General features: G+C 38.6%; 2 long non-coding RNA genes across 2 annotated transcripts; both read left to right on the plus strand.

Annotated features, from left to right (window-relative positions):
• Nucleotides 1–47725: 47725 nt before the first annotated feature.
• LOC131241053 (uncharacterized) lies at nucleotides 47726–50013 on the plus strand. Its single transcript, XR_009168939.1, has 3 exons — nucleotides 47726–49461; nucleotides 49554–49627; nucleotides 49885–50013. It is a non-coding gene; the product is annotated as an uncharacterized LOC131241053 (long non-coding RNA).
• A 6700-nt stretch (nucleotides 50014–56713) lies between these two features.
• On the plus strand, nucleotides 56714–58905 carry LOC131246966 (uncharacterized). Its single transcript, XR_009171538.1, has 3 exons — nucleotides 56714–57404; nucleotides 57506–57577; nucleotides 58702–58905. It is a non-coding gene; the product is annotated as an uncharacterized LOC131246966 (long non-coding RNA).
• Nucleotides 58906–72089: the final 13184 nt, after the last annotated feature.

Consider the following 72089-nt stretch of genomic DNA (forward strand, 5'->3'; position numbering starts at 1 on the left):
CTCATAAGATGTATTTATTACGAGTTACTAGCCACACCAGGAATAGGTGAGACCCCGGCCTCGCCCGTACCCTAGGGTTACAGTTTGGCCCACCTTGATGTATATATTATATAACCACATTGTCCATCCATTTTTTTAGATCATTTTATGATATTATTCAAAAAAAGAAATAGATCCAATTATCAAATGGACCATACCATAGAAAACAATGTTGATTGACCATTAATGGGCCAAAAATATTTTAGATCAAGATGATATTTATTTTTTCCCTTCATCCAGGCTTATGTGACCCTATCAACAGATTAGATGGTAAATAAACACTACAGAAACATTAAGGTACATCCTAAAATAAAATTTAATGGTAGAACGGTCAATCACCACTATTTCTTATAGTATGGTCCACCCGATAATTGAATATGTTTCATTTTTAGAATAATGACCAAAAATGATCTGAAAAAGCTGATGGTTGATACATAATACATACAACAAGGTGGGCCCCATGGTAATCTCACAGTAAGGGCTGCACTATCTTGGGTGGGGCCAGGTCTCACCTAATCTACTCTCCACTGAAAGCCTCCGCATTGATAAATAGTCAAGCAAGGCATACGCGATTTGGATGTCACAAAGCTCTTTGTTACTAAAGTGATGTATGTGTTTTATCCATGTTGCCCATCCATTTTTCTAGCTCATTTCAGGGCATGATTCCAAAAGTGGGACAGATACAATGCTCAAGTGAAACACACTACAGGAAACAGTAGGAAGAAAGATGTCAGTTGAAATTAACCTTCCTTGGCCAACAATGATGTACAGTGATGTTTAGGGGAACAGATTATGTGTAAACCATGTATAGAGATATCTCTGTGTCCAGGGATGTGTGGGGCCCCAGAGATGTTGGTGACAAATCCTACGTCCATCTATAGGATACTGTAATGACCAAGAAAATTTTGTGCCAAGACCCGAGTACTACCTCTATTTTCTTAGAAGCTTATTGGGGTAATTAGCGCTAAACTCGATTGCTTGTGAAATTTGTATCAATCACTTTAAATTGGATCTGCATGACTCAAAACTTGTAGAATAATTAGCGCTATGTTACTCTGAAATCTGGGATTCATCTCTAAATCCAGTTGCTCTTGGGAATTTTTAGAAGTTCTGGATTGGACCTGGACCGTGCGTCGAAAGTCTGATAGCGATGATCTTAGGCAGTATTGGTCACCATGTTGGACTTGGCCATCACCTCAAAAATCAAGTCCAGAAGATGATCTGGGTCGATTTGATTGAGTCCGGAGTAAAGAGTGTGAGGACGGTGGGAAATTAATAAGATTTTATGAAATCTGAGTCGTGTCGCTTACGCGATGATTTTAAGCAATCTAACCATTGGATTCTGACCTAATTTCACCCTCTGATCAGGAAAGGTGGCTCAGGCATGTCATAGTGCTTGTGGACCTGGTCGAGTTTCGGTGACCATTGAATCAAGTGTGGTCCGCCACGGCTTATCTGAAGATCCGATCGGTATGAAAACTCAGCCTGACCTAGATCCATCGTCAGTAAGCTTAAGTCCGACCTTTTGTGGAAAAAGGCCCACCGAAAGTGCTCCGTTGGATCGAGAGAAGCCTGTTTTGGTTAAATCTTAAGTATACCTTAGCCCTGGGGTTATTTTCATCAATGTTATGGCTATATATAGACCTTAAAACCCTAACTCTCTTTTCCATATGAATTTCCTAACCCTAGCGAAGAAAGAGAGAGAAAAAGAGAGAGAAAGTGAGAGAGAAGTTGGTGAATCATCTTAGATTCTTTCCTGTTCTTCTTCATCCTTAAACCTTCACTTTTGAATCGTTATTCTGGCGATTCTGAGTTCATCTTTGGGTAAGTTAACCTAACCCTAATCTGTTTTAGAGCTTTGAAGAGTCTTTGTATTGTTGTAGCTCATTTCTATTCTTGCTTTAGGTTATCTAGTCGCCGTTGACGAAGACAACTCGTCTGAATCAGTTCGGTGTTCTATTTCTGGTTTAAGGTGTGGACTTTAATCGCATAGGTTATGGTTTTCAAAGCTTTCAATGCCAGCTAATGGTTTATTCTTGTTATGGATGAGATGTCACATGCCAAATGCTATGTTTATTTTGCATTCCTGATATGCATGTGATATGTTGAGATTTGTGTATTCTATGCGTATGTAGGAAGTACCGTATACGTATAAAATATGATCATGTACTTGCCATGATTATTTGTCGTGTATTTATGCTAGATGTATGTGTGTCAACTCCTTGGCAAAAGGAATTGTCCAACTGCGTGTATTTCAACATACATCATGTATGTTATATTATGTATTCTAAGTGTTTGTTGAAATGTCTGAATGATCTGAAGTGCAACTTATTAACCTAATTGCGGGTGTTGAGAAGCGATTCTCAACACTCCTACTGATGTGTATGATTTACCACATGCAAGTCATATTCCTTGTTGTTTAATTTCAAGTCTTACTTATGCTTACATCCATGTTAAGTTGATACTCTTCAAATGCTTACATACCACATGATTTGAGTTGTTGTTCCATTACTATTCTAAATTGTTGATATCAATATCTGTTATAGTGTAATGTGTTTGGGACTATGAATAGTCCAGGAACTCGATAATCGGCCTTAAGTTCGTGGCTGAGGTTGCTTTCACCTCGTAGGACGTGATTTGATGAACCTGAGTCGTATTAGAGTTGTTGGCAGTGGTTTGGCCACACGGAGTGTTTGCGCACTCTATGTCATTCAACCCAACGTGCGCTCGTGCTAGTCGAGTTCGTCAAGTAACCCGATTGTCCGATGTATGTTCACCATGTATGGACGCTATTGCTTGAATCTAAGGTACCAAACTTACCAGTGCAAATCCTATAAACCGTTGTACCTTGATCCATTAAGACCCATGAGCCGGACATGGTGGTATGGGACACCATGGTTAAGCTGTCGGCCTACACTAGGGTGACGAGCCTCCCCGTAGTGACCAGTGAGCAACCAAACTCGTGAGCCGATTATGGTGGTATGGGACACTATATTCGTGCTGTCGGCCTACATTAATTGGTGACGAGCCCTTTGTAGTGACCTCGAGTATGCCTGGATACTGCATTGAGGTGACGAACATTATTGTGGTAACGAAGGTATGATAGGCGTGCATTGATTGGTGACGAGCCCTTTACAACGACCTAAAACCATATGATCGTATGAGATGCCTAGGACTGACGACCCTAGAATGGATCACTGTTTGGATGGTGATATGAGGAAGGTACCTTAGCTTCCCAATCCTGCTGTATGAAAAGGACTAATAACAACTCGGTAATCATGTTCATGCACTGCATTTGCATGTGCTTTGTAGACGTGGCGCACTTTGAGGCGATGTCATGTGTAACGTAAGATGAAGACGCTGAGGGTGTACGCGCGAGGGCACGCATCATTCCGCATACATCCTTGCATTAACAATAGTACTTAGGACCTGTTTAATTGTTATGCTTTATCATTACTGCTTGATTGAACTGATAGCATGTTAACCTTTGCTTTATTGTTCCACTTAGTTGATCACTCACTCCCACGTTCTGGGGCAGTGTTAAACACCCACCAGACTCTGTTTTAGTTGCTGATGTTGCAGATGTTGATGCAACCTCTGAGGCAGAGCGGGAGATCGAGGAAGATGAGGCTGCATTTTCTTTCATGCAGTTTTCAGGCGGGTTCTAGTGACCCTTGTTCTGATGCGCGGGATTCTGGGATTTCTTTTGGGATTAAATGATGTAATTTGATACTTGTAATTTTGATAGCAACACTTGTAATACGACCTGGTATGTAGATGTATTTCAGGGATGTGCACATGTACACATCTATTTCTTTAAGTCTTCCGCTTGCGTTCTTCACTTATCCCTGAATTATGTTTGTAGTGTGGCTTAATCTATTTCATATTTTATGCACTCATACAGACAACATACATCCATCATTCAATATGTTGCATAAGTGATGTTTTGAAACTCGGGAGCTGAGTTATGCTCGACCCCCAAATTTCAGCGCGTTACAGATACACATTCATATGTGCTGATATGAATGGCTAGAGATGTTGCCATATGGCATGGGAAGGTTTGTTCAAGACTACCTTTTCCGAGTGTAATCCTAGTTCAATGGTGGTGGTCTCATCTATATGATTTACAAGCTCCAGGGTTGTCGCATTCTCTATAATCATAGTTGTTCCCATCTCTTCGATGGCTCCTTCGATATTACTCAGCTAATTCAGCTTAGCCAAGAAATTTAGTGGGAGTGTGAATACCATATTACAATCTAATCGCAATGGTGGAAATGTTCCGAAAGTGATCATGGTCATTCATTGTTTCTCATAGATTTCTACATTCTTTAGGTCCATTACCTACTGAAAGTTCAAATCTTCATCCAAAAACTTTGCATTTGTCAACATTTCTTCGATTAAGGAAACTTCTTACATAATATGGGTCACTAAAAACTTCCTCCAAAATGTTGTACTTCAGTCTATTTGTATGACATTTCAAGATGAAACACTTATACTGATGTTTTGTTCTTAATCAAGTTCCACTGCTCTAACGTAGATCCAATTCTTATTGGACTGTTGTCGCCCTCCCACAGTTGGGCTTATTAAACAATCGAACTTTTGGTTTTACATTTCCATAACTCTCTTTTCTGCTCTCTGTCATTGCCAGCGGCATTTTTGAGTTCTTGTTATTTTTTGTGGGTATTGCAAAAATTTTAGATGAATGGTTCTAACCCACCGATTAACTAAAGTCTCGATAGGCTTAACTATTCTTGGTCATTTTCTAACATAACTTTCAGGACTATTCTTAGGCCTCAAGCCTGGTGGATTCATCTTTAGATTGATGGCTTGATAGTTTTGAATAGTACTATTGTTGTGTACGTTCACCTATTTCCAAGGCACACAATACATCTTTGTTGAACACCGCCATTGAACATCTTCATGACATCGCTCACATAATTGGCCAATAGTAATAGTTGAGTTATCATCAATACATAACTACCCCCTTTCGTTTCTTTTATTCATTGGTTTATCATTGACACAGTTCAATAAATGACTGTGTCACTATTTTATCATTGTTGTAAAGTCAACTTTCCTTCTTGGGGTATTCGTGTTTCTCAGATTTGTGGTAACGACGGTGATTCCCATAATCTTATTTATGTTTATGCACTAATACAGACAACATTTAATCATCATTAAAAATGTTGCATAAGTGATGCGTTAGAACTCTGGAGTTGGACTTTTACTCGACCCCCGATTTTCAGGGCGTTACATCAGGAGTTTACCACATTAAGTCAGACTATCCAAATTTAGGTATGAGACTGGTTTGGATAGAAGTCTCTTGTGGTGGACCACATAGCCTACGATACTACGTACTATCATTCTGACTTCACTTTCCAGCATAGTCATTTCATTCGCACCGCATATTGCATTGCATCCTCAACATTTGTTATTGTCTTATTATGTTTTGCATCGCATAACCTTTATATGGCTAATAGCAATCATGGACTTACCAGTATATTTTTACTTACTCTGATATCATATGATTCATGATCTTGTCAGTATTTTCGCTTATTCTAATGATGTATGATTTATGGACTTTATAGTATACTTGGCACTTATCTTGTGCACACACTTTTACCACCCTCTAAGCTTTTATAAGCTTATGCACGATAGATGCATGCAAGTGGCGCTAGGTTTTAGCAACGTTGAGCTTGGAGCGTGCAGCTATCCTTTGGAGCTTTGATTTTGACATATGTATTTTCATCTTTGCATTGTATTCAAATGATTATATTATTGGATATGTGGTGATAATGTTGCCTTTATGATTTAGGTATACTTGTGGTTATGCTTCTTATGAGACAAATGTACGTTGAAAAATCCTCCTTGTAGGATCCCAGGATCAGAACTGGCATATGAGTACCGGAATCTGAAATGAGGCACTAAACTCAATTCCTTAAACCTTAACCTCTAGCCTAACCTAAACCTAAATCTATAACCTACACATATAAACGAAACCTAAATCTATAACCTAAACCTGTAACCTTAACCTAAACGTAAAACCTAAACCTAAACCTAAAACCTAAATGTATTCTCAAATCCCTAAACCTAAACCTATAACCTACAACATTAACATAAACTTATAACCAAAACCTATAACCTATAACATTAACCTAAACATATACTTATAACCTAAACCTATTCTCAAATCCCAAAACCTATAACCTAAACCTAAACCTTAACCTAAACCTAAACCTATAACCTAAACCTAAACCTAAACCTTAACCTATAACCTAAACCTTAACCTATAACCTATAACCTATAACCTAAACTCCATTCCCTAAACCTTAACCTATAACCTAACATAAACCTAAACCTATAACCTATACTTATAACCTAAACCTAAACCTGTAACCTTAACCTAAACGTAAAACCTAAACCTAAACCTAAAACGTAAATGTATTCTCAAATCCCTAAACCTAAACCTAAAACGTAAATGTATTCTCAAATCCCTAAACCTAAACCTAAACCTAAACCTAAACCTAAACCTATAACCTAAATCTATAACCTACAACATTAACATAAACTTATAACCTACAACATTAACTTAAACATATACTTATAACCTAAACCTATTCTCAAATCCCAAAACCTATAACCTAAACCTAAACCTTAACCTAAACCTATAACCTAAACCTAAACCTTAACCTATAACCTAAACCTTAACTTATAACGTACAATTTATAACCTATAATCTAAACTCAATTCCCTAAACCTTAACCTATAACCTAACCTAAACCTAAATCTATAACCTACACTTATAACCTAAACCTAAACCTGTAACCTTAACCTAAACGTAAAACCTAAACCTAAACCTAAAACGTAAATGTATTCTCAAATCCCTAAACCTAAACCTAAACCTAAACCTAAATCTATAACCTACAATATTAACATAAACTTATAACCTACAATATTAACCTAAACATATACTTATAACCTAAACCTATTCTCAAAGCTCAAAACCTATAACATAAACCTAAACCTTAACCTAAACCTAAGCCAATAACCTAAACTTAAACCTAAACCTATAACCTAAACCTAAACCTTAACCTATAACCTAAACCTTAACTTATAACGTATAATCTATAACCTATAACCTAAACTCAATTCCCTAAACCTTAACCTATAACCTAAACCTATAACCTACACTTATAACCTAAACATAAACCTATAACCTAAACCTAAACCTAAAACCTAAATGTATTCTCAAATCCCTAAACCTAAACCTAAACCTAATCCTAATCTCAACTCCCTAACCTAAATCTAAACATAAACTTGAAAACCCAAACCTAAACCTGATCCTGAACCCGAACCCGATTTCCTAAACCTAAACCTTAACCTATTCTCAATTCCCTAAAGCTATAACCTATAACCTAAACCTAAACCTAAACCTAAACATAAACCTTAACCTAAACCTATAACCTTAACCTAAACCAAAACCTATAACTTAAACCTTAACCTATAACCTAAACTTATAACCTATAACCTACACTTAACCTAAACCTAAACCGATAACCTAAACCTATAACCTAAAAACCTAAACCTAAACCTAAAACCTAAATGTATTCTCAAATCCCTAAACCTAAACCTACACATAATCCTAATCTCAACTCCCTAACCTAAACCTAAACCTAAACTTGAAAACCCAAACTTAAACCCGATCCCGAACCCGAACCCGATTTTCTAAACCTAAACCTTAACCTATTCTCAATTCCCTAAAGCTATAACCTATAACCTATAGCCTAAACCTAAACCTTAACCTATTCTCAATTCCCTAAAGCTATAACCTATAACCTATAGCCTAAACCTAAACCTTAACCTTAACCTATAACCTAAACTTAAACCTTAACCTAAACCTAAACCTATAACCTTAACCTAAACCAAAACCTATAACCTAAACCTTAACCTATAACCTAAACTTATAACCTATAACCTAACCTTAACCTAAACCTAAAACCTAAACCTAAACCTAAGCCTATAACATAAAACCTAAACCTAAACCTAAACCTATAACCTAAATGTATTCTCAAATCCCTAAACCTAAACCTACACCTAATCCTAATCTCAACTCTCTAACCTAAACCTAAACCTAAACTTGAAAACCCAAACTTAAACCCGATCCCGAACCCGAACCCGATTGATGTAATAATGTAGCCCAATCACATGGCAACAAACAAGAAAATCTTGCTTTGTTGGCAAGCATACTCAAACTCAAGCATCACAATGCATCTATTTCCATCTCCACTATCTCTTATAGCATAGATTATTTGAGATTTGGATTTATCTTATTTTTAGAGTCATATCCTAATACAATATGATAATCTTAATAGACAAGGTGGATTTGTCACCAACATTATTCCAAGACCCATATAACTTCTCCTTATAGGAAGTTGGGTAGGGCACATGCAGCTTAAATCTATCAAAGGAGATAAGGATCATCTCTCATATGTTCTCTCTCTTTTCATTTGTTTTTTTTCCATAGGATTGTTTATTTTGTAGTGTCTGGTTACGTACAACATTTTATCATGTTAATATAATTATAAGTGACATAATCTCACCTTTCTAAAAACAACTAATAATAATTTCTACCTGATGAGAAATTACCAAGTACGATTAGGCTCAACCCAAAAGATAAATCAACATTTTCTTTCTTTCTTTTTCTTTTAACACACACTCACACACCAGAGTTGCTTACGGCCACAATGGGTACTTGAACTCTTGACCTTGTATTGAAACTATTTTGAATCTATCATGAAGGCATGAGTAAGGACCTATGTGTGTGTGCACAGTCGGCGATGTGTTCACCACACTGAATTTTGTGAGCCCCACCAGGAAATAGGCTATGAATAATTTTTTGTATTTTATTTATGATGTTAAACTTATATGTACTTATGCATGGATGAATGTGATGTGGATAAGATTGTTTGTGTTTGGATGGATGTAGTTTATGTTTGGATGAAAGTAGTTTATGTTTGGATGGATTTACATAGTTTGGGTTTAGATGGATGTGAATGTGAATATGATGAAATATATTATATAACACATGTATATCATGATGAAATATATTGTAACAGGTGTATATCAGGAATTTTGTGCTGGAATGTTGGAAAAAATAAGACTTTTACCTACGAAATATTTCACATGTAAAAGTCTCATCCATATTTTTAAATACGAAAACTTTTTATAGGTAAAAGTATCATGAAATATTTTACCTATGAAATAAATCATCGGTAAATGTTTTTTTACTTATTTTTTACCAACGAAACAATTCGTCGGTAAAAGTTTTGTAAATATTTTTACCTACGAAAAGTTTCGTAGGTAAAAGTATCGTGAAATATTTTTACCTACAAAAAACTCGTCAGTAAAAGTTCTGTAAATATTTTTACCGACGAAAATTTTCGTAGGTAAAAGTATCGCAAAATATTTTTAACTACGAAAAAAATCGTTGGTAAAAGGTTTTTACTTATTTTTAACTGACGAAAAAATTCGTGGGTAAAAGTTTTTTACTTATTTTTTACCGACGAAAAAATTTGTGGGTAAAAGTTTTTAACTTTTTTCTTACCGACGAAAAAATCCGTCAGTAAAAGTTTTGTAAATATTTTTACCTACGAAAAAACCAGTCGGCAAAAGTTGTTTACTTATTTTTTTTATCGACGAAAATTTTCGTAGGTAATAGTCTTACCTTTGTCGACAAAACTTTTTCGTCAATAAAAGCCTTTACCTTCGGTCTTTTACCGACGAATTTACCGACGAAAAAATTCATCAGTAAAACTTTTTACCTACGAAAAAAGTGGATTTAGCGATGAAAATTTTCGTCGGTAAAAGTGGGTTTTCTTGTAGTGAAAATGGGAGTTGGTCAATCTTGACTTCGACCTATTAAAACTCCATTGCTCAGTTTTTCGGGCGGACAGGTCATACCTAAGGGAGCAATACAGCTCCCACTTATGGCCGGAGACGAACAAAACTAGGTCACTATAATGGTCGACTTCTTGGTAGTGGACTCTCCATCTTTCTACAATGCGATTCTTGGCCAACCATCTCTAAATGCCCTGCAGCTATAGTCTCTACCTACCACTTAGCCATGAAGTTCCCGACCGAGTAAGGCGTCGGATCAGTGAAGGGCGATCAACACGATGCTCGGCAGTGCTATGCGATGTCACTAAGAGCTTCACACCAAGCGATGATAGTCACTTCTCTGGATCCTCACGAGGATTCCAAAGAAAGAGGCTATCTCATGGAAGACCTTGTTCCCATCTCGCTCGACGAATCTGTCCCATCTAAGACTGTCCAAATTGGGTCATCCCTAATAGCACTACTACGGGACAAGATGATATCCTTCGACGTTATGCGGACGTCTTCATGTGGTCTCATGAAAACATGCCCGTCATCAACTCCAAAATCATTGTGCACTGTCTGAACGTCGACCCAGTTCATCGACCAATTTGACAGAAGCGCCGCGCTCAGTCCAAAGAGATATGTAGTGATCAGGGAAGAAGTCGACAAACTCCTCAAGGCTAGATTCATCAAGGAAGTTTGTTATCCAGACTAGATAACCAACATTGTGTTGGTCAAGAAGGCTAATGAAAAATGGCGGGTCTATGTTGACTACACAAACCTAAACAAGGCATGTCCTAAAGATAGCTTTCCTCTTCCCTGAATCAATCAACTTGTCGATAGCACTGCTGGACACGTGCTATTTAGTTTTATGGATGCTTATTCTAGTTATAATCAAATTTTAATGCACCCACATGATAAGACAAAAACCACCTTTGTCAGTTAAAGGAATCAAGACTTCTAATATTGCAAATTCAGTTAAAGGATTGCATTAAGTTACGTTTATGTCTAATATGAATGGTGACAAAAACATAAATGATTACCATTTGGTAGGGGCATGAATGGGGTGGAGTAAATGGTTCTGGTGATGTAACGCTGAAAGACTCATCCTACCCGCAGGTGTTGAGTGTCTTAGATTTACATAACCGACATCGCTTAGCTTCATGTTCAGGAGAATACTTGCATATTATCACTACCTCCCACAGGAGGAGTGATGATGATGTAACCGATTCTCACCAAGATCGAATGTTTGGGCCCATCTTCATCCTGGATAGTTTAGTTGAAAGCCCCAATCAATTGAATTGATAAGTTTGCCTGATATTTACTTTTATTCATGAATTGTTCTATGTAAACAATCTGCTAATGTAAATATATTTTGCACCCAGTTAAAATTTCAACTCAAACGCATCAAGTTCCCATCCTAACCAGGTCTAATTATGTTTAACGGATAGAAACCATAATGACAGTCCTGGGATACTTACAGTTGGAGATTACTCCAGAAAATTGTGAACCGTCAAAATCCTTTGAAAACAGTCATAATATTGATCTTGTAACCTTAGGACATGTACATGGACATAATGGAAGCATAAAAAGGAAACATGGTTCTAACAAGGGATCCTCAGGACCTCACGGTCCTCCAGGTTCTCCAGTTGAAAACCGACCTGAGAGTGGATCGAGCCGCAAGTGGGCTAAAAGTAATAATTGCTTCTTTTGCAAGAAGTCGGACCATCAAAAAAATAATATTGCGTAAAGTATAAGAAATGGCTCATAAAGAAGGGTAATAAGTTTGTTCTAGTCTGTTTTGAATCTAATCTAACTGATGTGTTGGTGAATTCTTGGTGGATAGATTCAGGAACTACTATTCTCATATGTACTTCTATACAGGACTTACTACAGACCAGGTCACCAACTGATGCAGAGTGCGCAATATAGGTAGGCAATGGTGTTAAAGTCGATGTAGAGGCAATTGGAGTCTATAGGCTTAGATTAGAGTCTGGTTATTCATTAGAATTGGTAGATACATTTTGTGTGCCTTCTATTAGACACAATCTAGTCTCCATTTCTTGTTAAGATAAATTGGGATATTCATTTCAATTTGAGAATAAAGGATTCAGTATTTACCTTAGTTTGATTAAAGTTGACACCGGCTCTATGATGAACAACCTATACTAGCTAGACTTGATTATCTCACACATCTATAAGGTTAATGGCTTGTAGGGAAATAAAATAGGATCTAAACATAGAATAAACTATGAAAATTCCTCCATGTTGTGGCACATGCGTTTGTATATATATCTCGTGAGATATTGGACATGTGAAAAGGGTGAGCTTTTAGTCCTAGGAGGGGTGGGGGTGATGAATAGGACAATCCCAAATAAAAAATAATGAACTAAAATACTAAATAAAATTAAATCAATCAGAGATCTTAATTATAATAGTATTGAGAAATTGATTTAAACCTTGTTCAAAGGACAACCTTACACCAAAAACAAATGTTTTAGGTAGGACAACTTGATTTCTTGAACGTAGTAAGGATCCAGACCGTAAACTAAAATAAGAGGCAAAGGAAGGAAGCTATCTATTACAAGCCTTCACCACATGTACATGAAAAGATTACAATCATTCAACACACATTCATCACATACATCATCCACCACAAAACAACAGGAGTTATAGTGGTTCGGTGTGTACACCAATTGTTCTCAAACAGCCACACCTACTCCACTCCCAATAATCACAACCCACGTGATATTGGCGTTCACTAAAAAATAAGGTTTTCTCAGGTTCATCTTAAAACCTATACAGTTGTGTTTTCAAATGGGCTATCAGAATCAAAACCCCATGCTGTGATTTTCTGGCTGATCTCAGTCAAAACCAATATAGAGATTTTCTAGATATCTCAAAAACCAAAAGCAAATAAACAAAGAGTACTTATCTTCTTTTGAAGATGTTATTTGATGTAGCCTGTAGAACCGCTTCCCTTGGTGTATAGATGTTCAATGTCCAATAAATGTAATCAAGGGGTTTTAGGTTCTAAATTGATTTTAAATTAACTCAAACCTTAGGCTACTTTTTTGAATTCCTTAGATCTCATAAAGTAGAGTAAAAACTCCCTTTAAAAAATCAGATCCATAAACTAGAGATCAAGGAATTACAAAAACAAATAAGCTATAAAAGAATATAAAATTACTGGACTATTACTTGATAATGACGGAGACTTTTCTCTCAAAGTGGAGGCTTTTTGTGGCTTTTCTGAATGATTTAGAATGAAAAAAGACCTCTATTTATAGGCTAAAAAATGGTTCCTATGACTGGTCTAAGGTCTCCTTCGACTGGTCTAAGAATCAACCAAATTTTAAATTTTCAGCTCGATCGGATAAAACCGACGTTCGACTGGTCGAGTGGCCTGCTTGACTGGTCGAGTATAGCCTTCGACTAGTCGAGGGAGCATAAATAGGTTGTTGGAGTTCGAGTCGAGCTCCGCACAACTGGTCGAGCAGGGTGCTCGACTAGTAGAGGAACTACCAGAAAAACTTTAAATTTGAGTTTAAATCTTGGACTGGTCAAAACATTTCTTGGACTGGTCGAGTCAGAGCCTGGACTAGTCGAAATTAGGCTTGGACTAGTCGAATTTAAGCCTAACCAAAGTATAAAAACCCGTGAATAATTATCATAAGAAAATACCTAATTCTAAAGTATTCTAGGGCTAGTTATACCTAAAATTATTGGACATTGAAGTATATACCTTGAAATTACTACTCGAATTTTCAGTAGTGCTTAGTAGATCTTCTACTTGAAGTGGACTTGAAATAGTAGCTTGATCTTGAACTTGAAGTAGATCTCAAACTTGTAGTGCAATCTTCATGTCATGCACTTTCAAACTTCATATAATGATCTTAAAGGTGAACTTTCCTTCTTATTTCACTTGAAGGTGAACTTTCCACACATGAATAAGTCACACTCTAAACTGTTTTGTCTCATTAAAATTTGACAAGTAAGGGTGCTTTATACATCACAGCACTTACAATCTCCTCCTTTGTCAAATTCGTGACAAAACAACCTTAGAAAATTAAAATACACAAACTTTATACTTTATACTCATTTACAACACTCTTTCACAACATCTACTCCCCCTCAATGTGAGCTTTGACTTATGTAGAGTACTTGTATTAACAAATATACATGTATCCAAACAATCCACACAATAGCGCATTGTAATTGATTTAATCATACTCATAACCATAACAAGTCTCTTCCCCTTTTTGTCACAACTTGACAATGGGAGACAGAATCAGAAAATGAAGCATAAATATGATTAGGAGTATTAAGAGAGTATCATAAAGAGAGTGTCATCCAAGATTAATGCATCTTGTTGATGTTGGAGTTATTGAATGAAAGAACAGCTATCGGAGCCTCTGTAGGCAAAATGACCACATTACAATGAGGTGCTAATGTAGTCATCAGATAGGTAAAAAGGATTAATCATGGCCAAGATGAAGACGAAATTGAATTATGATATAACATATCAAAGAAGGAAGACATATGGGTATGCCAAACACGACAGAATGAAGAATGTGACACATGAAGGAGGTAAGTTCGGTCTTGTTCCCAAACCTAGGATAGACATTGGCCATAAAAATGTGGTGAAGAACCCTATATTTTGGCAACATTTGATTGGCATGGAGGGCATTACCTGAACTCCATTCGGAATCAAACCAACATAATTTACAGGTAATTTTACATCGTTCAGATTCAGACATTCACTCAGCTAGTGTAGCTATAGGAATACCATCATCATTAACAGTGATGTCTAATAAATCCGAAATGAGATGTTTATCTATAGGGAACATCCATTCTCTAAAATTGATAGAGAAAGTTAGATTATCTAGGGACGCTTCACTGATAGATGCATACATCCCATGAGTAATTGAGCGGTATGCCGGTCCGCACCAATTAAAAATGTTTTCCCAACTAACAATGGTAAGGATGGGAAGAAGATGAAATCGAGCTAAATGATTGACATTTATTGTACTTTTGATAATGATTTCGCTATTGTGAAGATCCCTCACATACTCTGGGTCTTCCTTAGGTGCCCTTAGGGTTCTAACCCTAAGAGGAGTTGCCCTTGAAGAAGAACCATGAGTTGCTTTCTTCTTAGATGAAATATCCATTAGATGATTACAATAGAGAGAATTAAAAAATGGAGGATTGTTAATAACCCCAAGTGTTAGGTCGCGATGTAGTAATAATCTCGGTGAGACCGAGGTCGAATCCACAGGGACTAATCTCGTGTGTATTCTGAGAGTAACTCAAACTAGAACTAGAAGAAGATGTAAACCTAAATCTAAAATATTTAAGAGTGTAATTGTGATTAAAGTGAATAAAAACTAACAAATTCAAAGGTGGTAACTAAGGTTTCCAAGGATCCACTTGTAGAGATCAGGGAGATCTATACTTGATTCAAGGACACAACTGGAATCAGAGTCACATCTTATCCAATTAGGAGATATCTCAATAAAACTAAATCTGAACTTCTTTTAACCAAATTCTCAATGGATGAGAGGTGAGAGAGTTGAAAGTGATTCCATCACAAAACCATGCACAAGGGACAAGGCAAACAACAGGATTTACCAATCCCACAACCAACATGAGAGAAGTGTGAAAGTTAGGAAGGATTCCATCATCCAACCATGCTCATGGGACGATAGTGAATAATGGGATTACCTAATTTCACAATCTCAATACATGAAGAGACCATACTCAAAGCTATCATAGATCTATTGTAATTTAAGTGGCAACAAACCATTACAAACTAAAAGTATTTCTTAAATATCAAACTAGAATTAAAGATAGTTCAACTTAAACATGAATCAAAGCAATAGAAAACATCCCATCATGCTACAAGCTTCACCTCTTAGCCCTAGCTAAGAGGTTTAGCCAACCATAGACATGATTGAACTAGAATCTCTTAAGAAAAGTAAAAGGATAAACTAAGGAAGAAGAAGAAAAAATCCTAGACGGCGGCTCCACCCTTTTGCTCCACTCCTCCAACCATAGAAGATGTCTAGGAACATCCTAGGGACTCATATTTATAGTTGTGTATCACCTCCTTTCACACCAAGTTAGAAATTTTTAAAAATCGCCTCAAATTTATGCAGTCCGTGCAAAATCTGCGTAACCCTCAACTAGTCGTGGAGCATCCTCGACTGGTCGAGGGTCACCTTCGACTGGTCGAGGCTGACCTGATTTTAGGGGATTTTATCACTGGAGTTCGAGTCGAGGATTCTTTAACTAGTCGAGCAGGAGCCTCGACTAGTTAAGCAGAAGCCAGGACTGGTCGAACAGGAGGCAGGACTGGTCGAGCAGGAGTCAGGACTAGTCGAGAATCACAGAAATTCACTTCAAAACTTCGATTCTCATCATTCTTGACTTGGTTTTCTTGGATCTTTAGTATGCAAATTCTTCATTCTTAATCTTCTAAGATCCAATCTTTGACTTGGCGATTCTTGAGTGTTAAATCCATACTTTTAGCATCTTTTTCAATCCAAGCTCTTAAATTCACCTTGCATCACAAGCATGATTAAGATAGAACATTAAGCATTATCATGTTCATAAAATCAAGTAATAAATGGGGTTCATTATGCAATATTTGACCCTCAACACAATTCCCAACCAGCATTTTGCTAGTCCTGATCAAAGTATGCGAAAAATAAATCTCAATGCTTAATGTCAGAAATCTTTTCAGAAAATAATCTTTTGGACACTGAAGGATGAATGGGTAGAATTAAGATACAAATGTGAGATTTCGAAAGCATAGAGCCCAATCACTTAAGCAACCGATCAAATAAGTTCTTCATCCACTAAATTAAAGGATAATTTGTATATCAAGTTTTTCAATGTGCTCAGTGAAAGTCAATTTACTAAGCTATGCTCATCACTTCAAGATCAGTTTGAAACTCAAGTACTGATTTCGAACTCATCCCCTTTTCCTTCTTTTTTCAGTTTTGGATTTTATATCAACGGTCAGTTTTTATTCATTCTTTTTATTTTTGCATTCCTTTCTAGATTTTTCATTCTTTTTATTCTTTTTCATGACCTCTCTGTTGATCTCCTATTTTTTTAACTGGTTCTTTTCTTCTTTTAAGGTGGATACAATTCTCCAGACTCGATTCTCACCATCCATCAATGATTCACATACTAACAATAAGAAATTCTAGTGTATCCTACAGAAGGTAAATTAAATATGTCTTGTGATTTAACATGATACTCAAACGTCCTCTTAATCAATTAAGTGCAAGTACTTAGGTGATAAATTACTTAGATGATTCGACTTCAGCAATTCAAAATTCAATCTCTATCTTATCGTGCCCAAAGCATTCTTAAGTACATAATTCATCGCTTCCCAAATAGATTTCAACTTGAAACATTGAAAATTTTCAAAAATTTTGCTCAAAACTGAGAAAACACTGATTCCTTTGCTTAATCCACACGCCCCAACCTAAAATTTACATTGTCCTCAATGTAAAAGATATAAGCATGCAGTGTACATGAGACAATGAAAGTAAAGGAGAAGTGATAGAAAGTTAGTACGTGATGAAAGAATTTTAAGGCTTTTCCAATGATCTCAGTATAAAATGGGTTAGCACAAAAGACTCAAACCGATGATAAGCAAACTATCCTAAAATGGCTGAAAGTAAACCATCCTAAATTCCATGAAAGCAGTAAACTAACCCTAAACTAGGAAAGCAAGGGAAAAGCTACTTAGTCATGCCACAAGATTCCTCCTCTGGCCAATATCTTAATAAATTTCTTAGTAAGCTTCTCAACAAGATCATCCAAAAGCCCCTTTTGCAACAGGCTTAGATGCCCTAGAGCATGAATTTCTAAAGAAATTTATAAACCTCAACAAAAAATTATTGTTGAATTTCTTGAGGTATCCAAAGTATATATGATTCACTTGTGCTAAAAAAAGTTTCAATGTTATTACTCCATGGTGAATCAGAGACTACAAGTAGATAAAATTCAAAAAAATTCTCAACAGATGATGTAATCTCAACACATTCTGAAGTTTTAGACTTCGGTTCAATTGTCAGCTCTCCCTCCTGTGATAGTAAACATTTAGGATCTATGGAGGGAAAGGTTTCAGAATAAGGGTTCTCTCGGTCAATAACAACTACCGAGGTGTTGTCATGCAAGGCATTCACTATATCTTGTATCATGGGATCATTTGAATTTGTAAAGTGTGCCGAGTAATCGTCCAAAGAGTTGAAAAATTCAGCTGAGAGTGACTCATTTTCCTGATTGAAGTTTGTGATGATCTGCCTAAGGATTTCATCGTCTCTGAAAGTGGATGGAAGCATTTTCTTACTCTTCATCATGGTAAGGATAAATCGTCACCGGATGTATCTTGTCTTGCCTTACATAGGTGGATTAAAAATCAACAAGCGAAGAATTGATGTGAAGACTCTGTTCGTCGGTACTACTCAGTAAAGGCATTGAATTATCAAAAATGTACAACTCGGATGGTGGCCTTAACTGGGTGGTTTCAACTTCCAGAGTCATATCAAGCAACTCGTCTATCTCCCAAATCATATCATCATTCAATTCAGGGGAGTGGTCTAAACATGTCTCACAAGAGTTAAAAGGGTCGATTGAAAGGGGTTCATCCTCCACACTTTAATCAGACATGTCAGATGAGTGGAGTAGATCATTATGACCGATCACTTCACGTACTTCTTGATCATAGACCTGAACCAAACTTGAGATTGATTCTAGGGGAATTTAGGTTGCACATTCATGATCGTCATCTTAATACTCATCATTTTTTTAATTTAGTGCAATACACACTTGGGATGAGATCACTTTCCTCACATTCTATTCCTAAATTGGGTTGAGGTTCGAATAAACTAACATCTCCCTCATCAATGAAACCAAGTTTGTCATGTAAGTGAAGTGTGTCATTATCATTATATTTGAAAGATACACATATCTCTTGATTATTCCTTTGGACCGTCATCGAGATTGACTTATCGGGAAATTGAACCATATGCTCATTAACACAATCCAACTCTTCATTCCAAACTCCAGAGTTCTCCAAAAACAAGTTAGGATCACTTTCCTCGCATTGTGTTTCTGGATTGAGTTGAGGCTAGGACGAACAAGCCTCCACTATCTTATCGATGCACAATGCAAGCGCTTCTATCATTTTTCTAATGTCAGCAAAATCATTTATGTAACCCTGAAGTAAATCCTCTTGGCTCGTTTCTGGTTGGATTTCATAGATAGAGCACCCAAAAGAATTGTCACTATGATGTATTATTAGTTCATTTTCCTAATATTGATGTTTCCACTGATTATAGTCATCCGGATCATAGGTGGGAGAATCTAATGGTTGTTGATACATATTATCACCCATAATATAGTCTCTCATTATTTTCTTCTTGTCTAATGGGTGATAATAATTCTCACTCCCATAATTATGATAATCCCAACATTCATGTACTGTTTCCTTAATCCGTTGAGTGTAATTATTATCCCATATATGATCACATAAGGACTTCTTAATCAGTGGAGCATTATATTCTGGTCAGTTTTTTATGATGGTTTCAGAAAAAATTTGAGACATAGGTTAATTTATATTATAATCATCATACATCCCTTCCCAATATCTCTTATCCATCTCAGCATACTAGCATACCCACTCTTGCATGGTGAAACCCTAACTCTGAATCTAATCCTTTTAAAAAAAAAAAAAAAGAATAAAAGAAAAATCCTATAGCAATATGGAAAGTAAGTAGAGGAGAAGTTACAAAGAAGTTACCGGATTGGAGAATTCTATGTTAGGATCCTACAAAACAGAAAACAATGTTAGTTTCTAAAAAAAAAAATACAGGAAAAATCCTAAAAATAAAATTCTAAAATTAGAAAGTTCTAAAAATAAAAATAGAAAGTTTTTTAAAAGAGAAAAAGTTAGTTTCTAGGAAAGTTTCTAAACCTATAATTAGAAGGTAGTTTCTAAAAACAAAAAAGGAAATTTTCTCAACCTAAAATTAGAAAGCAAAGTTAGTTTCTAAAATAAAATAGAAAAACCCTAATCTTAAAAATAGAAACTAGAAAAACCCTAATATTAAACTAATTTCAAAACTAATTAATCTCAGAAAAATGCAACCGTCAATCCCTAGCAACGATGCCAAAAACTTGTTAACAACCCCAAGTGTAGGGTCGCGATGTAGTAATAATCTCAGTGAGACCGAGGTTGAATCCACGGGGACTAATCTCGTGTGTATTTTGAGAGTAACTCGAACTAGAACTAGAAGAAGATGTAAACCTAAATTTACAATATTTGAGAGAGTAACTATGATTAAAGTGATTAAAAACTAACAAATTCAAAGGTGGTAACTAGGGTTTCCAAGGATCCACTTGTATAGATCAGGGAGATCTATGCTTGATTCAATGACACAACTGAAATCGGAGTCACATCTTATCCAATTGGAAGATATCTCAGTAAAACCAAATCTGAACTTGTTTTGACCTAATTCTCAATGGATAAAAGGTGAGAGAGTTGGAAGTGATTCCATCACAAAACCATGCCCAGGAGACAAGGCAAATAACAAGATTTACCAATCCCACAACCAACATGAGAGAAGTGTGAAAGTTAGGAAGGATTTCATAATCCAGCCATGCCCATGGGACAATGGTGAACAACAGGATTGCCTAATTTCACAATCTCAATACATGAAAAGAACATACTCAAAGCTATCGCAGATCTATTGTAATTTGAGTGGAAACAAACCATTAAAAACTAGAAGTATTTCTTAAATATTAAACTATAATCAAAGTTAGTTTAACTTAAATATGAATCAAAGCAATAGAAAACATCCCATCATGGTACAAGCTTCACCTCTTAGCCCTAGCTAAGAGGTTTAGCCAACCATAGACATGATTGAACTAGAATCTCTTAAGAAAAGCAAAAAGATTAACTAAGGAAGAAGAAGAAAAAATCTCGGATGATGGCTCCACCCTTTTGCTCCACTCCTCTAACCCTAGAAGATGCCTAAGAACATCTTAAGGACTCCTATTGGTAGTTGTGTATCACCTCCTTTCGCACCGAGTTAGAAATTTTCAGAAATCGCCTCAAATTTATGCAGTCTACGCAAAATCTATGTAACCCTCAACTGGTTGTAGACCATCCTCGATTGGTCGAGGGTCACCTTTGACTGGTCGAGGACCATCCTCGACTAGTCGAGGAGGACCTAATTTTAGGGGATTTTGTCAATGGAGTTCGAGTTGAGGATTCTTTGACTAGTCAAGCAGGAGCCTCAACTAGTCGAGTAGGAGCCAGGACTGGTCGAGTAGGAGCTAGGACTAGTCAAGCAGGGGCTAAGACTGGTTGAGTAGGAGCCAGGACTAGTCGAAGCTCACAGAAATTCACTTCAAAACTTCGATTCTCTTCATTCTTGACTTGGTTTTCCTGGATCTTTAGTATGTGAGTTCTTCATTCTTGGTCTTCTAAGATCAAATCTTTGACTTGGTGATTCTTAAGCATTAAATCCATACTTTTAGCATCCTTTTTAATCCAAGCTCTAAAATTCACCTTACAACACAAACATGATTAAGATAGAACATTAAGCATTGTAATGTTCATAAAACCAAGTAATAAATGGGGTTCAATATGCAATATTTGACCCTCAATAAGGATAGGTTTTAAAGATATCAGATTTTATAGTTAAAACCCTCAAAAACAGAATGGAAATCCCAAATCAACTACAAAATGTTGCTAAAGAAGCATACAATAACCCAAATCTAAAAGAAAATTGAAAATAAAGCACTTACAATGATCCTATGATGATGGGTTTGATGAGTTGAGATAGAGCTTGATGAGGAAGATGAAGAAAATAAAGAAATAAAGTGATTTTCCCCTTTTTAGAGACACTCACTGCACTTCACAACTGGTCAAGTACATGCTTGACCCGTCGTGACACTGAAAAAAATTATTTAAAATTTTTGCATAAAAAATTATAAAAACTAAAGCATGCAAAAATAACATGATTTAATTAATTTGAGTTACATATACCACTATCAAGTTTTAATTTGTAAAATCTATTCCTATTAAGCGGTTTAGTCAAAATGTTAGCAAACTGATTTTTTGTCTGGATATATTCTAAAGAAATGCTTTTATCTTCAACCAATTCTCGAATATAATGATAACAAATTTCTATACGCTTCGTATGAGAATGTTGGATAGGATTTTTTGAGACATTAATTGCACTAGAGTTATTGCAATACAAGATCATTGTATCTTGTGCAATTCTGTAATCTTTAAGCATTCTTTTCATCCATACAAGCTAGGTACAAGCATTACTAGCTGCAATGTATTCAACCTCAACTATGGATAATGATACCAAACTCTGTTTCTTACTGTGCCAGGAAACTAAACAATTCCCAACATAGAAACATTCACCACCAGTAGACTTTCTATCATCGATGTTCCTTGCTCAGTCAACATCTGTATATCTAGATAGTTGAACATTTGTATCATGCGGATACCAGAGGCCTAAATTAGCAATACTTGTGACATATGTAATAATGCGTTTGACAGCAATAAGATGTGATTCATTTATATCTGATTGATATCTAGCACAGATACCTACATTGAACGCAATATCTGGTCTACTTGTAGTTAAGTATAGCGCAATATCTGGTCTACTTGCAGTTAAGTATAACGCAATATCTGGTCTACTTGCAGTTAAGTATAAGAGACTACCAATCATGTTACGATACAACCGAGAGTCTATACTTCTACCTATTTCATCCTTTGAAAGCTTGAGAGCCGTACTTATAGGAATATAGAATTTCTTACCATTATCGAATCCAAATTTCTTGACCAAATTTAAAGTATACTTGGTTTGAGAAATGAAGATACCATCTTCTAGCTGTTTAACCTGCAAGCCTAGAAAGTAACTTAATTCTCCAACCATACTCATCTCAAACTTGGATTTCATAAGCTTTGCAAACTCAACATACAGGTTAGTGCTTGTGGAACCATAGATAATATCATTAACATATATTTGTACAATTAGTATGTGTTCAGTATATTTTTTAACAAATAAATTTTATCAGCACTTCCCATAATAAAATTGTGACTGAGTAAAAACTTAGTCAGCTTCTCATACCATGCCCTAGGAGCTTTTTTCAGACCGTAAAGTGCCTTTTAAGGCAATATACATGATTAGAGTGTTTAGGGTCCTCAAAGCCCTTAGGTTATTCCACATAGACTTCTTCATATAAATCACCATTTAAGAAAGCACTTTTAACATCCATTTGATATATCTTAAACTTTTTGAAGCAGGCAATAGATATAAATAATTTGATGAATTCAAGACGAGCTACTGAAGTAAAGGTTTCATCATAATCGACTCCTTTTATTTGAGTGTACCCTTGTACAACCAGTTTATCCTTATTTCTGATTATATTTTCCAATTCATCACATTGGTTTTTGAAAATTCGTTTGGTTCCAATTATGTGTTTATCAGATGGTCTTGAACCAAACACCAAACCTCATTTCTAACAAACTGATTTAATTCTTCTTGCATGGCAACAATCCAATTTTCATCAGTAAGTGCTTCAATTATGTTGGCTAGTTCAATTTGAGAAATAAAGTAAACGTAATTGCAAATGTTCTGTAATTGTTTTCTTGTGCGCACATTAATGAGAGGATTGCTTAGATCAGTAGGATTATCTTTTACTGATCTTATTTCAGTATTGACTGGACTAGATGAGGAGTCAGGTTTCTCAAATAAATTGACTTCATCATCTTCTAAACTAGATGTAAGCCCCATGTCTTAGTCTATACCCTTCCGTAGGCTTCCGCGATCTTTTCGGTTGAATTCCAGCAGCCTTCGACCTTTATTCGACGTTTGCGCATGACCTTGAGTTACACATCGTCACCCCGAGTCGACTCAACCTGAAACTTGTACCCTAGCGACCGTGCCGTCGCCACAGTTCCGATGCCGCGTCTCGTGCGCCGAGACGATACTCAGGCCAGGAGATGTGGGCCCGCGTTCAGTTCGAGGAAAGCACCGCGCACTGCAAATCCCAAGAGAATCTCTACCAAATGTCACATCCATCAATCAATCAATCCCATCAAGGGTCAAGTACATGTCAAGTACACATCACCTCACACCCATCCCCAAGCAACCCCTAAAGTCAAAAGTTCTTACACACCCCATACTTTTCTTACACCATCTACCCCCTAAAGTCAAAAGTTTCTTACACACCCATACTCACCACATCCATCACTCCATCACCCATCTCTCTCTCTCTCTTTACAACCCTCTCTCTCATTTCTCAACTCACTTTCCCAAGCAAGAGAGGAATCCCACGTTCAAGCTCTTTCACCTCCAAGAGAGCTTTGTGTGTGGCCCACTTCCTACCCTCTTATCTTCCATCTTAACCATCCAAACTCCATCTCTTCCATTAGAATCGAAGCTAAGGAGCAAAGGAAGCCAATGGAGCAAGAAGAAGTGGACGGTGGGTGATCTTGGACTCACATTCTTCCTTTTTTTGTATTTTCCCTTTTTCTGTGATTAAGGGCCCACATATGATGCGACCCACCTTGATGTGTGCTTGTATGCAAAGGGGCCCATAGTGGTGGGGTCCCTCCGTCATCACCGATCCCTTTCCTCTCTTTCTCTCTTTCTCTATGATGAATGGCTCACCTACGATGTGGGTGTTTTATCCATGCCGACTAACTAGTGGGCCACTTGATCCCGAATTCAGGGTCCGCATGACCGAATGGTCACACAGGCCCGGATGGATGGGGAGGTTGATCAAAATCAAGTGGGCCATGTCTGTGTGGGACCCACCTTAATTTTTTTGTGAACACGGTCCATCCAGCATCCCTGGACGTTGGACATGTTCACTGAGGTGTGAACTGATAATGAGGTGTACTCACAGGAGCGTTGGTTTTTTTTTTACTTGTGGGTGGACCACTTGTACAGGCCTCACCTTAATGTGTACACCAAATCCACACCCTCCACCCTATTCCTCGGCTCATTTTAGGCGTTGAGCTGAAAAAAGAGGCTAGTCCGATTATTTGGCGGGCCATAATATAGAAAACAGTGTTTTCTACCCTTGAAATCTCCCTTGATGTTTCTATACACCTAAAATATCTCGAACATTAGGCTCATTTAGCCTATCATGAGCCATAGAATCCAATGGCTGGGTTGGATTTTTCGGACGCGGGCCCTACCATGGAGAATCCTCAGAAATCCATGTTTAAAAAAAAAAAAAGGGAATGTAGCAGCAGGCGCTATTGCTGTCAGCAGCGTACGTAGCCGCTGCTGCTCTTTGGACGGTAAAAGGGGTAGGGACCAAGGGTCCTAGCCATGGTCCCCACCGTGATGTGTGCAGATCATCCACACCGTGCATTAAGTGGGCCCCCTGCTGGCCGTGGGGCACCCCAAAGATCAGTCGTACCTAAAACTCAGGTGGCCCACATCACAGGGAATAGTGTGATTGAATGTCTACCATGAAAACCCCTTTTGAACGTTTAGAAGTTTTGGATCATTTTGAAATTTGTTTTTCCTTACATCCATGTTTGTGTGATGTTATGAATAGTTTGGACGGCAGGTAAACATTATGGTGGGCCCCACGTGGGACCCAATCATGTATGTGTTCTATCCTCACCGTCCACACCCCTGGACGGTGGGACCCACCCCACGTGTCGGCCACCTTGGCGTATGTGTATGTCCAAGCCATCTAGGGCTTGGACGTTGGAGTATTATTAATATAATATTAAAATATTATATTATATTATATATAATATGATATATTATATATTATATTATAATATAATATTATATATATATATATATTATATGTATAGGAGGGTGGGCCCTACATGGGACCCATTTCTGCCTTATTAAGTACAGCTATAGCTACAACGTAAAGCAGCTGTACAACTATTGTGTACATCTAGCTGGTGGGACCCCTCCCCTATCCATTCACGTCAGCAAGCTCCATGGGTCCCACATGATGTATATCTACATCCCAACTGTCTTAATGGTGGGACCCACTATTAGGCAATGTTTGGATGGTGCTGATGCACCTAAGTAATGTTTGGATGATGTTGATGCACCTGGACAAGTTTGGAAGCTGATAATTTATATGGACACAGCGTGGGCAGTGCTGGTCCTCATTGATGGGCCATGAGCCCCATGGATTTATAGTGTACAATGATGCACATGTTACACCTACAACTATTGAAATAATTTCGGTATGGTCTAAGCCACTTGAGGACCATGGGTACGGCCCATCCATAAGGCCCATCATGATGCATTTTGGCCCATGAGCGGGGCCCACCTGTTTGTATTGTTAGACCCAGATTCGTTATCCATTTGGTACATACGAGGCCAAGGTAGCATGGCCATTTATTGTATATGAGGCCCACATGTGAGGCCCAGTTGATCAGTCCATTCGATTCAGCCCATTTGATTCGACCTATTTGGTCAGCCTAGTTGATCGGCCTATTCGATTTGGCCCATTTGATTCAGCCCATTTGATGCGGTCATGCCTTGGGAGCAATGATGGTTTGACGTCCACATTGTAAAGCAATGATGGTTAAATGCCCGCATTGTAACTCTCCCTAGGGCCCATGGTTAGGCCCATATTGGTAGTGTATAGGCCGTCTAGGCCCATCTTTGTTACAAACAAGAATCCATCACCATATAACATGTTTAGTATAGTTTCATGATTCATGATCATACGCATCATATGTATGCTTGATATGAGAAGTGATTGATCATAGCATATGTCTTCAGGCAGATTATTTATGGGCTCCCTGATAGGCGATGTTGCCCTACAGGTGCGCACGATATACGCAGGATTGTTGCATGACTAGATAGTGTGATTCATGCATTTCACATGTGTGTGACATGGTTATTATACGGCCTAGCGACATCAGGGTCGTAGCCTTCACAGGTGTATCGTGGTTGGCAGGATCGGATATCGAAAATCTTGTTCTACATGGGGTGCTATAGATATCCCTGGGTGAAAGTCCATAAACCCTTATGGTATCAGGAGGTTGCTCCAACGTCCAGACCGAGTGGGTGCATGAGTGCCGAGTGCCGATTACCAGAAGGTTACACTTTTCACTGTGTCGTAGTTGGTTAGAAGGGGCTACGGCCTTACCCGCCTGAGGGGAGGGGGCAAAACTAGGCTGAGTTTGACCAGCTCGAGGAATGGGTGTGCTATCAACGAGCCAAGTCCAATATTGACAGACAGATAGTGAGGTCTTTTTCACTCACCTTATTGGGCGCGAGGGGGCGGCAATCTGGTTGGCATGTACAAGACCCCGGTTATATTCCAGAGTTGAATTATATTGATATGTGGACTTAGATGAGAATTTATATGATTGAGTTGCATCTTGCATCGCATAACCTTGGTATGGCCAACATCATTCATGCCTTGCATCGCATTGCCTTGGTATGACTAGTGGTATTCATGGATTCATCAGCATATTTCGCATTACTCTGATACTTTATAATTGTATTAATAAATTACGCACATACTTTTACCACCCTCTAAGCTTTCCATAAGCTTATGCACGACCATTGCGTGCAGGTGACATTGGATCGCAGCAGCGCTGAGGTTTGAGCACGTGGCAGATCATTTTGGAGCTTTTTTCTAGCATCATTGTATTTCACTTTATGTGCTTTGTACTTGTAAATTTTGAACATAGTGAAAATGCGATGTAGTTTTTGGTTGTTATTTGTAGGTTACGCCTTTGGTTATGTTTATTATGAATCAAACTGATGTTGAAAATCCTCCTCGTAGCATCCTAGGATCGGAACTTGGCGAATGGGCGCCTGGAGCCGAATGGGGTACTACGGAGGCTGTCGGTGCCGAATTCGGTGATCAAGAATTTTGTGAGCCCGGTCTCCGAGTTTGGGGTGTGACAGAAGTTGGTATCAGAGCATAACTTAAGAATAACTGAGAACAACACTACATATCTGCTATGAGTTTAGAATGACTAAGTCCCGAAGTTCGGATAGCTTTGTGATTTTTTGTTAGAGACTCTTAACGGCATGCCTTCGAGAGTTCTCAAAGTTGATAAGCGCCTTTGCCTTTTTTTGTAAGACATAATGCCCAGGAGAGTGACCCGATCGACTCCCGCACTACCACCTGAGACTCCCACTCCACCACCTGCGATTTCCTCACTACCACGTATGATCCCCACTCCACCATTAGAGATTCCTACTGCCCAACCTGAGGATGCCTCTACTCTACCAAAGACCGGTGCGGATTCGACCATATCCGTGAGTGCCTCTCAATTACAGCAGATGTTGCAGGCTATGACGGCCACCCTTAAGGGGCCTGGCAGGCACCCTGTTGTTTCACCAGCTCAGGTAGAGCAGGAGCACGTGAGCGCCCTTCTTCGAGAGTTCCGACGGCTCGATCCCCCCGGTTTTCAGGGCGAGTCAGACCCGACAGCAGCTAAGAAATGGCGCTCCGACGTGGAGAAAATATTTGATACGATGGGATGTACGACTGAGCGGTGAGTCCAATTAACAGTATTTCTTCTCCATGGTGAGACTGAGCATTGATGGACATCAGTCTCTCGAGTAGCAAGCACTGATTTCGTGTGGACCTGGGAGGACTTTGTTCATCGGTTTGACCAATAGTATTTTCTTGATCACATCTGACGACAGTGAGCATTGGAGTTCGAGGTCCTGGTACAGGGTGATATGACGGTGGGTCAGTATGCCGCTCATTTTGTAGCGCTATCAAGATTTGTACCATACTTGGTAGATGATGAGGAGCGGAGAGCCCGCTGCTTCAAGGACGGCTTGCGTTACGGTCTTCGAGGTCGTGTTATTGGACATGAGCTTCTGACTTTCGAGGGGGTGGTATGGAAGGCCCAGATTTATGAGGCTGAGTCGGCCGGTTCTCAGTCTAATCACGGTCAGAGGAGGGATCGGAAGAGGAAGGTTCCTTTCGGTGACTCCCAGCAGTGTCGACCACAGCAGTAGAGGCGCACAGGTCACCCAGCTTTCTGAGCACCATCAGTACCTCCAGCACCACCTCCGAGGCAATTCACCGGCACCTATTTTGGGTGTGGTGCGACGGGGCATCGTATGTAGTAGTGTTCGCACCCCCAGCAACAGCCATAACCGAGAGGTTCACAGTAGCCTCTACCACAGCAGCAGCAGAGACCCCCACAACAGGAACGACAAAAACCCCCACCACTGAGGCCACCTCAGCAGAAGCATCAGCATCAGCCTCCGAGGCCGCGACAATAGAGATAGTAGTTTTGACCACCTCAGCGACCCCAACAGTAGCAGCACGCTCAGAGGGGTCAACACCTCCCCAGCCGACTCAAGCTAGGTTCTACGCGGCTCAACAGGATCCACAATCATCTGGAGGAGTCATTGAGGGTATACTTCCAGTCTCTGCATACATCGCTTGAGTTTTATTTAATTTCGGTGCTTCGCACTCGTTTATGTCCGAGGGATTCGGTCATTCGAATGGATTACCGATAGAGTCTGCTTGAGAGGGGTTGACCGTATCGACACCCTTAGGGAAGACTACAGTATTAAGCCGCTTCTATTCATCTTGCCCCATGCTAGTGGGAGAGACTTTCTTACCTGCCGACTTATACGAGCTGCCGATGTCAGATTTCGACATTATCTTAGGCATGGATTGGTTTATCGTGTACCACGCCATCTTAGACTACTCCGTGAGGATAGTCACATTCTGTATACCAAGCTTGCCACAGTTTCAGTTTATTACAGAGCCCTGGGGAGAGCCATTGTCTTGCTTGATGTCCTGCGCCGTTGAGGAGCCTGTTGCCGCTTATATTGATCAGTTGCCGATTGTCTATGATTTTCCCGATGTGTTGCAGGAGATTCCAGGATTACCACCGCACCGAGTTTCAGATTGATCTTGTGCCCAGTACCGCACCTATTTCGAAAGCCCTGTACCGTATGACACCGTTGGAATTGCGGGAACTGCAGAAGCAGTTAGACTAGTTGTGCGAGTTAGGCTTTATTCGTCCAAGTAGTTCACCATGGGGAGCGCCGGTACTCTTCATGAAGAAGAAAGACAGCTCGTTCAGGCTCTGCATGGACTACCGCGAGCTCAATAAAGTCATGATTAAGAACAAGTATCCGCTCCCAAGGATCGATGATTTGTTTGATCAGCTGCAGGGTACACAATTCTTTTCAAAGATTGACCTGCATTTTGGTTATCATCAGATTCAGGTCTGAGAGGAGGACATTCCGAAGACGGCTATCAGGATGCGTTATGGTCATTTTGAGTTTCAGGTCATGTCCTTCGAACTGACCAATGCACCCGCGGTCTTCATGCAGTTGATGAATGATGTCTTCCATCCGTATCTTGATCAGTTTGTTGTAGTCTTCATCGATGACATTCTAATCTATTCGATGACCCGTGAGGAGCACGAGCAGCATCTGGAGGTTACGTTGCAGACCCTCTACGTACACCAGTTGTATGCGAAGCTGGAGAAGTGCGTGTTTTGGCAAGAGAATGTGAAGTTTCTCGGTCACGTGGTGACTAGGGAGGGTATCGCAGTGGACCTCGCGAAGGTTGAGGCAGTGCAACAGTGGGGCCAGCCCACGAATGCTTCTGAGATCCATAGTTTCCTTGGTTTGGCGGGCTACTACCGGCGTTTCATTGAGGGCTTCTCTCGTATTGCAGTCCCGTTGACCAGGTTGACTCGGAAGGGCGCAGAGTTTGTTTAGAGCGACATTTGCGAGTGAGCATTTATGGAGTTGAAGGACCGCCTCACGTCTGCTCCTGTCCTCACTAGTCCCTCTCGGAGTGATGGATTTGTTGTATTTACTAATGCCTCGCATATTGGTTTGGGTGTTGTCCTGATGCAGCACGGAGACCAGTGGCCTTCGCATCTCGTCAGCTCAACGTCCATGAGCTGAAATACCCCATGCATGATTTAGAGCTAGCTGCAGTTGTCTTCGCACTGAAGGGATGGAGATACTATCTTTACAGGGTTAGGTTCGAGATCTTTTCTAGCCATAAGAGCTTGAAGTACCTCTTCTCGCAATCTGAGTTGAACATGAGCCAGAGGCGCTGATGGATCTCCTGAAGGACTATGACTTCAATCTTCAGTATCACTCGGGCAAGGCAAACGTGGTGGCGGATGCCCTCAGCCGTCAGAGACATGGCCTGTTACTGCATATGATGGTCTGGGAATAGAGGATGTTCGGGAATATCGTAGAGTATGATTTTGAGTTCGGCCTGTAGTCTTCTATCGGGCAGTTATCGAGCCGGTCGATTCAACCCTCTCTTGTTACCAGGGTGATCGAGGCTCAGTAGGCTGATGAGTCATTACAGATTTATATAAATGAGGTGACATCTGAGAGTCAGGCAGATTAGCAGATTGGTTCAGATGGTGGACTTCGCTTCAGAGGCCGATTATGTGTCTCGGATATTCCTGAGTTACGCAGAGATCTTATGACCAAGGCGCATCGATCGCGGTTTTCTATCCACCCTGGTTTGACGAAGATGTACCGTGACATGAGGTGATAGTATTTTTGGGTGGGGTTGAAGCGCCAGATCTCCAGTTTTGTGGCCGAGTGTGACACATGCAAGCGTGTCAAGGCCAATCATCAAAGACCCCCTGGTCTATTGCAACCGTTGAGTGTCCCGATGTGGAAGTGGGAGCACGTGTCGACAAATTTCATTATGGGGTTACCGAAAACTCAGCGCGGTCATGACGCCATTTGGGTTGTTGTGGATCGTCTGACAAAGTCGGCACATTTTATTATGATGCGTGTGATTTGATCTATGGACTGGCTTACAAGGTTATTTATCGAGGAGATTGTGAAACTACATGGCATTCAAGTCTCGATCGTTTCTGACCGAGACTCGAAGTTCACGTCTCAGTTTTGGGGGAGCTTTCAGAGAGCGATGGAGACTGATTTGCAACTTAGCACTGCATACCATCCGTAGACCAATGGCCAGACTGAGAGGGTCAACCAGATCCTTGAGGATATGCTGCAGGCCTGCTCGATTGATTTCGGGGGTAGCTGTGATGAGCATTTGTGATTGGCTGAGTTTGCGTATAATAGTAGTTATCAAGCGACCATCAGCATGGCTCCTTTTGAGGCACTATATGACAGACCATGCAAGTTACTGAGTTGTTGGACCGAGGTTGGAGAGCGCCGTCTCCTAGGTCCCAAGCTTGTGCAGGAGACGTCAAAGGCTATCAATATCATCAGGCAAAGGATGCACACAGCTCAGAGCCGGCAGAGAATGTTGTTAATCACCGGCGTCGTCCCTTAGAGTTTGATGTAGGGGACCATGTGTATCTCAAGGTCTCGCCCATGAAAGGCATAGTTCAATTTGGAGCAAAGGGTAAGCTTGCCCCGAGATTCATAGGACCTTTCGAGATCACTGGGCGTGTTGGCGCCGTGGCCTATCGGCTTGCCTTGCCATCTCAGTTGTCTGGCATCCACAACATTTTTCATGTCTCTATGTTGAGGAAGTGTGGGTCAGACATCGTTCTTATTATTGATTGGCAGCCGTTAGAGGTTCGTGAGGACGCTTCCTACATTGAGCAGTCAGTTCGTATCCTTGATCAGAAGGAGCAGGTCCTCCGGACCAAGGTCATTCCGTTAGCGAAGGTTCAATGGGGTCACCATTCTGTTGAGGAGGCTTCTAGGGAGCGCGAGGCTGAGATTCGAGAGCACTATCCCCATCTCTCTGATGATTGATTATATGTTGTATTTTGTATACTATCTCTGATTTTATATTATGATATTATGTTTCTTCTTCCTCATGAGTTATGTGTAGTTACGATGATTTTATAAATTTCGAGGATGAAATTTTTATTAGGAGGGGAGAGCTGTAAGCCCCATGTCTTAGTCTGTACCCTTCCGTAAGTTTTCGCGATCTTCCCGATCAAATTTCGACAGCCTTTGACCTTTATTCAACATTTGTGCACAACCCTGAGTTACACGCCGTCAACTCGAGACCTATACCCTAGCGACCATGTCGTCGCCGCGGTTTCGATGCCCCGTCTTGCGCGCCAAGGTGATACCTAGGCCAGGACATGTGGGCCCGCATTCAGTTCGAGAAAAACACCGCACGTTGCAAAACTCAAGAGAATCTCTACCAAATGTCACATCCATCAATCAATCAATCCCATCAAGGGTCAAGTACATGTCAAGTACACATCACCTCATACCCATCCCCAAGCAACCCCTAAAGTCAAAAGTTCTTACACACCCCATAATTTTCTTACACCATCTACCCCCTAAAGTCAAAAGTTTATTACACACCCATCACTCACCACATCCATCACTCCATCACCCATCTCTCTCTCTCTCTCTCTCTCTCTCTCTCTCTCTCTCTCTTTACAACCCTCTCTCTCTCATTTCTCAACTCATTTTCCCAAGTAAGAGAGGAATCCCACGTCTAAGCTCTTTCACCTCCAAGAGAGCCTTGTGTGTGGCCCACTTCCTACCCTCTCATCTTCCATCTCAACCATCCAAACTCCATCTCTTCCGTTAGGATCGAAGCTAAGGAGCAAAGGAAGCCAATGGGAGCAAGAAGAAGTAGATGGTGGGTGATCTTGGACCCACATTCTTCCTTTTTTGTATTTTCCCTTTTTTTGTGATTAAGGGCCCACATATGATGGGACCCACCTTGATGTATGCTTGTATCCAAGAGGGGCCCATAGTGGAGGGGTCCATCCATCATCGCCGATCCCTTTCCTCTCTTTCTATCTTTCTCTATGATGAATGGCCCACCTACGATGTGGGTGTTTTATCCATGCCGACCAACTAGTGAGCCACTTGATCCCGAATTCGGGGTCCGCATGACCAGATGGTTGCACAGGCCTGGATGGATGGGGAGGTTAATCAAAATCAAGTGGGCCACGTCTGTGTGGGACCTACCTTAATTTTTTTTGTGAACACGGTCCGTCCAGCGTCCCTGGACGCTGGACGTGTTCACTGAGGTGTGAATCGACAGTGAGGTGTACTCACAGGAGGGTTGGTTTTTTTTAGCATTTGGGTGGGCCACTTGTACAGGCCCCACCTTGATGTGTACACCAAATCCACACCGTCCATCCTATTCCTCGGCTCATTTTAGAAGTTGAGCCGAAAAATGAGGCCGATCCGATTATTCAACGGGCCATAGCATAGAAAACAGTGTTTTCTACCCTTGAAATCTCCCCTGATGTTTCTATACACCCAAAATATCTCAAACATTGGGCTCATTTAGCCTGTCATGAGCTGTAAAATCCAATGGCTGGGTTGGATTTTTCGGACGCGGGCCCTACCATGGAGAATCCTCAGAAATCCTTGTTTAAAAAAAAAAAGGGAATGCAGCATCAGGCGCTGTTGTTGTCAGTAGCGTGCGCAACCGCTGCTGCACCGCGGATGGTAAAAGGGGCAGGGAACATGGGTCCCAGGCACAGGCCCCACCGTGATGTGTGCCGATCATCCACGTCATGCATTAAGTGGGCCCCCTGCTGGCCGCGGGCCACCCCAAAGATTAGTCGTACCTGGAACTCACGTGGCCCACATCACAAGGAACAGTGTGATTGAATGTCTGCCATGAAAACCCCTTTTGGACGTCCAGAAATTTTGGATTATTTTGAAATTTATTTTTCCTTACATCCAGGTCTGTGTGATGTTATGAACAGTTTGGACGACAGGTAAACATTATGGTGGGCCCCACGTGGGACCCAATGATGTATGTGTTCTATCCTCACCGTCCACACCCATGGACGATGGGACCCACCCCATGTGTGGGGTCACCTTAGCGTATGTGTATGTCCAGGCCATCCAGGGCCTGGACGTTGGAGTATTATTAATATAATATTAAAATATTATATTATATTATATATATAATATGATATATTATATATTATATTATAATATAACATTATATATATGTATATTATATGCATAGGAGGGTGGGCCCTACATGGGACCCATCTTTGCCTTATTAAGTACAGCTGTAGCTGCAACGTACAGCAGCTATACAGCTGTTGTGTACATCTAGCTGGTGGGAACCCTCCCCTGTCCATTCACGTCAATAAGCTCCATGGGTCCCACGTGATGTATATCTACATCCCAACTTCCTTATGGTGGGACCCATTGTTAGGCAATGTTTGGATGGTGCTGATGCACCTAGGCAATGTTTGGATGATGTTGATGCACCTGGACAAGTTTGGAAGGTGCTGATTTATATGGAAAAGCTTGGGCAGTGCTGGTCCTCATTGATGGGCCATGAGCCCCATGGATTTATAGTGTACAATGATGCACATGTTACACCTACAACTATTGAAATAATTTCAGTATGGTCTAAGCCACTTGAGGACCATGGGTACGGCCCATCCATGAGGCTCATCATGATGCATTTTGGCCCATGAGCGGGGCCCACCAGTTTGTATTGTTAGACCCAGATTCGTGGTCCATTTGGTACGTACAAGGCCCAGGTAGCGTAGCCATTTGTTGTATATGAGGCCCACATGTGAGGCCCAGTTGATTGGCCCATTTGATTCGACCCATTTGATTCGGCCCATTCGATTCGGCCCATTTGGTTGGCCCAGTTAATCGGCCCATTCGATTCGGCCCATTTGATTCAGCCCATTCGATCCGGCCATACCTTAGGAGCAGTGATGGTTTGACGTCCACATTATAGAGCAATGTTGGTTAAATGCCTGCATTGTAACTCTCCCTAGGGCCCATGGTTAAGCCCATACTAGTAGTGTGTAGGCCGTCTAGGCCCATCTTCGTTACAAACAAGAATCCATTGCCATATAACATATTTACTATAGTTCCATGATTCATGATCATACGCATCATATTTATGCTTGATATGAGAAGTGATTGATCATAGCGTGTCTTCGGGCAGATTATTTATGGGCTCCCAGATAGGTGGCGTTGCCCTAAAGGAGCGTACGATATGCGAAGGATTGCTGCATGACTGGATAGTATGATTCATGCATTTTGCATGTGTGTGACATGGTTACTATAAGCCCTAGCGACATTAGGGTCGTAGCTTCCACAGGTGTATCGTGGTTGGTAAGATCGGATACCGAAAATTTTATTCTACATAGGGTGCTATAGATATCCTTGGGTGAAAGTCCCTAAACCCTTATGGTACAAGGAGGTTGCTCCAACGTCTAGACCGACTGGGTGTATGAGCACCGAGTGCCGAGTACCAAAAGGCTGTACTTTCCACTGTGTCGTGGTTGGTTAGAAGGGGGTGTGGCCTTACCCGCCCGAGAGGAGGGGGCAAAGCTAAGCTGAGTTTGACCAGCTCGAGAAATGGGTGCACTATCAACGAGCTGAGTCCGATATTGATAGGCGGATAGTGAGGTCTTTTTCACTCACCTTATTGCGCGCGATGGGGCGGCAATCTGGTTGACGTGTACAAGACCCCAATTATATTCCAGAGTTGAATTATATTCATATGATGACTTAGATGAGGATTTGTATGCTTGAGTTACATCTTACATCGCATAGCCTTGGTATGGCCAACATCATTCATGCCTTGCATCGCATAGCCTTGGTACGACTAATGGTATTCATGGATTCATCAGCATATTTCGCATTACTCTGAACTGCATAATTGTATTAATAAATTGCACACACACTTTTACCACCCTCTAAGCTTTCTATAAGCTTATGCATGACCATTGCGTACAGGTGACGTTAGATTGCAGCAGCGCTGAGGTTTGAGCACTTGGCAGATCATTTTGGAGCTTTTGTCAATCATCATTGTATTTCCCTTTATACACTTTGCACTTGTAAATTTTGAACATAGTGAAAATGTGATGGAGTTTTTGATTGTTGTTTATGGGTTACGCCTTTGGTTATGCTTATTACAAATCAAACTGATGTTGAAAATCCTCCTCGTAGCATCCCAGGATCGGAACCTGGCGAATGGGCGCCGAGAGCCGAGAATGGGGTACTACGAAGGCTGTCGGCGCCGGATTTGGCGATTGGGAATTTTGTGAGCTCGGTCTCCAAATTTGAGGCATAACACTAGATTTGGGTGTGTTCAGATGATCATCAATTACAACATTAATAGATTCCTAAATCACTCATGTTCTCTTATTTAGAACACGATATGCTCGACTATTCAGAGCATTAGCTATGAATATCCCTTCATCACTCTTGGCTTCAAACTTCCATAAATTTTCATAGTCACGTAAGATGAAGCACTTACTTCCAAAAATTCGAAAGTATAACTCATAAGTTGTTTTATCTTTAGATTTTCTTATATATACACGGTTTATAATATAGCAAGCAGTATTTAGAGCTTCAGCCCACAAATTTTTGGGTAACTTCATGCTATTTAGTATAACATTGGTCATCTCTTGTAGCACTATTTTTTCTTTCAACAATGCCATTTTTTTGAGGTGTTTTAGGAGTGAAAAAATCATGCGATATACCTTAATCGGTACAGTATTTCTCAAAATTACTATTTTTGAGTTCAATATCATAATCACTTCTGATTTTGATAATATTCATTTCTTTTTCAGTCTGAATTCGTTTTAGTATCATTTTCACTTCATCGAGAGTCTCAAATTTTTATCTCATGAATGCTACCCAAGTAAATTTAATAAAGTCATCAACAATAACCAGAAAATACTTCTTACTACCTCTACTATCCGTTCTGGTTGGTCTAACTAGATCCATATGAAGAAGTTTAAGGGGTTTGGATGTGGTAGAGGATTTCACTATCTTGTGACTACTCCTAGTTTGTTTTCCAATTTGGCATGCGCCACATATTTTATTAACTTTCTTTAGTTTAGGTAAACCTCTAATAAGATCGATTTTGCTCAGTCTATAGAGGTTTTGGTAGTTAACATGTCCAAGGCATTTTTGTCATAATTTTGTTTCATCTGTTTGGACCATGTAACTTGAGAATGTAGATGAGCAAGACTCATTAATAATATAACAATTTTCAGAAGTCCTACGACCACTTAATGTCACACAACCTTTCTCATTTGAAATTTCACATCCTTGATTAGTAAATTTTACACTATTTTGTTATCACATTTTGAGATATACTTAAAATATTGTGCTTAAGACCTTCAACATATAAGACGTTTTCAAAGGAGGAAGGTTAGAGATTTGTATAGTATCTTAGCCAATAATCTTGCAGTTGCTTCCATCACCAAAAGTAATTGAGCAATCATTCATTTCTTTGTAGTTGGTGAATATATCTTTATCACCTGTCATATGTCTTGAACAACCACTGTCTAGGTACCACTTTGAATGGCTGGAAGCCTTGAAGGCAGTGTGCACAACAAGACAAGTAACTTTAGGAACCCATTTTATTGTTGTTCTAGGTTTTGGAATACCATTGGTTTTCCTTGGCTTAGTAGAATTGAAATTTCTCTGTCTATCAACTCTAATATTATAGTTAGATTTGAGAAGCTTTTTAAGTAAGCTCACTATTTTTTCAGCTAAGGGGTTATATCTTTGATTTCTAAAGCTAATGTTATTAGGATTGACTTTAGAAGCTAGAAGAGATTTTGAATTTTTAAAGTTGTTTTGGTTATTATTTTTCAAGCTCTTTCCTTTTAAGTTAGAGGATTCTCCTTTAACAAATATAGGAGATACATTCTTATTTTTCAGAGGAGTGTCTTTGATATAGCCCAGACCTGATTTATCGCCACACTTTCATGATGCAGTTAATAATTTTTCAAGCTTAGGGTCTCCATGGGCATATCTCCAAGTATCCTTAAAACTCAATAGAGAAGAAATTCCAAGCTTTAATTTCTCATTTTTTATTCTGAGTTTTTCAAATTCAGAAGTTTTGAAACTTAAATCAAGTTTAACTTTTCATAACAATTAGAAAGATAAGATTTTTCCAAAATAATATTTTCAAGTTCTTCTTTTAATTTAAGAAAATTTTCTTTTTGAAGCTTTAGTTTGATAACTATTTTGCAACTTTCCCTATATAGGGCATTATAGGCATCCTAAAGATCATCTTCATTTTCATTTTCAGGGTCACTCCTGAGATTCTCATAATCAGATAAATTACAACTATCTGAGGAGGTGACTCTCACTATAGTCATTAGACCCTTTACTTCATTTAAAGTTTCTTGTTCTGATTCATTCGACTCAGAAGAAATTTCAGAGCTGGATGATTCATCCCAAGTGGCTAACATGCCTTTTCTTTTTGGCTTATCCCTTTTTGGACACTCATTCACCAAATGCCCATATTCATGGCAGTTGAAACATTAACTGTCTTTTAGAGATTTCCAAGTTTTAGATTTTCCCTTTCTCTTATCAGAAGGTTTTTGAAAATCAACTCTTTTCTTACTTTTGAAAATCTTATAAAACTTTTTAACAAGTAAAGTTATATCATCCTCTGTATCTTCAATATTAGAATTAATATTATTATCTTTTGAAATAGATTTGGATGACTTAAGAGCTATGGACTTACCTTCGGGAGCTTTAAAATTTAACTCGTAGGATTGAAGAGAACCAACTAACTTCTCAACCTTCATTTAATCCGTGTCTCTTAGTTCCTAAATGGCAGTAACTTTGGAATTAAACCTCTCAGGATGAGATTGTAGTATTTTAGCACAGACTTTGCTTTCTAGGATTCCATCTCCTAGACCCTAGATAGAATTGACTATGTCATTTAATTTCGTATAGAAGTCCATGAAAGTCTCATTTTCTTCCATACGAATTTCCTCAAACCTTGTAGTGAGGATTTGAACTTTAGATTTCTTAACAATAGTCATTCCTTCATATGTCATTTCAAGAATATCTCATGCTTATTTAGTTGTATCACATGAAATGATTCTTTTGAATTCATCAGGTGATAGAGCACATGTAATTGCATTTAAAGCCTTAGCATTTGCACTGCTTTAATTTTTCTGAGGTATAGTCCATAAATAAAAAGGACTTTCTTTAATGGACTTGGATCAATCACTCCCTAGAACCTCAGACACAGGTGGTTTACATTTAGTTATTATGGCTTGTCACACGCTTTCATCAATGGATTTCAAGAAAATCCTCATTCTAGCTTTTTAATAAGCATAATTTGAGCCATCAAAGGGTGGTGGCCTAATAATAGACAAGCTATCGAAATTTGACATAATGAAAGCTCTAGATCGTTAAACTCAAGGAAATTAATACAAGTAAATGAGCAACTTAGTTTTGATACCACTTGAAAAGGGTGAGCTCTCAGTCTTAAAGGGGAGGGGGAGATTTGAATAGGACTATGCCAAATAAAAAATAATGAACTGAAATATTAAATAAAACTAAATCAATTAGAGATCTCAATTGTAATAGTAATGAGAAATTGATTCAAACATTTTTCAAAGGACAACCTTACACCAAAAACAAATGTTTTAGGTAGGACAACCTGATTTCTTGAACGCAGTAAGGATCAAGATCGCAAACTAAAACAAGAGGCAAAGGAAGAAAGCTATCTATTACAAGCATTCACTACATGTACATGAAAAGATTATAATCATTCAACACACATTCATCACATATATCATCCACCACAAAACACCAGGAGTTATAGTGGTTCGATGTGTACACCAACTGTTCTCAAACAGCCACATTTACTCCACTCCCAATAATCACAACCCACGTGATATTGGCGTTTACTAAAAAATAAGGTTTTCTCAGGTTCGCCTTAAAACCTATGTAGTTGTGTTTTCAAATGGGCCATCACAATTAAAACCCCATGCTGACATTTTCTGGCTAATCTCAATCAAAACCAATATAGAGATTTTCTGGATATCTAAAAAACTAAAAATAAATAAAGAAATAGTACTTATCTTCTTTTGAAGACGTTGTTTGATTTAGCCTGTAGAACCGCTTCGCTTGATGTGTAGATTTTCAATGTCCAATAAACATAATCAAGGGGTTCTAGGTTCTAAATTAATTTTAAATTAACTCAAACCTTGGGTTACTTGTTTGAATTATTTAGATCTCACAAAGTAGAGTAACAAGTCCTTTTAAAAAGTTAGATTCATAAACTGGAGATCAAGGAATTACAAAAATAAATAAGCTATAAAAGAATTTAAAATTATCGGACTATAGCTTGATAATGATGGAGATTTTTCCCTCAAAGTGGAGGCTTTGTATGGATTTTCTGAATGATTTAGAATAAAAAAAGACTTCTATTTATAAGCTAAAAAATGGTTCCTTTGACTGGTCTAAGGTCTCATTCGACTGGTCTAAGAATCAACCAAATTTCAATTTTTTAATGTGATCGGATAAAACTAACCTTCCACTGGTCGAGTGGCCTGCTCGACTGGTCCATCATATCCTTCGACTGGTCGAGGGAGCATAAAATATGTTGCTGGAGTTTGAGTCGACCTCCCTATGACTGGTCAAGCGAGTCTCCACGACTAGTCGAGTAGGCTGCTCAACTGGTTGAGGAACTACCAAAAAAACTCTGAATTTGAGTTTGAATCTTGAATTGGTTGAAGCATTTCTTGGACTGGTCAAGCCAGAGCTTGGACTAGTCGAACTTAGGCTTGGACAAGTCGAATTTAAGCCTAACCAAAGTATAAAAACTTGTGAATAATTATCATAAGAAAGGACCTAAGTCCAGAGTCTTTCTAGGGTCAGTTATACCTGAAATTATTGGACATTGAAGTATATACCTTAAAATTACTACTCAAATCTTCAGTAGTGCTTAGTAGATCTTCTACTTGAAGTGGACTTAAAGTAGTAGCTTGATCTTGAACTTGAAGTAGATCTCAAACTTGTAGTATGATTTTCATGTCTTGCACTTTCAAACTTCATATGATGATCTTGAAGGTGAACTTTCCATCTTATTTCACTTAAAGGTGAACTTTCCATCACATGAATAAGTCATACTGTAAACTGTTTTGTCTCATCAAAATTTAACGACTAAGGGTCCTTTATACATCACAACACTTACTACAGGCTTGTGTGAAAAGGAATTTTCATTCTCTAGACTTCTCCGACTATAAAGTGTGCATTGATTGCATGAAAGGAAAACAAACCAGAAACAGAAAGAAAGGTATAACAAGCAGTGTAAGACTCTTAGAGGTGATACATATGGACATTTGTGGACCATTACCTATGACATCCTGGAGTGGACACGAATATTTTAGTACCTTCATAGATGACTATTCTCGTTTCAGGCACCTCTATCTTATCAGTGAAAAATCAGATGCCCTAGATGTTTTTAAAATCTATACGGTCAAAGTTGAAGATCAACTTGATAAAAGGATTAAAGTTGTTAAATCTGGCGTGGTGACAAATACTATGGTAGATATGACAAATTAGGTCGTAATACAGGGTCATTCACTAGATACCTTCAAGCTTATAACATTGTCACCTAGCACACTATGCCTGGTACTCCAGAGCATAATGTTGTAACTAAAAGGCATAATCGCACCCTTATGGATATGGTACGAAGCATGGTTAGCAATTCGACATTGCCAGAATCTCTGTGGGGTGATGTGATTAAAACCGTAGTTCATATCCTTAACAGGGTCCCCAGCAAAGCAGTAAGCAAAACCCCTTTTGAGCTGTGGAATAGGAGAAAATCAAGTCTCCGATACCTACAAGTTTGGGGATGTCTTATTGAGGCCTGTTGAGGGTCAAATATTGCATGTTATCCTCCAGTTATATTTTTGTTTTATGAATATGATACTGCTTAATGTCCAATTTTACTCATGTTTGTGTTCCAAGGAGAATTTAAGAGCTTGGATTGGAAAACATGCTAAAAGCATGGATTTGATGCTCAAATATCACCAAGGCAAAGAATGGATCTTAGGATACAAACATTAAAGATTTCAAGGTCCTAAGATTCAAGGAAACCAAGTAGAGAAGAAAAGAAGTCAAAAGAACAAGTGTAGAATTCACATTGACTGTGTCATCGAGCACCGTTTGATGACATCAAAGCTAACATTTGATGACAGCGAACATGGGTCAATGACATCGAATTTATAAATGAAAATTGAATTGGTTGCTGGACAAATTAAAGACATTTATTGATGACTCGATGACCTGTTCGATGACTAGAAGCTTTGCTCGATGGCATCGAAGTTAGTTCGATGACATCAAATTTTCTATGAATTTTTAGCAAAACTCGCTGGACATAGTGGGTATAATGTTCAATTACTCGAAGTCCTCCTTGATGATATTAAAGACATGTTTGATGAAATTGAAGGCCAATTCGATGACATCGAATTTATTGAAGAAATTCAATTAACTCTTTGGAGTGTTTTGGACGCATTATTGATTCGTCAAACACCTTTCGATGACATAGAAGGTTATATAGTCTAGATGAAGTTACAACAGTGTGGAAAAAGCATGGGTTCAAGGCACCTTTGATGACACCGAAGGCAGTTTGATGCCATCAAACGATTTGCGCAGAGTTACATGGAGTGTGAAATTTGAGGCGGCTTCCAGGTTTCTTGAGTCAGTTTGAAGATTTAAGCACCCCAATTATAAATAGGAGACCCCAGGGCATCCCTGGGAATGCATCTAAGGTTTGGAGGAGCGAAGCACAAGGGTGAAAAGCCGTCACTAAGCGTTTTTCTTCTTTCTTCCTTAGTTTTTCATGCTTTCTTATAGGGTTTTAGATTCAATCATGTCTATGGTTGCTAAACCTCTTAGATAGGGCTAAGAGGTGAAGCTTGTAGCGTGATGGGATGTTTCTATTACTTTGATTCATGTTTTTGTTGAACTCTCTTTGATTCTAGTTTGATATTTAAGGAATACTTTCAGTTTTTAATGGTTTTTTGTGACTCAAATTACAATAGATCTGCAATAGCTTTGAGTATTTTCTTTTCATGCTTTGAGATTGTGAAATTAGGAAATCTTATTATTCACCATCATCCCTTGGGCATAGTCGGATGATGAAATCACTTCTAATCTTCATAATTCTCTTATGATTGATTGTGAGATTGGTATATCCTTTGTTTGCCATTGTCTCCTGGGCATGGCTAGGTGATGGAATCACTTCCAATTCTCACGACTCACATCCGTTGAGAATTAGGTCAATGGAAGCTCAAATTTGATCTTAATTGTTATATCTTCCTACTGGATAAGATAGGACTCCGATCCCAGTTGTGTCCTTGAATCAAGTATAGTATCACTCAGATCGCTACAAGTGGATCCTTGGAAACCCTAGTTCCTACCTTTGAATTCTTAAGTTTCTAATTAAACACTTCACACTTATTCCCTTTAATTTCATATGTAGATTTAGATCTTCTCCTAGTTTTGATTCTAGTTACCTTCAGAACACACACAAGATTAGTCCCTGTGGATTCGACCTCGGTCTCACCAAGATTATTACTACATCGTGACCATACACTTGGGGTTGTGAACAAGGCCAAAATTTATAACCCACATAGAAGAAAGCTCGATCATAAAATCATAAATTGTTTCTTTATTGGAAATCCAGAAAGGTCAAAAGGCTATCGATTCTACTGTCCTTTTCACTTTATCAGGATTATTGAGAATGAGAATGCCAAATATATTAAAGACACTAAAAACAGTGGGAGGATGAACATTAGAAAGTTTGTATTCGAGGAAGAAAAGACCGTGACTCTGGTCATAGTCACTCAACATCATGTGGATATAAATGCTACAGTCAAACTCCTAGCCACAGCAAAACACCACGTTGAACCTCATATACAACCCACTGATGAGGAAAATCAAAATTGCACTCAACAAGCTGAACCATTGAAAAGATCTAAAAGAGAGAGAAGGCCTGTAAATTTAGATGATTACATCGTATACTTAAAGGAGCATGAGTTTGACATGGGGATGGAAAAGGATCCTAAATCTTTTACACAAGTCAAATAAAGTGCTGGCCATTCTCGTTGGTTTGATGTCATGAAAGATGAGTTGAAATCCATGAAGGACAATAAAGTATGAAATTTTGTTAAGTTACGCTCTAGAATAAGGCTGATTAGTTGTAAATAGATATTTAAAACCAAGCGGAACTCCAAGAGTAATGTCGAAATATATAAAGCCAGACTTGTTGCCAATGGTTTTAACCAGCGTGAAAGCATTGATTTTAAGGAGACTTTCTCACTAATATCTAAGAAAGACTCATTCAGGATTATAATGCCTCTTCTAGCTCATATGGATTTAGAATTACATCGGATGAATGTAAAGACAGCATTTCTCAATGGGAATCTGAATGAGAATATATATATATATATATATATATATATATATATGTTACAACCCGAAGGTTTTGTAGCCCATGACTCAGAACATTTAGTTTGTAAACTAAAGAAATTCATCTATGGGTTGAAACAGGCATCACGACAATGGTACCTAAAGTTTCATGAAGTAATTTCCTCATTAGTTTTGTAGAAAACACTGTAGATGAATGTATCTACATTAAAATCAATGGGAGTAAGTTCATTATGATAATTTTTTATGTTGATGACATCCTGTTAGCTAGCCGTGACATTAGGATGTTAAGTGATATGAAGAAATTCTCATATTAAATATTTGAAATGAATGACCTTGGTGACGCCTTTTATGTCATTGGCATTGAGATTTGTCGTGACAAATCTCGTGGACTCCTCAGCTTGTTGCAGAGGGCCTACATTACTAGGAAACTCGAAAGGTATGGCATGCAAAATTGTGCTATTAGATAGTCACCTATTGTAAAGGGTGATAAATTCAGCCAATTCCAGCGTCCTAAGAATGATTTGGAAAACAATCGAATGAAGGAACTTCCATATGCATTAGTAGTAGAGAGCATCATGTATGCTCAAGTCTGTATGCGATCAGACATTACGTTCGTTATTGAAATGTTGGGCAGATATCTATCTAATCCAGGTCTGCAACATTGGATAGTTGCAAAGAAAGCATAGCGATATCTACAAAGAGCAAAGAACTTCAAACTCACACACAAGAGATGATCATTTGGAGTTGATTGGATACTCAGACACAAATTTTGCGGGATGTATTAACACTAAGAAGTCCACCTCAGACTACATATTCATGATGGTTAGAAGAGTTGTGTTGTGGAAAAGCAAGAAACAGTTTACCACAGCCTCATCCACCATGGAAGCTGAATTCATTGCCTGTCATGAGGCATCAAATCAGGCATTATGGTTACCTTGTTTCTTCTCAGGTTTGCGGGTACTGAAACATATCCTGAAACCATTAAGAGTATTTTGCTAGAATTCGGCCGCAATTTCCTTTTCTAGTAACAACAAACATTCATCAAGGTCGAGGCATATCAACATTAAGTATCTTGTTGTAAAGGAAAAAGTTCAGAATCATCAAGTGTCTGTGGAGTTCATCAGCACTAAGCAGATGATTGTAGAATTTGCTCACTAAAGGGCTCTTTATCATGTCATTTCAGGAACATATAATATCCATGGGAGTTATTGATCCCATAGATGTTTTCAGTTAGTGGGAGCTTCCGCATGTTTTATCCTTCAGACATTAAAGAAATCTCATTTAACAAATTTATTTGATAAATCAAATATAAAGTTAATTTTTACTTCTCTCTAAGTATGCGTAATCTATTTTTGAGTAAGTACAATTCAGTCATGTCTCGTTGGAGACATTTGAAAGCTTTAGGACCTCTCAAGGATAGACACACATCGTCACACTATGTGTGTAATTCTTATACCACATTTCCTAGTTCTTGATCTATGTCATTAAGACTAATAGTATTTGTGACTGCACTTAGCCCCACTTCGCTTAGATTAAACATTATGATGGCTGTCGTGATTTGATACTGGCAGTCTTAATGGATCAGATCGTAATAACATTACCCGTATTATTGAACAATTGCATTGATTAACCATTTAGATGTTTCTTCAAATCAAAATATGTTTTTTTAATTAAAAAAATGTTTTCAAAAGATTAATCGTTGACATTGATCAATATGGCCCAAATGGAAGAATGTAAGAACTCTATAAGGTGAGCCTTATTAATCAACTGTCTGAATTGTCCTAAGGGTTAGATAATGTGATCGGGTGTACCAATGGGCCCCACTAGGTTGTGATGCATTCAAAAATTCATGTAAGGGGTGGGATGCTAAAACTATAACACACATATAGTATTCGAATGGAACTAGGATTGCTAATTCGTGTGGAGCCTTTAGGGAGAGGAGTTTTTATGGGTTTCAAACTCCTCTACCCTCTACAATGAATAAAACAGGGTTGGGTTCCCAATCCAACACCATTCACAGAAGCTTGAGCCCCATCGTATCTTCTCAAAAGGGTGTTAGGAGAGGAAGACCTTAGCATCCTTATCTACAGCAATGATGTCCCAACCAGGTAGGCCATCTATTCCTTCGTATCTCCATATCCAATGCACAACAAGGTCCTTCGGCAATTCCGCATTATTAGATCTTATAGGTCAAACCTTCTATCCTTCTAATCAATATTGTATGAGAAAATGGACAATACTAATGATTGATTATACTGAAAATGGACCAATCATCAATCTGGACCATCCATCACATGTGCTCCACCATTGATTGGTTATGAATCTCGAGAACATCGTTGATTAGATTATCTCAAACATTAAACTAGTGACTAAGAAAATAAAGAATCTATATTGATCATATAACAAAAGGTATGATAATCTCTCATCTAGGCACCACCTTTAATTGTCGTTACATAAAAACTCATTACACTACAAAAAATATAGTTATTAGGGGCGTTTTCATCACAAGCAGCCACGGTAAACTGCCACCATAGATGAAATGTGGGGCGTTTTTAAGTGGCCGCCCGTGTACAAAACTGGTCACCGCCGCTGGTTTCAAATAAAAAATAAAAATAAAACCTAAAAGCCCCGTCCCCGAATCCAAAACGCCCGCGCGCCTAATCCCCAAATCCATCACGCCTTCTTCTCCCACCTCTTTTCTGCCAAAACCCTTCTCCCCTCCTCTCCCCCCTGCAATAACCTGCCGAAAGTCTCTCTCTCTCTCTCTCTCTCTCTCTCTCTCTCTCTCTCTCTCCATTTTCCACTCCAGCATCTCTTGATCTGCCTTCCATTTCCGTTGCTAGTTGAAGACGTTAATCTCTCGGCCGTTGTCGTCCTTCTCGCCGGAACACGCCAGAGTCCGAGAAGGCCCGCAAGAGGAAGTACGCTGATCTCTCGGTCGTGCCCTCCTCATCGTAACACGCCTCTCTCTCTTTGTATCGCCTAATCCATGGAAGTCATAGCTCGAGAAGCCATAGCTGCTGCTATCTCAACCATTGGAGTTGTGAACAGAGTACTGGTACGTTGCCCTGGTTTTTTTTTTTTCCACCATTTGGTCCGTATCTATGCTTTGGAATGTATGGATAGGATTTCAAAGGTGTTTTCCTAGTATGTTCTCTCTATATGCACTATGGACCGCTGTTTCCACTAATGAGATCAAACGGTCTCCATTTCCTTCGGTGTTAGAGAATGCATTCATTCAGTAACTGCATGTTGTCTAACAGTGTATCCTTCTCTTCTTTATAACAATAAATCTAAACAAGACATTTCACTAATAATATTATTCATATACTCTCTTCTACTCCTTAGTTAGGGAGTGCCTTTTTCTTTTCTTTCTTTCTTTCTTAAGTGGTGCTATCATCTTGTGGGTTTTTTCTTTCTTTCTTGTCTTTATTCAATGGAGTTATGCCTCTGTGTTGGATTTTTGACCAAGGGTTAAAGTATCATCTGAAGTATATATGTATTGCCTGAGATGGACATGTTTCATCCATGAATGGCCTGGTTCTGGGGTCACGACCTTGATTTTTAGACTCATGCACTATCAATTTGTTTCTCTTTTTTTATTTTTTTAATCAATTCTCTGAGAAATTCTACTTCATGTTTCTCTAATGGATTTTGCAGGATTTCAGTTTGTTGTGTGTTCTTCATTGTCCTATGATAGACTAACCATTTGTTCTCGTTAGTTGTTACTTTATCATATAGCCCTTGGATGTTATACTATCACAAGATCATAACCAGATAGTGGCTTTACTGAAGTATGTACAATATAATTTTCTACCTCTAATCCAGTAATGCTCTATCAAACTCATGAGTATTCTAAGGTACCTCGAACTACCTCTGTTTGGACATTTATCATAGAAGTAGCTCATGATCTCAACTTACCTAATGTCTATTTGGGCATTTGTCTAAGGATGGCAAGCACTAAAGAGCTTAAAGCTTAGTTCCCATTTTGGCCCAAAGCCTATATTCTGAGAGTAGCTCATGAACTTAAATGTAGTGGTCAAATGGGGAGCTCTTAATTCTTGAGGAGAACATAAATATGTATTAGTCAGGTCCTGGCCATGTTGGAAAACTGGCTAATTACGACGAACAAGACACAACAACATTGCTCAGAGTTGTTGATTGCAACAGATATTCAACCACGGCCTTGTTTCATCTAAGAAAGGGGGTCTTTTAGAGGCTACATCTGGATTTTTCTTTTCGTAGCTCAGTTTTTTGGTGAATCTATGTTGAGTGCCTCTATTGGTTTCTTTATTCCTTAGGGAAAGCAAGATTCATGGAGCCCGTATGGACAAGGGCTGAAAGACATGAATTTAAACCTGGATTCGATCTCAGAGTATTTATTCTCAATGATTGGTTTTTGTAATAGGCGTGGATTTTATGTCAATTTTATTCAATATTCTCATGAGAAGCATTTTGTTTCTATAGATCTCTTGATTGTTTCTACAAACACTCTTCAACTTTCACAACCAAGGAGGTGATTCACATTCTTCGTTATTAGTGTAAGTTATTTGTTACGAATGGCTTTACTACTTTGGATGTGTCATGGGCTAGAGATTGTCTATTTATCCATTTTGTTAGCAATCCTTTTTTGTTGGGAATTAGTTTGGACAGAGTTACAATGGACTAGCCATTGCAAGTTTTAGTTGTGCATGGCACTTTAATAGTTCCTGTCCCTGCATGCCGGAAGTAGATCAAGCCATCAAATCAAGTGGTTCTATGAGGCTTGTCTTTCTCCCAAACATGATACATGTTGTAGGGAACTGGACCAATGCACAAGGTGGGCTTCACCATGACAATCACCTGGAAATAAAATCAAGCTAGTCCACTCTTTGAGTAGGCCCCACAACCAAAATTAACAGACAACACTACAACAAAAGGTAGCATTGCCAATGCATTTTTGTCGGTAGCCAACATTTACCACCGACGCTATAAGAATTGGGTTTTGAGCAAGGAACTTCTTTTTACCTTTATGGTAAAATGAGTTTCTTTTGTATCTTTATTGGTGTTTTTATTAGTAAGGTTTTATTTTATTTTATTAATTTTTTGGTTGATTTAGGTAAAGGCTTGGATTACCAAAGCTTCAAAGAGTATATAATCATTTTGGAAGGTCTGTGAAAAGAACTTAGTTGAGCCCTCTTACCTTTTGGCATTGTTTTAACAACGGTTTGTTTCTAGACTCAAATCATTGGTTTTGGTTAGGTTACAATGCAAGTGATTCTGATTCGGATGAGTCAAAAGGCAAAATACAGATCAATAAGATATGTTTTATTTAAATGGAAGAGTCTAGGTGAGTTAAATTTCTTTCAGATCTATCATGGTGTTGAAATTGCTTGACAAATCATGATTACAAATTTTAAAATTTTATATGTTTTAGTTTATGCAAACTCATGGTACAAGGAAGCCATCCCTCGTGTTCTTTTTTCTATCATTTTAATGCAATAATGTCATTTCTTGAGCTCTTTATTCATTTCATTATTTTAGAACAAAAGGAACGAATAAGGAGAGGAGTTATGTAATATACTCCTCTCAAATCCTTTATTTCTAATGATAATCAGTTACAAGAGAAATTGTATTCAATGCTTGTTACAAGAAATTGTATAGTGCATTTGAGCTAATAACATGACACTCCTTGTGGATGGGCCCCATGGGGTCCATAAAATGTTTTAGTCATGTAAATGGATCCAAGCTAGTAAGAGGGTCATTAGATTTTTTTATTTTTTTTTTAAAGATGTATGGATACAAAACTAAAAAAGCATCACTTTTTTTTTCTTTTTCTTTTTCCATTTCTTCATTAAAACTAATATTCTCAACATTCTTCACTTTTATGTAAGAGATTTGGTCATCATCACCAAAATACAAGTTTCATAACATGGATGCCTCACACCTGAAAAATCCTCCATTAACAAAAAAATTGGTTTGTTTGACTATCAGGTAGGCCACGTGTCCAAAAAAAAAAAAAAAAAAAGGATGGTGTACACTACAACAAAATCGAGCATTGCCGGTGCTTGGGGCTAACCTTCTTGGAAAGGTTATATTTCTGCATCCTGCTACTCTACATCCTCACATTTACAGCAATGGCTACATCTTTTTAGCAAGGATTTTATAGCTATAAGTGGTCACCTCCGAACAATAACTTGGCTATGCTTAGGATATTGCTACTTTCAATTCATAAACTCTAGTATGCAATTTGAGTATGGTGTTGTGAAAAATGAAAGAAACCTCCACAAGGAGTTGGAGGGTTCTTGATCAGTCTGGATATGATTTTGCATTTGTCTATTCTATTTGCTAAGTCCTTGGCAGTTCTACGAATGCACCAGTTTTTGGCAGTTCTATACTTGGGCTAGTGGTGAGGAAGTAGCTTTCATATTGGATTCTTCAAAAAAAACAAAAAAAAAAAAACAAAAACTCCGACTGCAGTTACATTTCTTTTAGGCAATCTTGAAAATAATGTAGTTACCATTTAGAGTCCAGACCCTCAATGTCAAACAACCAAAACAATTATAAAAGAAGAAAATGTCTGGATTATTCTTTCTGTGCACCTAATAGCAAATTTTTCTCAGTCAGTGTTAGCTTGAAAACATTTCCATTGTTGGAGTGTACATCCAAAAAGCATCCCTAGTAAATAATAATGTGGGCATCCATTTGTTTTTGATGTGGTTTTATTCATGAACATGTATTGCTTGCGGCAAGTTGTTGTATTGGAGAAAGCTGCACTTTCAGATGAGTATTTTCTGAAGAGGAAGCTTTTTATCTAAACTTGATTTTCTACTGTGGCTTAATCTATCGGTATATTCAGGAATTCTTTTCTTTACTCTCCTACTTTTGTGGGTATTGTCACTGGTTTGTCTTAACCAGAGCAATGGGATTCCCTACAAAGTTCTTCCCTGTTTTGTTTGCAATCCCTCGCATGGCTAGCTACCTATCACGCTGGATCTGCAGTGTAGTGCATGTGAGGAATTAAATGCACCTTTTTGTTGTAGCACCATGCTTCTATTGCTTGAGCTAGGGTTGAACCTGATATGAGGAATTAAATTCAGCTTGTATTTCTAGCACACAAACACCCCCTTAGTATTTCTACTCATTTTTAAAATTTAACTCTTTACTTCTCTATTGTACACCTCATTGATCAATTGTACAATTTCACAATGTATGTATTGTGGGGAGTTCTAGCATACTTCTTATTGAATGCATGACATTACGGTTTGATATCAAGGATAACCGAAGTCAGCTGATATGAGCGCCAAATACCCAGCATATGCTAAAAAGCTCCCTAAAATATACTATAACTATTGGCATGGCTTCTTTCAATACAAGATTTATTGTTTAAGTACCTAGAATTCTCTCGCCTATTATTTTCTAAGAAAGATTCAGTGATGTTTCTACAATAGGTACACCTGACATGGCATCCATTGTTTTTTTTTTTAATTATTTTATCTGCCTCACATTTGGGTTCCTGTCCTATTTTTGAACTTCTAATGGATGGAGTGGATATCCTAGGGACATCAAGGTAGTTCTCTTCTATTTGTTTTCTTTTCTGCTTTCTTTCCTTGAAGTTTTTGCTTTGTCCAACTTCTTCATACATAGTGTCATCTATAGCGGTTGGATTCACTTCTTTCAAAGATGAGAGACTTCGTTGAAAGTGGGGATTATGTTCTTCTAGCAAACATGTATGCAAGTGCTGGCCAATGGAACAAAGTGACAAGAGTGAGAGAGGCAATGAGAAACAAAGGAGTTCAGAAACCAGAGCCAGGTAACAGCCTCATTGAGGTAGTTTTTTTTTTTTTTCGTAGCCTTCTGTAGTTTAGTGTATGGGTTTCCAAAGATGTATGTTCCAAGACCATGAATACATTCAGCTTCTATATATTTGCCAAGAAGTGATATTATGTACTTTGCCATGTCCAGAAACTTAGTTCTTATGCATATTTGAATTGCTTGAAATGTATGGAAAATTCAACTCCCAAAAATTTGCCACAAAGGACTTGTATTGGACTTGCAGTCTATGAACTCTTCATCAAGGTCAAGAAAAAAATAATATAACCTATATTTTCCTTGTTCTTTATACCTGGTTCTCTCTATATGTTATCAATGTGCTTTTATGAAGCTGGTTGTATTCTTTGCATTAATATATAATTGTATAAAAAACTGATCATCTACAACCACTTGTATGTAACGACCCTTTCTTCTTCTTCCTCTTGCCCTTTCAGTCCTGTATTATAATATGGGAAAGTATCCAGTGCTTAATGCTTACATTAAAGTTGGTTGTCCAGTACTCTTATCTTGATACACAGAATACGTGGAAGCCAAGGCATTCATCTCTCCCTAGTGCGGTGGGCATTCTCCAACACTCGTAATGGTTTGGATAATCCTATCCACTAATTTTAGAGTTTTCTTTTTTCATCAAACTAAAGACTATATTTCAGTTTTTTTTTTCTAATCGTCCATTTGTAATAATCAAAAGCCTTCCAATCAGTGCCTAGGATCCAACTAGTGTAATTTGTAACACATTGCCCATCGTCTTTAAGGGCTAGCAGATGAACAGTCTTGATTTCTCAAGTGTTTGCCACATGTAAAGAGATACAAGTGCTATATTATTAACTTAGATTAAAATAAGAGACACCACTAGCTATAGATGAGAAATTTGTGCAACTGGTTGCGTGTGGGACCTGCTGTGGCATGTGATATCCAACTGACAGTGTTGCCCAACCATGAAGATCTGTGCATGCATGCTTGCGTGAGTACAACTTACCTCCTATTAAAGAGGCATTTGTAGGATGACCTATCTAGGAATGCTTTCTATTCTTTAGGTTGTCATGGTAATGATTATCAGTTGTGTTGTTGGCATTTTATTAGTTTTGTATTTTATATACCTAAGATACCTGACTTTGGTTTAGCAAAGCTTGTAGGATGGCCTTTGATGGTTGTTGTCCCAATTGCAAATTCCCAAGCAATGACTGCCCACTAAGTGAGTTCATGATTTGAGTGCAGCTTACCTATTATATATGTATGTATGTATGTATGTATGCGTATGAAATGTAGGGATGTAAGTTGTCATGGTCATGAATCAAATCATTTTTGACTCATTTCTTCTTGGAAATGAAGTGGAAATGAATAAATCCTCTCTCTACATAGTGAAACTGTGTTCCTATTCTCATCCAAACAATCTGGATATACATTGCATTGGCAATATTTCTACCTGTAAAAGCCTGGTTTGGGTTGTACCAAAGGTCCAAAACATGTTGTTCCTGAGTTTCACAAACAATCCAATTACCCTTGATTTTGTAGCTAACCAAACTTCAAGGTGAAAAATTAGGCTGATTTCATAGAACACAAACTACTACAGTTTTATTCTGGTCTAGTAGGTGGTCAATACTCAACTGCTATTATATCCTTAGTTCTGTGATTTTGCCTATGCTCTTGAGTACCATAAGACACCAATGCCCTTGAATTTCAAAGATGACCACCATTCCCTTTCTTCTCAGCTCTTGGTTTGAGCCAATGGGTTGCACAATTTGTAAAGTTTGCATGCAACTCTAACATTTGTTCTTTATGCTGCATGATATTCTGCTAGTTGAGATCCACAACTTACTGATTGTAAATGGATCTAACTTGCAAAATGGAAAAAGGAGACGTTGCAAGATTGAGTTAACTGAAGAAGGGAAACTAATCTCATCTTTTATATTAAATTCAATAGGAATTAAAAATGCTAGAGTTATTTATCCATCGAAGTAAACCTAGGCCCTGTTTGGATACGAGGAATCTGCGGAAAAGAATTCTTTTTGCAGAAAACTACTGCTGTTTTTTGTTTACACTGTTTGGATTGTAAAAGAATTTATGTGTAGGTGTGATTGTGGATGTTCTCTCTTAAGTAGCATAATTTTGATATTTACAACCAATGTGGATGTTTCCAACACAATGAAAATGGCCATTTGGTAATATTCTGCAGATCCAATGCAGTTTGGCTGTATTCCCATCATCTTTTTATTTGACAGTATTTCCTTAGTTTCATTTGTTGAACCTCTTCTTTTACAGGAGAGGCTTATCTGAATCAGAAATACATTTTCTTGAGGAACTGTTCAGCTTACTTTTTGGCTGTGAGTTCCTTTATACTTTTTTTTTGTAGCATCTTTTTAAGTTTAGAGTCATGAATTCATTATTAGAATATGAGATAACCGTTTCAGTTTTCCAGAATTCTGATGAAAACTTTCTGTATGTTGATTAATTTGTGCCATATCTTCAGATTAACCCAGAGAGAAAATTGTATAATTCTTTTACAGCAAAAATTAAATTTCTCATATTCCTAACCTTGTCATCTTTTTGGCTGCCACATGACTGATAAATTGAGTGGAAGTTTTCTTGAGTATAATACTTTTACAGCAAAAATTAAATTTCTCAAATTCCTAAGCTAGTCATCTTTATTGACTACCGCATGACTAAAAAATATGAGCAGAAGTTTTCTCGAGTTGTTTTTCTTGACCCCATCTTTTCTTTCATTCTCCTACCTTTGGAGGGTGGCCTCCACACTCCACAGTATTTGGAAAGCACCAATCCATAGTCAGCATGGCCCACACTCTGTTTAGTTGTAAGTGAAATTGATCTATGTACTTTCATATGACATGATATTTTAGAGGTCAAGTCAATTATCTGTCCTCTCCCATTAACTTTTTTTTTCTTTGATTCCATGTTATATTTTTCTAGTCAGTAGAAAGATTATGGATGTATGATGTGTTTCCTATATCCTCAGTCCATCTTGGCAAAGTGAAACAACCTTAAAGGGTAATGTTTTCTTTGAATGCTAATGGACACACATCAAAGTTCTCCCTCACGTTCTACACTTCACATAATGAAGTTCTTTATTGTGTTCATTACTTTAAAATAGAAAATGAAGTTCACTTTAGCTGTAAAATAATCCTTCTGCCTACAATAGAAGATACAATACTGGTGATGACATATGCAAATGGGACATAACTCAATGGCCATATTGAACTGCCGGTTGTTCTCATACGCGGTGACTTGCCTGATGAGTGGATTTGTAACTCAATGGCCAAATGTACGGATGTGGTGCTAAACAGTCCCATATATTTAAATAGTGGCCAAAGGGACTGCTGCATTAACAATTTTCCACGAGAAAACAGAGATTTTCAAGTAGAATAGAAGACAACAACACATCCTAAACTGTTAAAGAACTTCATCATGCCACACATGAAAATTTTGGTTCTTGATATATGGAAAAGATATAATCAGTCCATTTATTTGCAAAATGATCTGTTATGGACACAATCACTAAGCAGCTGGTAGATAGTTATATTTGTTGCTTTTCTCAATGATGTCCATTAAAATGCTGCAGGTTTCTCATCTGTTCGCTGAATGGTGCCGGATTTGTGTACTTCCTGGTATGAATGATGCATCTTATGCCCATTATATTTCACAATTGCAGTAAAGTGGGCTACTTAAAGGTGACGATATCACAGATCACTTTTTCTGCATCCTTACGGTAACTTTTCGTGCTTATAGTAAAATTGTCCAAAGCTACTCGTGCTATAGATGGTAGAGATGTAGAGATGTTTGTTGGTTATGCCAATTGGGCAGTAAATTTAGCGCATGATCTCATTAGTAGTAGTTTAACATGATTTTACATGTGCGGACTTGAGAAGTGACCAATCTTGGTTTTACCCTTACTCTGCCAACGTACTTGAATATATTGGTTGCATTTGTTCTTCGAGAGATCTAGTTGTTTTTGTTTTGAGAAAATCAAATGAGCCAATGTCTTGAGAGAGTTGAGTTGATGTCCTTTTATTCAGGTTCATTAATTATGGGATTGAGCTTTGGTATGGTTGCAATCACTTAATACTGTCTCCCTTGCAGGTTCCATTGAGAAGTGACCAATCTTGGTTAGTTATGTAAAATATAAATATTGATGAATGGGGCCAATAGCTGCTGCGGTTACAAGTTTTCTGTTGGATGCGGCTTGTAGTTGAGCTCATCGCAGGCTAGGCTGTATGATGTATAAATGAAGTGGGTTTAGAGACAAGTTATTGTGGCCCTTTGTCAGGTGGTGGATGTGTATGGCCTGCTTCACAAGTTCGATCCAAACCACTTAGAAACTCAAAAACTGTCTGAACCATTGTGAGCTGTCTGTTGAACTGCTAAAAAGTTGTACAAACTGCAGTTGAACACGGATCAACTGTTAGGTTTTACCGTAATTACAAATGTAAACAGATGTAAATCTATGGACATGGGGATGATATCACAGTTCAAGCTGGTGGTTGAAATTGGAAGGTGAACAGTTTGATCTCCAGCTTTTTGTCTTTTTCTTTTTCTTTTTTCTTTTCTTTTCTTGAAAGCATTGATTTGTAATGCAGCATTCTCATTTGTTGCAGCACACTGTTATACCTCTTCAGCACCTTGTAAGCTTTGGTCTTAACCTTGTCAGCCAAGCTTTCGAATTTCAGGTATGTAAACATGTAACTTAACAAAGCAATGTACCCTAAAATCCATATCTGTAGGATCTGTGCTGGGACTGTGCACATCTGTATCTGCAATTTGTCTCCTGTCATCATCATCATCTTAATTTTCTCCAATTCGTGGTTGGGTTTCAATTGATATATTGGCAAAAGTTCTACAGTTGGCTGTCCACTGAACATCAACCCTCTCTTTTACTGAACTTGCCACGACAGAGGCTAACATTGACACCACTCACATGCAAGCACGATTCCACCCAATATTGACCCCCAAGCCAACTATCAGATGCACACCCCATAGTTCCAAAAACTCAGTATTGGGGCTGGCCTATGACAGATATAAGGAAGCAAGCATGCAAGCTCAGGACAATGTCAATTGAAAGAAAGAAAAACTTTGTAAAATCCAGGCACAAGACTGGCCCATTTTTTGGGCCTGGTAATCTGGCCATGCTTTGTTCCATAGGTTCAAAATGAGAGATGTGCCCAGCCCATAGCAAGATAGGATAGAAGCCATTAGGCCATCCTATCCATTGACAGCCCTGGCAATGAAGGAAACAAAAGCAAACCATGAAATGCTGAGAAATTTTCCAAGTTAGATCAAACCAAAATCCAATTTTTAAAGATTAGGTTTTCAATAGTAATGTCAACCAAAAAAAAAGTAATGGCAAGAAATTGTTCTACACTTTTTTTTGAAACATGAAAATTTTATTGAAAGAAACAAACAGAAACAAAGCCTACAGGGCAAGAGAGAAAAAACAGCAAGTTATAGGAAACAAGGAAAAACAAAAACTACAAAAAACTGCCCCACGGTAGCCAAACCCGGCAAAAACAACATTATGTAGCCCAATCCCAAAACAAAACTAGCACTCTAGAGAACACTCCTACAGCTGAGACTGAGGAATTCCTAAAGTAGCGATTATTATGCTCTGCCCATATAGCCCAAAAGACAGCAAGAAGAATGATATGCCATTTCCTTTTGCCTAAAAACCCAACTTGCCACGACAGAGGCTAACATCATTTGATGCCCTTTCTCTCTTTCTTTCTTTATTTTATTTATTTATTTATTTATGTTTTCTTTTTTTGGTGGATGAGATACAAATGATCATTGAATGCAGAACAATAGCTTGGAGTCTCATCAGCATTTCCTGATATTTGGAGGAGGTGGCAGGCTATGCCTTGGCAAGGAATTGGCTATAGTAGAGATTTGTACATTCCTTCATTACTTTGTGACTAAATACAGGTCAGCTACATGATTCTCATGTTACACTTTCTAAGTTTCAATATGAAATTAGAGTTTGAAGAGGACCTTCCAAACATTAGGTAGGGCTTGTTATGACCCTTCTTTAATCCAGAAATTAGGATTATCCACAAAAAACTTCGGCAACATGCCTATATTGAATATCTACATTAACTTTCATTCTAACTGTTTTAATTTCTCACATAAGTATATGCCACTTGGTAATCACAACAACCTCATTTAGATAAAGGCATGATTATGACAGGCCCCAGCTGTTGATTGGGCATGTTCTTGCACAAGTCTATGAATGGTACATGTGCATGCATCTTAGTATCATTGCTTGGATCACCTTGGCCTTTCTCTAAGGGACCATTAGGTTTTGATCAATGTTTGATGTGAATATACATATTGGGATTGGAGGACTATTAAAGTGTAATTCGAACAAAATTGACGATAGAACTACATGGACAGTAAGGTTTTTAACTTGCATAAGCTACATGGACAAGTTGTTTTAAGTCAATCATCCAATTAAGTGCATAGAGTACTTATTTTGTAAGCATGCATAGCACATGCGAACCTCACATGCACTGCACGCAACATTAGAAAGCCCAAAATTTATTATATATGCCAATGTGGCTGTGTGTACATACACCGCATATTTCACCACGCATCTTCAAGTGCTTCAAATGTGTCGTTATTTTCAAGTAACCAACATGTGATACTATCAATTTGCAGGCAATACTCCCATGTTTGATGGTTTCTCTCCCTATTTAAAAATTACATGATGTTGCACATCAAAACATTAGGTGGGCCACACATGTATGGTAGAATTTTTTTGGTATCTGCCAATAGTATTTCTTTGCCTTGAGTAATAGGTGTTCCATATCTGCATTACTTGACATCTGTTAGTCTTGTTACCAAACAGGGGCTTGTCACATAAGTTTTGTATATCGATAAATATTTTTAATTGAAAACCTTTGAAGCTATCTACCTTGTAGTTTGAAGACTTGCTTTAATGATCCAAATAGGAGTCTATTGAATTTTGGGTCGGGTTACTCGTCTGGTTCATTGTCTTTTCATCTCTATTTTCATTTTAGTTTTTATGAAATCGGATTATTGGGTAATCCAAATTCTTGTCATTCAGTCATACGATTTTGATAGTTATGCAAATAGAGATTTGATAGTTAGACTGATGGAGATTTGATTGTAGGACAGTAGTTATAGGAAAGGATTAGTCAGAATCAATAGGAATTTGTGTGAAAGGATTAGTAAAGAATCAGTAGGAATTTCTATTATTGGCGCTTTTAGAGGCGCTTTTTACAGCTTTTACCGACGTTTTTTAAATCTCTTATCGGCACTTGTTACCGCTTTTACTGATGTTTGATGCAACTTTTACCAGCGTTTGTTACAAAATTTACTTGTAATTTTCGTAGCTTTTACCGGTGTTTTTTACTGTTTTTAACAGCGTTTCTCATAACTTTTAACCGTTGTTTTAAGATATTTACCGGCGTTTTATAGTTTTTAGCGGCGCTTTAACAGCTTTTGCCATTTAATAGAAGCGCCGGTAAAGTCCTAAAAAACGCCACTAAAAAACGATAACTGCCGGTAAAAGATACAACGACGCCCCCCTTTAGCAGCATGTGTCCGACTGCTGGTAATTCTTATACCGGCGGTTTTTGGGACTTTTAGGGCAGTTTTGGCTGCCAATAAAGGTTGTTTTTCTTATAGTGTTATGATCAGTTGATTTGAACTACTAGATCAACAAACAAAAGAGTGGATGAGCACGTTGCTTATTTTGGAAATGGTTCAATAAATGACCTAAACAATCCCGCTTTGTGATTGATAAGGCCTTTAATGAATCAATTTGTTCAAATAATCTAAATAATTCAGTCAATGCACAAGGAAAATGGATGGTCAAGAATTGACATTGACTATTACATTAAAGGTAGAGGTGGGCATCGAGTTGGATCAGACCGGATTGGGCCCAACTCAACTCGGTCCAAAGTTTTCGGTGCCTGACCCGAACTCGATCTAGGACCGAGTCCGGGTGTAACGTCTCGAAAAGATCTATACAAAGACCTAAGTACCACCTCAGGCAGAGATTCCTAAGGACCGTACCCTATAGAAATAAGACGAAAATTTAGTTAAGTACTAGACTAAATAATCGATGGATTTGGCTCGAACCACTATCTATACAAATGGCAAGACCCAAAACCGTCAGAATCACAAACTCAACACTACTTAAAAACCTAGGAGTAATCCTAAAAGTTGATTGCTCTCGGGAGCACATTGAAACTCCATATTGGACCTGGACCGCGCGTCGAAAGTCCAATGACTGCGAAACTATAGGGTTATGATCACCTTATTGGGTTTCAAAACAATCGTGGGAATTGAGCCCAAATAGTATCCAGAATCGCACAACTTGAGCCATGAGCGAAGTGTGTGAGAAACACGAATATCTTTAGAAAGCGTAACATAACTTAAGTAAATTGGGCCTTTTGCTTGCGGGCAAAATTGAAGATTTCGGACCGTTAGTTTCTGACCGAACTTCACCCATGGATCAGGAAAATTTTCCTGCACATATTTGTATACTTGTGGCCTCGATCAAGTGACAACGACCGTTGATCTGATACAGGTCCTTCACGGTCGATCGGCTTATCTAATCACGCCGAAATTACATCCTGGCCTAGATCTATTGTCAGGAAACTTACTCTATGACGTAGGTGAGTAATGGGCCTCCAGGTGAGCCCCGTTTGCCCGAAACAGACGCCCTTTGGTTGTAACCTAAGTATACCATGGCCCTGGGGCCATTTGCACCAGTTCTAGACCTATATAATACCCTTAAACCACCCCATCTCTCCCTCATACGAATTTTCTAAAAACCCTAAGGGGAGAGAGAGAGAGAGAGAGAGAGAGAGAGAGAGAGAGAGAGAGAGAGAGGAAGAAAGAGGGATTCAAGGAGATTGTTGCAGGAATCTTCCCACACGACTCTATATGCTAGATCGCCGTGTCTTTACATTATCCGACCTATTTTGGCTACGGATTTGGGTAAGAAACCCTAACCCTAATCTCTTTGTAGAGATCCAGGTTAGTAGTTTGTCGAGCTAGTTAACCTATTACGTCATGTAGGTGTTTAATGTCTTATTTTCAGAAACATACAGTTTGACAGAGTCCGAATCAAGCTTTCCGACGAAAGGTGCGGACTATAAACGTTTGGGTTATGGTTTTCAAGGCTTTTAATGTCAGCAATGATTTAAGTCTGACTTGATTGCTGGCATATGATCTTAGTTACGATGTTTTTGATAAATTATACATGTGTGAACTATGTTGAATATAAAATGCATTCTATGTATTTGTTGAAAAGCTTGAATGAATATGAAATTGTGATTTGTACTTGACATGACTATAAATTTAGGATTCATGTTTGTCGAGTGTATCACAATCTATTTGTGTAATAAATTGTGGTAGTTCATGTCGTAACTAATCTAGTCTATGTATTTAGAAATGTGTAGTCTAAGTGTTTGATAAAATGTCTGAATGAGAAATTGTAGATAAATTGTATCTAATAAGGGTATCAAGATAGGATTCTCAATTACCTTATCTACATGTAGAGTTCCCTTCATGAAATCTTAATTTCGACTACGCAATGTATGGATGAAATGCAATATTTGGTAATATGTTCAATGTGTTGGATGAAATGCTCAAATGAGAATCCTTATTAGAATGTTTGTTAAATACTGATATGCTTATCACATGTAGCTATCTATTGCATCTGAGTAAGATTGGAACTACCACGTGGTCCAGGAAATCAGTAACAATTCCCTTTTGAGTGACCAAATTAGTCTCGCCACATTTGATGAGTTCAGTAAATCCAGGTCGCACGATGATTGTCGACAATGGTTAGGCCACGTGGGGTGCTTATGCACTCCATGTCGATTAATTCAGCGTGCGCTCATACCAATCGAACTTGTCTAATAAACTGATTGGCCTATTGTGTATTTACCATATATGGACATCACTACTTGAATCTAAGGTATGACTTACCAATGTAAAAACCCGTTTCAACCATGGTACCTTGATCCACTAAGACTCATGAGCCGGGCATAGTGGTATGGGACACCATAGTCGAGCTGTTGGCCTACGTTGGGGTGACGAGCCTCCCCGTAGTGACCAGTGAGCAACCGAAACTCGTGAACTGAGTATGGTGGTATGAGACACCGTGTTCAAGCTGTCGGCCTATGCTGAGGTGACAAGCCTCCCCATAGTGAACTCGAGTATAAACTTTTGAATTTGTCATCCACTGTTTTACATTAAGGGGTGATGCCCTACAACTTGCCTATCGTATGTGGTTAACTAGGAGTGATGACCTTACATGGATCCTTCGTTTGGGTAAATGATTTAAAGGGAGGTACCTTAGCTTCCCAAATCTACTGTATGAATAAGCTTAATTAAGAACCCGGCTAACATGACCATGCATCGCATTGCATGTGCCTTTGTAGATGAAGGGCACGATTTAGGAGTTTGTCATGCGCGAACGGCTGATGTTGTCACTTGTGAGAGAGCTTTGTGCGAGTGCATGCATCATCACTGCACTCCATTCTTGCATTAACCAGAGTATTTAGGAAATAATTGTTGTATTGCTTTGTCATTACTGCTTGATTGAATTGATAACATGTTAACCTTTGCCTTATAGTACCACTGAGTTGATCACCCACTCCCACTCTGGGATGGTGTTTTAAAACACCAACTAGACTCTGTTATAGACGCAAGTGATGAGGATGTACATGCAGCAGAGTTGGAATTCATAGATGTGGAGGAAGAGTTCTCCTATGTTCAGCTCTCTGGCAGGTCTATGTAGACCTCGTGCTGCTTCGACGGGATTACATGGATACATGGATTAGTCGAACATTTACATTTTGACATTTTATACATTTTGAAACAATACTTGTATATATTCAGCCTAGTACATATTCATACTCCGGTTTGTAAAACACTTTTATGTGTTAATACACGCACTTAAGACTTCCACTTGCTTAATTTAATTACACCTGGAGTATGATATGCTGATTTAGTATAATCCCTCTCATGTTTAATGCACTAATATGGACAACATTTAAACATTATTATCTATGTTGCATAAGTGATGCGTTGGATTTCGGGAGTTGAGCTTTGCTCGACCCTCGAAATTCGGGGTGTTACACCGGATCCTTTGACTCGATCCGATCCATTGTATTGTTGGCCTGACTCAAACCGAGTCCGACTTGGTCAGGAAAATCGAGTCAGATCGGGTTAGGTATGGTTTTGATCGAATATTCTTGACCCTAAAAGAGTTTTCAATGGTAGACGTTCAATCCCACTTCTTTTTTCAATGTGGTCCACTTGATCTTTAGATCTATCTTATTTTTTAGCTCAAGCCTTAAGATGAGCCCGCCGAGTGGATGGATGGTTTAGATATAACACATACCTCACGATGGGACCTACAGAACTTGTTGATGACAACACGCCAAACCAGTTGTACTGGTGCATGGTACACCTGCTAATCCGTGTCCCGAGGTTTTTCCTTGGGACGTGGATTTTATGCTATGTGGACCCACAATGATATTTGTAAGAAATCCACACCGTCCATCAGTTGTGAGAGCTCATTTTCGGACATGATACTGAAAAATAGGTGGATCCAAAGCTTAAGTGTGTGGAAGAGAGGGAAAACAGAGGAAGGTGGTCATTGAATCTACACTTTTTCCTCTTGTAAGGGCCACTTGAGTCTTGGATATACTTCATTTTTGGCAGCATATACTAAAATGAGCTCACAAAACGAATGGACGGTGTGGATTTATCACAAACATCATGGTGGGACCCACCTAACATCCCAAGCAAGAACGTGAAAGGCTTGCTTATGTCGTCAGGGAGCTCTGCTCAAGGCACCTCGAGCCATGTGAGAAGATGGATTGGCTACTCCCCATCCCACCAGTCAAGGGATGGTAAGTCGGTGCTCTGTGGACCCCACCATGATGTATTTACTTCATCCATGCCGTCTATCTATTTTTCTAGATCATTTTATGGTATTAAAAAAAAAAAAAAAAAAAAAAAGGTATATCCCAATCTCAAGTGGACAACATTAAAAGAAACAATGGTGAATAAACATTGTGTGGATCGAATCGGATCCAATCGGATCGGGTCAATAAATGACCTAAACAATCCCATTTTGTAGATTGCTAGGGCCTTTAACGAATCAATTTGATCAAATAATCTAAACATTTCAGTCAAGGCACAAGGAAAATGGATGGTCAAGAATTAACATTGACTATTACATTAAAGGTATAGTCATGAATTTGGATTGTGCATCATGTGCACCCCCACTTTTTTCTCTGACTTAAAAATCACTTCGGTTAGATAAAATAAACCATCAAATCAATGGATAGGAAATTGGTTCATCTCAAGTGAGAATATATCGGAAAAGGTCACACTACAATAAAACAGGGATTACCCACGAATAGGTTACCCTTTGCCTATGGCCAGTTTCAACGGCCACAGGCAAATGGTCCCTGTAACAAAAAAAAAAAAACCAAAATCCCTAATCTCATTTCCCTTACCTGCACTGACACTCCCTCTGGCTCTCCCACTCCCTCTCCACTCCCTCTCTCTCGCAAATCCCAACCCTTCTCCCAATCAAACTCTTCGGTGATCATCTGCCCCTGCCGCAACTCAGATCTGGTCCGGCCAGCAGTCTCAGCCCTTCACCTCTTCCCCGCCTCCCTTCTCTGATCAGGTACTCAAACGTATTGGTGTATTTCGATTCATATTTCCATTTTTTGTTGCCATTTATCCGATGAAGATTTTTCTTGTGAAGAAGCATGAGCTTACAAAAGCTCTTGCAATGACATGCTCGATAAGGTGTCGAATCCATGGCGACCGTACATTTCTCTGGCTCTGTAACAAACACCTTGCAATCGTTTGATGGGCTTCGGTCATCAACGGTTAGGATTTCTTCATTCAACCTTGTAACATGGCTGTCAACCAAAGAAGTTTCCAATGACTCACCGTCAAGGTCGCCACCACATCACTCCAAAGTACACGTCAATTGATGCATGTAAAATGTGGAATGATGATCAATGCCCACCAGTTGTTCGATGAAATGCCTGAAAGGAACTTAGTTTCTTGGAACACCATTATAGGAGGGATGGTTTGAGTTATTTCATCTTATTTATATCATTTTCTTTGGTTCCTTGAACTCGTACTCAAGCTTGGAGTCTGTAAAAGTGGGTGCCATGGTTTGGTGATGCAGACCAGTGATTAGATGGAGTTCTCTTATGTATAGACTAAGGATCGATGTCAATTTTCTGGTATATGAATTCCCACATGAACAAGAAGCAGAAGGATACTCTCGCAAGCATGTGCGACGAGTGGGCCAGGATGCTGCAGGACCAGTTCAATGTGAGTATGAATCATCTCCAGGCGCTGGCGATTCTGGTCTCAACATTCCATCATGGGAAGAACCCATCTGCCATCGACCAAATGCTTTGATTTTTCTCTCCTCCACTTTGTAGATGAAATGCATAATGGGATTGTACTCCTAGGCAATTTAGGATCCTTTAAAGTTCTTATTTTGATGTTGGGCTTTGTTAATTTTGTTTTCTTCAATTACTGATATTGTAGAATTTTCTAGATCTGGTCAAATACATTGATCCATCTTGACATTTTAATTAATAGGTCACTTTATGGATGGGCCAATGCTCATAAATTTCAGCCATCTAATATTTCTAACTTAACCATTCTATTCATAAATTTCTTTTTCAAAACAGTTGCTCTGATTCTCTGAACTTATGTGGACCGTCCAAAATCACATGATTGATTAATAGACTATCTCATGGATGGCCACCCGTATAATTCCCAAGTCTGGAAAATATGTTGATCAATCTAGACTGTTCAATTAATAGGCCACCTCATGGATTGGGCAACATAAAAAATAAAAAAATATAATAAAATAAAATAAACTAGGGAAATTTGATGCTTTTTTTTATCTTTGACCAATATTCTGAACTTTTATGGACCATCCAAAAAATGGGTGATGGATCAAATGGTTATGAGCTTCCCACGACCTTTTGGAAATGGTGGAACTTTTTCTTTAGAATTATAGGCTAGGAGGTTTCATTTTGTTGAGCTTGTGTTTTAATCCACATGTCAAAATGTGCAGATGACTTTTGCAAGATATACGGAAAGAACTGCTTTCGAGAGTCTGCTGACGAGTGGAGTAGCGTATGCAGTCAAGGTGCTTCATGCCGAAAGAGTGCAATTTGAGAAGCAACAGGGATGGACCATCAAAAGGATGGACACCCACGAGCCGTCTCCCATTCATGCGGAATATGCTCCGGTTATCTTTGCACAGGATACCATTTCACATGTTGTGTCTCTTAATATGTTGTCTGGAAAGGTGAAAGTCTTATCTTGAATCTACATTGCTCTGACACTTTTCGTGAATTTTCCAATTGTCCATTGTAGACTTTAAGGTAGTCTTTGGATGCTCAATTGACATGAGTTCCAATAACTTGATTCAATAAAGAGGAAATGCTTGACTCAAATCACTATATCATAGATCTGCATCACTTGACATTTTGTGAATTGGCCAACTGTTAGTAGCAAATGTTAATGCTAGGACGTGTGGTAGGTGAGCCCTCAAGATTTGAAGGTCTACACGAGTTTTGGAACCCTCACAAAGCAGAAGATTGAAGCTCCAACGACCCACCTATCTACTACTGGAGCAGATGGATCTATTCACACCTCTGATCCTACGGTATAAGTGGCCCCGGATTGCGATCTATGAATTAGATTGTCCCAAGGACAAGTCAAAATGGACAAATTATAATGCATGCTATATATCTCTGTATACACACGGTATTTTTAATGATTCATGTTATGAGAGAGAGTTTCATCCTTTATATAGGAAGGGATGAAAGTTTGGATGAGACCTTATCATCCGGTTATATCTCTATCTCCCATCATAAATCAAATTTAAAGTTGAATTTGAAATATAACAGAAAAGGAAGAAGCTGGAAGAAGCCTAAACTTATGGGACCCACCCACTAGTGATTGCTCACTAGTGGGCCTCACTAGCTTACGTCCAACACTAGACTCCTAATTTGACTCAAAATAGAAAACTTTCCAAATTAGCAAAATAACAATCAAAAACCAAACTTCGCGATCAAAAGAATCAGAGGCGTGGGACCAGCTGGATTACCGTAATCTTCTCACAGGTGCTCAAGTACTAAGTGACCACCTAACTAGTACTCTATAACCCAAGCTTTGCAATGCCTGTCCTAGTCCACATGACCACATCGGATGGAGTTAACTCCCGATCTGAAGTACTCGGCCAAGATACGCACTTATCCAACTTATTGAGTTATTCTGAAAACTTGATTTTTCACAAACTTCAACTAAAACCAATTTAAAGCAATACTATATATATGCTTTTTGAAAAAAATATTGTTCGCAAAAGTCTAATAAAAATAACTCGATACAGCTGGCGGATAAGTCTTCAAGTGCGTATTTATAGTTCTAGAAACTTAATGTAGCTGTCACGGGATCTTTCCTACGCAGATGTGCAATTTGGAATCAATCAAGCCACTTTCCTAGCGTAACTGAGTCTGGCCAATCAAGGACATTTCGTCATAGTACACTAAAGTAGTGATACTCAATCTCATCCTCATATATACAAGAGGAGGGTAGCTAAGGACACAAAGAGTCACCTATGGGACTGACTACTCGCACGTTGCAATGATTATATTGAATGAAAGCAATCTATAGGTAAAAGGTCCTAGCACGTGGCTACAATTCACGTCGTAAAGTAGACAATACTAGGAGAATGTCGGGTCTACAATACGCAGGTCATTCTACATGAGGTACGACTTATCTCATAACCTCATAACCTAGCTATAAATTTAAGCCATAACATTAATCGCATGTAACGAAATAGTGCGATTATGTTATTCAACTTTATCAGTCTCATCTTCAATCTTTATAAGATTATAGGCGGATACGACTCACTCATATCATCATCCTTTATTATTCAAAATAAAGAGAAGTTTATACCCCAATATATAAACATGGCCCCGAATGTACCTCTCTTGTACATTCAAGGTTGGTCAACCCGTGCGAGTGGGTGATCGGCCTGCCAAAAAAAATAGAAATCCTAAATGATCTTAAGGTAAATGTTGATGATCTACTTACCTAGTTTATATTAGTGTTCAACACTGAATAAATGGAATGTGTTATTCATTAATGAAAGATCAAAAGGTATTACAAAATAAGTACATCACTCAAGCTTTTCTCAATCCCATCTGCCTGACGTGAACCTGAAATAGATCTCTAGCTATAGGTTTCATCATGAGATCAGCCATCATCTCCTTAGTAGGAATGTAGCTGAGGGTGACCTTCTTATCTCTCACTTGATCACAGACGTAATGATACTTGATCTCAATGTGCTTAGATTTCTGGTGGTGTTTAGAGTCATTTGCCAAGTCAATGGTAGAAGTATTGTTTATCTTCAGCGATAGAGGCTGACGAACACTGTACAATACTCAGACTCAATAGAAATCTGCAAATCCATACACACTCCTAAACTGCAACACAATATGCAATGTACTCGGCCTCCATAGATGAAAGAGCTGTGGATGTCTGTTTCTTACTCGATCATGAGATAGCTCCTCCTCCGAGTAAGAATACATATCTTAAAGTAGACTTTCCCTCGTCGGCATCATTACCCCAAGCAGCATCAGAATATCCTTTGAGCTCGAGCCTTGTGCCTTCATAACACAACATTAGGTCTTTTGTTCCTCTGAGATAGTGGAATATACGTTTGACGGCTTGCCAATGAGACTGTCCCGGGTTACTCTGATAACAGCTGGCTATGCCAACTGCATAGCTAATATCCAGTCTAGTGCAAAGAATAGCTACATTAAGCTCCCTACTGTGCTTGCATAAGGTACTGAGGACATAGCCAATTTCTCGGCTTCAGTCTGAGGACACGATTTTCTGTCTAGCTTGGTAGCTTTATCCATAATGGTTTCAACATCTTTTGAATTTTTCATCCTGAACTACTCTAAGATCTTTTGTATATAGGTGGCTTGAAACAAGCCTAAAAATTTCTTAAGGCGATCCTTGATGATATTTACCCTAAGAATAAAGTTGGCTTCACCGAGGTCTTTCATCTCAAAGTTTGAGAATAGGCAATCTTTAGTCAATATCAACAATTGCATGTTATTACCAGCTAGCAGGATATCGTCTACATATAAAGATAGTATCAGAAAAAATCTACCAGACCGTTTCATATATACACAATGATTTTCTCCACTCATCGTGAATCCAAAAGTGGTGATTGCTAAGTGGAACCCAATGTACCACTGTCTTGAAGATTACTTCAGCCCATAGATAGATTTTAACAACTTGCAGACTTTCTTTGGATGCTTTTTGTCCACGTAATTCATGGGTTGTTGCATGTATATTTCTTCATCCAAGTCACCATTTAAGAATGCGGTCTTTACATCCATCTGATATAACTCTAAGTTTAAACTTGTAACAATGAACAAGATCGTGCGGATTGAGGAGAACTTTGCAACAGGTGAAAAGTTCTCCTTGTAATCAATGCCTTCTTTTTGTGTAAAACCTTTAGCAACTAATCATGCTTTATACTTGTCCACTGTACCATCTGCCTTTCTTTTGATCTTTAGTACCCATTTATTACCTATCGCTTTGCGATTGGAAGGCATATCAACAAGTTCTCAGACTTTATTATTCTCCATAGAAGCGATCTCTTCGTCCATAGCATTCACCCAATCGGCCAAGTTAGAAGAGAATGTTTGCCCCTCAATATCGAAGTAGTTTCGGGGACTCAATCCTCTTTTGCTTCGACATAACTCAGGAGCCTACTGAGATGTCCTCTCACTGTCCTGACGAACTATAGGAGCATCATCATCTTAAGAAGCAGAACTCCCACTTTCCTTAGATATATTGGGTATTTCAAGGAGTTCTATTGGAGCTTTTTGCTTCATTCGGCTAGGGTATCTATCTTCAACAAAGGTTATGTCCTGGGATTCTATCTCAATCCATCGTTCATGGTCCTCATAAACTAAAACGTATCCCTTTGAATGCATAGGGCACCTTATGAATATGCATTCAATGGTTTTACTATCAAGTTTACCCCTATGCGGAGTAGGCAGCAAAACATATCCTAAAGATCCTCAAGGGCGTAGGTTGGCTAGAGAAGGAATCCTCCTAGACCACATCTCATATGGTGTCTTAGGAATGGATTTGGATGGGACCCTATTAAAGACATAGACGGCTGTTAACAGTTCGTCTCCCCAGAATGTGGTAGAGAGATTGTCTTGTGTCATCATCGATCTAACCATGTCTAATAGTGTCATATTCCTTCTCTCTGCAACACCATTTTGTTGTGGAGTGTAAACCATTATGTACTGTAGAATAATTCCAACATTTTCACAACATGATTTAAACGTTTCAGATGTATACTCGCCACCTCTATCAGATCAAAGGATTTTAATATTTTTCTCAAGCTGATTTTCCACCTCAGCTTTATATTTAAGAAAACAATCAAAAGCCTCAGATTTGTGTGAGATGAGATACACATATCCATAGCGCGAGTAATTGTCAATGAAAGTGACAAAGTATTGACATCCATTTCTGGCATGTACATTGAAGGGTCTACAGATATCTGAATGGATTATCTCTAGTGTACCCTTAGGCCGCTTTAGGAAATGGTTTCTTTGAAGTCTTCCTAAACACACAATGTTCACAGTGACAAATCAACTTTGGATAAAGAGTCTAACAGACCAAAACATACTAGTCTTGTCATACGATCCTTTCCAAAGTGACCCAACATCGCGTGACATTTTTGAGATTCAGATACTACAGTTTTATTCGACATAGTAGATAAAGCAAGAGGTGCATTATCAGTATCTACGTTTAAAATAAATAAATCTGAAATTAAAATTTTCCATGCAAAGATGAGGTTATTTAGTCTCAAAGAAACTCTTGTCCCAGAAAATTGAATATCAAAATCATCAACCAATAACTTAGAAACAGAAATTAAATTTCGACGCATCCCTGGTGCATAAAGAGTATCACGGAGGATTATTGTTTGCCTTATACGCGTACGGAGATGGGAAACACCAATTCCCAGTACGTCTTCAACAACATTATTTTCCATATACACCTTGCAACTTCCCTTGGCTATAAGCTGAAATTCCTCGAGTCCTC

Source organism: Magnolia sinica, chromosome 1 (genome assembly GCF_029962835.1).
Source record: "Magnolia sinica isolate HGM2019 chromosome 1, MsV1, whole genome shotgun sequence".
NCBI classification, from domain to species: domain Eukaryota; kingdom Viridiplantae; phylum Streptophyta; class Magnoliopsida; order Magnoliales; family Magnoliaceae; genus Magnolia; species Magnolia sinica.